General features: G+C 34.6%; 2 protein-coding genes and 2 pseudogenes across 2 annotated transcripts; 1 reads left to right on the forward strand and 3 right to left on the reverse strand.

Annotated features, from left to right (window-relative positions):
* The first annotated feature begins 15,066 nt into the window (after positions 1–15,066).
* On the forward strand, positions 15,067–17,399 carry LOC145120223 (uncharacterized). Its single transcript, XM_079056036.1, has 7 exons — positions 15,067–15,477; positions 15,613–15,719; positions 15,817–16,009; positions 16,186–16,316; positions 16,362–17,087; positions 17,169–17,175; positions 17,217–17,399. Exons 1-7 carry the CDS (start codon positions 15,067–15,069, stop codon positions 17,397–17,399), a joined length of 1,758 nt encoding a protein of 585 aa, XP_078912162.1.
* Positions 17,400–25,770: 8,371 nt separating this feature from the next.
* Positions 25,771–26,611, reverse strand: LOC145157826 (dirigent protein 22-like). Its single transcript, XM_079076815.1, has one exon. It carries the CDS (start codon positions 26,560–26,562, stop codon positions 25,978–25,980), a length of 585 nt encoding a protein of 194 aa, XP_078932941.1. The 5' UTR covers positions 26,563–26,611; the 3' UTR covers positions 25,771–25,977.
* Positions 26,612–28,799: 2,188 nt separating this feature from the next.
* Positions 28,800–29,480, reverse strand: LOC145157831 (dirigent protein 22 pseudogene; annotated as a pseudogene).
* A 5,166-nt stretch (positions 29,481–34,646) lies between these two features.
* On the reverse strand, positions 34,647–35,368 carry LOC145157838 (dirigent protein 22 pseudogene; annotated as a pseudogene).
* Between the last annotated feature and the right edge of the window lie 36,721 nt (positions 35,369–72,089).

Raw genomic sequence — 72,089 nt, forward strand, 5'->3', positions numbered from 1 at the left:
AAAACTTCTGAAACTTCGTTTCCAACTCTTTTTAACTTCCTCCATCAAGATCCAACCTTCAAAAGTCCCTGAAATATCATAAAAGTGTGTGAATGGAATTGCATCATGAAAAATCCCGAAAAATATGCAAAATGCATGAGTTTAAACCTAAATGCAATGCACTTTTATGAACTAAAACTACAAAATGAATGCATGAATATGCATCTAACAAATCTCCCCAAGCTTGAACCTTTCTTGTCCTCAAGAAAGAGCAAGAAGATTTAAACTAGAGAAAATAAAATAGAATAGAAGAAAAGAAAATTAAAAATAAAACTATTTGAAACTTAATGCATGAAATCAAAACAAACATGAAAAGATCCAACCCAATTACCCTGTTTTGTACCATAGTTGAGAATGTACCTGTCATGCCTTGAGTTAACTTGGCTTTAGTCTCAAAATATTATATGATAATAGAAATAAGACTTTGGCCACTCCCTAATACAACTCAACAGAATCAAAGATCACAACACTAATTCCCTTTCAATATCATCAAGTCAATTCTTGGAACAAATTATGGTCTTACTCTCGTGAAATTATATGTGACAAAACATGCTCAACCATCTTTGTTTCATAAAATATAACAATGCCCGATTCCAGCTATTTGTTGATCAACAACAATCTTTTTCTGAAAAATATTTTCTAAAAATTCCCTAATATTTATCCAGATTGGTTACAAACATCAAACCACTTACACCAGTCAAAGTAGTTAACATTCAGTCCAATGTCAGAAGTTCAAATCCAAGTCCAAGGGAATCTTTTGGCAGCCAAATATTTTTCCTAAACATAATATTCAATTAAACTATAAACACAACTATATACAAACTTCTTAATTATATTTTTTTACAAATAAAGCTCATGGCTTTCTTTGAAATCCGTGTAACGGGCTTCCAACCAACACATCCAAATCAAATGACCTTAGTGTGCTAGATTTAAAGAGATCCCTCGGGTTTACTTGCCCGAACCTCAAAGGCCACAGATTAGCTTTATTTGCTATTATTAAGTTCATGACTTTCTATGGAACCCATGTAACGAATTTTCAACTCAATCAGTCCCAAACAATTTAGCTTTAGGCGATTAGGTGTAAAACACCCCTCAGAGTTTACTTGTTCGAATCCCAAAGGTCACAGATTAACTTAATAATAGTTTTTTTTTTTTTTTTTTTTTTTTTTTTTTTTTTTTACAGTTTTCAAATACAAATATCTAAGTTAACACATAACACTCTTATTAATTTATTTATTTGACCAATTTCTTTATATTTTCGTCCTTGACTTTTCTATTGTGGGACATCTCACGGTCTATTACCGTGAGGACTTCTAAGACATTTTTCAGGGGACTAAAGGTTAACATGCAAAAACCCGTAAGTATAGTTGAAAGCTATGTCCCCAAGCAGGGTATATAAAAGGGAATGAGTAGAAATGACTTTTAGAGCGCTGGAAGGCTCGGAACATTGAGATTTTGTATTCTTTTTATGAACTTTTGAATTTGGCATTTTAAGTTCAATTGAGCATTACTACTCATAAGACCGGTCATATGTCCCAAAGAATTAACTCATACCTGCTGTTATGCTCCAATGTTGACAATCTTCTCACTTTCTGTTTTGCACAAGTAGCTTCAGGAGGTGTGTTCGTGTGCGATTAACTTGCTTTTAGATTTTCAATAAAAAGAGCAAGTTTAATCTCAAGGCACATGACTCATTTACCAGCTCAACTGTTTCGAAAAGATTCGGTTGCTTGGGATTGGATCTCTTTTTTTATTTATTTATTTATTTATTTATTTATTTATTTATTTTATATATATATATATATATATATATATATATATATTTAAAATGACAAAGAAAAATAATGTAATGCAATATGTACAAAATTACATGCAACCTACATGCAACGGGATAATACATGGATGGATGGATGCCCCTCCCCAAGCTTAAAATAAGCATCGTCCTCGATGCTTGGAGAGAGGCATAGCTGGCCTATTGAGGACCGGGCGGTGGATATGGAGGGAACTGTGAAGGATAATCTGCAGGATAGTATGGAGGCCATTGGGGTTGGGAAGATGATGATTGTTGCTGCTGTGTGGGGAGCACAAGAACTCGATGGATATCGCTCATCAAATGATGAACGTTGCGGTTATGCTGCTCTTGAGCGATCCATCTCTGATCCTGCTCAGCCCATCGCAGTTCTTGTTGGGCCCAACGCTCTTCTTGCAAGTTACGGTAGTCCTGAAATTCAGAAGTGATTTCAGCGACACCCGTATAAATTTCTCCGACTTCCTGCTGTATGCTGGTGGAACGGTCGTTCAAGCGTGCAAACTCGCCCATGTAAAGATTGTGTTCAGGAAAAGGAATGGGGCGAGATGAGCTAGAGGCACCAACAGTAGGAGCAGGAGGAGTAGAAGTGGTGGTTGAAGGTCTACGGGCAGCAGTAACACCCAAGTTGGATTGGAGGTGCCAATTGGTAGAAGGGATGTCATTGGCCAAGACTAATATCTTCTTATTTCGGTTATCGACGCGTAAATATTCTTTACCATCGACTGTCCAATGAACATCCCCATTGGGATGGCGGTGAAAGAGATGCATGATTTCCAAAACTTCAAGTGATAAACGAGTACGGCCCGGAATTATATTGGTTGGATTGTTGGGTAGATGGAGGCCAAGATGTTCAGCTATAATAGATACCATGCCTCCACAGTGTAGCTGGCCACCATTGCTCAGGGCATTTCTGAGCATTTTCTGAACTACCCAACACCCAAAATGAGGGACTTCCTCGGGCTTGTTAATCATGCACCACAAAACTTCTAATTCTTTTTTGTTTGCTTTGCTAATCTCTTCTTGAGGAAATAAAAGAGAAGCAATAATCCGGTGGGTGACCTTCAGAACCGGATGAATAATGCTAGAAGCTTTTGCTGTGCCTGACTGAAACTCATCTTCACAAGAGATAGTTCTCCAAAACGTTCCACACTCGCGCTCAAATACAACATTTCTTCTTCCTTTTGCTGTATATACATCTCTTTTCGCTTTTGGGGCACCAATAATATCACAGAGAGTATCAGCATGAATTCTATGTGATTGATTGAGCAAACGGAAAGTGAGGATGTGTGTTTGGTAATCGAAAGTGATGGATGACAAGAATTCCAACATAGGTGTTTGATAACTGACTGCATGTAGATTCAATAACCCTTCCCAACCAATGTTCTTGAAGAGCTTGTGGACACCTTTATAGATATGAAGGTCTTTGAGGGCTTGGATGTCCATAAATTTTTGAGCCGCCATTACTCTTCCAATAAGGCTTGCATACAAAATGTTTTGTTGATTGGTCTCAAAAATAAGACCAAATTCATATGGGTTTTCCATTGGATGTTGGTCTTGTTCATCATTAGACTCTTGACCACCCATATGTGAGGTCCCAATTCTAGCCCTTTTTCCACGGGAGGCCATGGTTAAATTGGATTCAACAAAGTTTTGCACACAATGTAGAACAATTTAAACTCAAGAGTTTGCACAAAAATAAACAGCAATATCACCAAAATCACCCCAAAATCTAAGTATATGCACAAGTAAAGAGTTGGAACAATTATACCAATTTGTGCTTGAAAATGGTGGTAGGGTGATATCCAATGCTTCCCCAAGCTTTCCCCAAGCTAATCCTACAAGGAATTTCAAGCATTAGGTCGAGATTTGAAGTTCAAAAATTCTAGGGTTTTGCTCAAAAGCCCCAAAATCGGCCATGAAAAGGGTGGAATAGAGGTGGAAGACAAAGAAGATGAAGAAAAGAGAAGAATTTCATACCTTGGAGCTTGATTTTTTGATGCAAAATTGAGGAAGATTGAGTATTTTGAAGGGTTTTTTCGAAGGGGGCAGTAGGGAGGAGAAAAAAACGCAGGTTATGTGAAAAGAATGAGTTAAAAAAAATCGAGTTTTAGCCTCAAAATCGACCAGCTCTGTTTTAACGTTTACACGGCCCGTGTAAACAGAAAGGCATAATTTCCACGGCCGTGTAAATGTAGAGTTTCAACTGCGGTAGCTGGTCGTTTACACGGCCCGTGTAAATTATAAGCATAATTTTACACGGCCGTGTAAATGTCTGTAAAGGCCAAAAATTATTGATTTTTTTACTTTTTGAATTTGCAACCCGCTAAACCTCTACTGCCCGAAAATTGATTTTTAACCCTCTTTTAGCATGAAAAACAACTTGGAAGTTTGAAAACAAAGAAAATACAATGAAAATATAAGAAATGACAAAAATACCCCCGGGTTGCCTCCCGGTTAGCCGCCCCTTTTTAATGTCGTTGGCTCGACCTGGACCCCAACTATTTGTCAATCTTGATACTTTGGATCCAGTACTTCCTCCACCTCTTCATTCTTGACTTGAAATCCTTCATAATAAGGCTTCAAACGGTGACCATTTACCTTAAAAAACTTCCCGGTTTTCTCACTTGTGATTTCTATTGCAGCATGCTCAAAAACATTAGTGACAACAAATGGTCCCACCCAACGGGACCTTAATTTACCAGGAATCAATTTAAAACGCGAGTGGTAAAGTAGTACCTTTTGACCTTTGTGAAATACCTTGCGTGTAATCATCTTGTCATGGAATGCTTTGGTCTTTTCCTTATAAAGAACCTCATTCTCATATGCTTCATTGCGGATTTCCTCAAGTTCTTGTATGTCCAGCTTCCTCTTCTTTTCCGATTCACTTAAATCCATGTTGAACTGCTTGATCGCCCAATAGGCCCTATGTTCCAACTCAACGGGTAATCGACACGGCTTTCCAAAAACAATACGGTATGGAGACATTCCAATTGGAGTTTTGTATGCAGTGCGGTATGCCCACAAAGCATCATCAAGGCGTGTACTCCAATCTTTCCTTGTTGTATTCACGGTTTTCTCCAAAATGCCCTTGATTTGTCGATTGCTCACCTCGGCTTGTCCATTTGTTTGTGGGTGGTATGCTGTGGAAACTTTATGAGTAACACCATATTTCTTCAAAACACTCCCGAGCATACGATTGCAAAAATGTGTACCACGATCACTGATTAAGGCCTTTGGAACACCAAATCTGGAAAAAATGTTAGCCTTCAAGAAATCTATCACAACTTTTGAATCGTTAGTACGGGTAGCCTTTGCTTCCACCCACTTGGAAACATAGTCCACAGCCAAAAGAATATAATTAAAACCCGAAGATGATGGAAAAGGCCCCATAAAATCAATGCCCCAAACATCGAAAATTTCACAAACTAAAATGGGATTTAGGGGCATTTGATTCTTTGAGCTTAAAGAGCCCATCTTTTGACATTTATCACAACTTGAACAAAAGACATAAGAGTCATGGAAAATACTTGGCCAGTAAAATCCACTCTCTAAAACTTTTCTTGCAGTCCTTTGAGGACCAAAATGTCCTCCACAAGCATAAGAGTGACAAAATGTTAAGATAGAAGGTACCTCATATTGATCCACACATCGTCTAATCATTTGGTCAGCACAATATTTCCACAAATATGGCTCATCCCAAACATATCTCTTGGCTTCTTTCTTGATCTTGTCTTTTTGCCATCGAGTCAAATCTGGTGGAAATTGATTTGTAACAATGTAGTTCACAATATCGGCATACCACGGGGCAACTTTTGCTGAAAATAGGTCCTCATCGGGAAATGCATCATGAATGGGAGTTGAATCATCGGGAGAAACAATCCTGCTAAGATGATCAGCTACAAGGTTTGACTTTCCGCTCTTGTCTTTGATTTCGATGTCAAACTCTTGCAAGAGTAATACCCATCGAATGAGTCTAGGCTTCGAATCCTTCTTTGCAAGTACATACCTAATAGCTGCATGATCAGAATAAACAATGACTTTAGAACCTAGCAGGTATTGACGAAATTTGTCTAAAGCAAAGACAATAGATAGCAATTCTTTTTCAGTTGTTGAGTAGTTGGCTTGTGCACTATCAAGTGTTTTTGAGGCATAGTAAATGACATTAGGAACACGATCTTTTCTTTGCCCTAAAACTGCACCAACTGCATGATTGCTGGCATCACACATGATTTCAAAAGGTAAACTCCAATCCGGTGATTGAAGTATAGGTGCTGTTATCAACAACTCTTTCAACTGATCAAAAGCTTGCTTGCACTGTTTGGAAAATTCGAATTCTGCATCTTTTTGTAGGAGCTCACACATGGGACGAGATATCTTGGAAAAATCTTTGATAAACCTTCTATAAAATCCTGCATGACCAAGAAATGAGCGTACCTCACGAACACAAGTGGGATAAGGTAAAGATTTTATGACATCTATTTTTGCTTTGTCCACTTCTAGACCCTTAGAAGACACAATATGACCTAGTATGAGACCTTTGTCAACCATAAAGTGACACTTTTCATAATTCAAAACAAGATTGGTCTCAATACATCTTTGCAAAATCTTTTTCAAATTACCCAAACACTCATGAAAAGAATTACCATAAACTGTGAAGTCGTCCATAAAAACTTCAATGATTTCTTCAACAAATTCCGAAAAAATACTTACCATGCACCTTTGAAAAGTGGCTGGAGCATTGCAAAGTCCAAAAGGCATTCGCCTATATGCAAATGTTCCAAAGGGACATGTGAAAGTAGTTTTTTCTTGGTCCTCGGGTGCAACGGGTATTTGATGGAAACCGGAATACCCATCCAAGCAACAATAATGTGTTTTTCCCGCTAACCTTTCCAACATTTGATCAATGAAGGGAAGTGGGAAATGGTCTTTCCGGGTTGAGGAATTGAGTCTTCTATAATCAATGCAAACTCTCCACCCGTTTTGCACACGGGTGGGGACTAACTCACCTTGGTCATTCTTTGTAACGGTAATACCTGTCTTCTTGGGCACAACTTGGACCAGACTTACCCACTTGCTATCTGATATAGGGTAGATCATCCCTGCATTCAACAACTTCAAAATCTCCTTTTTCACAACCTCCATCATTGGAGGATTCAAACGCCTTTGAGCTTCTCGGGAAGGCTTGTAATCTTCTTCCATAAGGATTTTGTGCATGCAAAGCGAAGGACTTAGCCCTTTGATGTCGGCTATAGTCCACCCAATGGCTTCCTTATACTCTTTCAAAGTGGTGACAAGCTCTTCCTCTTCTTTTGTTGACAACTTGGTGGAGATGATCACTGGCAAAGTTTCTTTGTCTCCAAGATATGCGTACTTGAGATGCTCGGGTAAAGTTTTGAGCTCCAATTCCGGTGCCTGCACAATAGAAGGAACAAGTTTCTCATCAGACATTGGTATTTTCAGCTTTGGAACATCAAACCTCATTTTCTTCTTCTCATCCATGCAGGACACAACCTCCATAATCTCTTTATCAATTGTAAATTGATTAGCAAGTTTTTCCACTCTTTCCTTTTGAAGATTCCTGTCTAAAATGAGAGCTAACACATCAAGATTAGACAAATCAAAACACTCCTCTGTCAATGGTTCAATGACATCCACAAAATTCAAAGATGAAATATCACTTGGATATCTCATAGCATCATAAATATTGAAATTTATCACCTCCCCATCAAATTCCATGGATAATGTACCATCATAAACATCAATTTTAGTCCTGGCTGTTTTCAAAAAGGGTCTTCCTAGGAGAATTGAACTCAAATTTGGTGAGTCATCATCATCCATGTCAAGGACATAAAAATCTGCTGGAAACACTAATTCATTCACTTGAACTAACACATCTTCTAGCACACCTTTGGGATGTACTAAAGATCTATCAGCCAATTGAATGATTACCCCGGTTTTCTTCAATGTGCCAATATTTAAAGTTTTAAAAATGGAATATGGCAAAACATTGATAGAAGCTCCAAGGTCTAGCATAGCCCGTGGAACATGAAGATTACCTAATTTGCAAGGAACCGTGAAAACACCCGGATCCTTACATTTTTTAGGTAGTCTTTTCTGTAACACTGCAGACACATTTTCTCCTACTTTAACAGTTTCATTCCCTTTCAACTTTTTCTTGGATGTACATAATTCCTTAAGGAATTTAGCATACCTAGGGACTTGTTTGATGGCATCAATAAGAGGAATATTTACCTCAACTTTTCTAAACATCTCCATGATTTCATTGTCTTCCCTTTCACGCTTTGACTTGCTTAATCTTGAGGGAAATGGAGGAGGAGTGACTTTTGCTTCAATAGGAACTTGCTTTGAAGGTGTTTTTGACTTTTCTTCTTCTTTCTCTAGCTCCATCTCTTCTTCTTCTTCAATCATCTTAGGACCTTCATATTCTTTGCCATTTCTCAAAGTGATGGCACATGCACTATGTTTTGGATTCTTCTCGGTTTGCGCGGGTAGTTTGCCTTGTGACTCCAATTTACTCACAGAAATGGCGAGTTGAGTCATTTGTTGCTCCAAAGTCTTGATGCTCGCCTTGGTCTCATTTTGAAATGTTTGAGTACTTGTGGCTAAACTCTTAACAATGTCTTCCAAAGACATTCCCGATCCGCTTGAACTACTTCCTTGATGCATGTTTTGAGGTTGGAATTGAGATTGATGAGGAGGTTGAGTTGGCTGGAAATGTGGTTGATAACTTTGTTGGTGATGCATTTGATTTTGAAATGGGGGTCTTGGTTGAAAAGGTGGTGGTCTTGGCTGAAAATTGGCATTAGGTTGATGCCAATTTGGATTGCTTCTTGGCTGGAAGTTTCCTTGTTGTTGACTTGAAAATCCCATAGCTTGAACTGGCTCTACATCTTCTTGTAACATTGGGCACATATCAGTGGGATGTCCAACTTGTGTACAAATACCACAAGGTCTAACTACTGGTGGTTGCACACCCTTATCCTTAGCAAGCATCATCACTACTTTAGTCAACTCAGAAAGTTGACTCTCAATTTTTGGGGTAGAAATTTCTTTTACTCCTCTTGGTGCATCACTGTACCATTCTTCTTCTTGTGTTGTATGCTTGGACTCTTCTGCCATGTTCTTGATAAGAACTCTGATTTCTGTTGGAGTCTTATCAGCTATAGATCCACCACTTGATGCATTGAGTAATCTCCTATCCCAAGATGACATTCCTTCACAAAAATACTGTAACAACTGATATTCTGTAATCCCATGTTGTGGACATCTTGAGCACAATTTCTTGAACCGTTCCCAATAAGTATGCAAGGCTTCTCTCTTTTGTTGCTTGATACCAATTATCTCTCTGCATAAAGCTGAAGCTCTCATTTCTGGAAAATATTTATCCAGAAACATCCTTGCAAGTTCATTCCATGTTGTGACTGACCCCGGTGGTAAGTCATATAACCACTCCTTGGCTGAATCTTGTAAAGCAAAGGGGAATGCCCTTAACTTGATTTGATCTTCTGTGACTTCATGTGGCTTCATACCCACACAAACAACATGAAATTCCTTAAGGAATTTATGTGGGTCTTCATTCTCAAGACCACGGAATGAGGGTAACAAATGGACGAGTCCGGACTTGAGTTCAAAGTTGATTGCTGCAGGGTAATTTATGCACAAAGGTTGTTGGGTGACATCTTGAGTAGCCCACTGTCTAAAGGTTTGTTCAGGTGGTGGGTTTGGAGGTGGGTTTCCTCCATGGTTGTCTGCCATGGTAGGAGTAGGTGAAGATGGTGGGGTGGTACTTTTGGATGTTGGTGAAGATGTGGTTGATGGATTTGACAAAGAAGCTCCGAATTGTTGTTTCTTTAAAAGTTTAGCTTGCTTCCTTCTTTGTTTTGCAGATTTCTCTATCTCCAAATCAACTTGTAAAGGTGTACCTGTGCGAAAAGATCTTGGCATAAACAATTAGTACTACCGTATCCCCGGCAACGGCGCCAATTTGTTAGGCGTGTCAAACCCAACAAATAATGGGATAAAATAATATTAATAAAGCTCAAGTCACTGCTATTTCTTATACTAAAGATAGTATAGAGTAAGCAGGGTCGGTCCACAGGAATACAGGACTTCTTATCTTGCCATATTCTCACACATAATACAAATAATATTAAAATGGGGGATTGTGTTTGAACTTGAATTAAACTTCATAAATAAGAAAAGATTGATAACAAAACGCAGTAAAAGAAGTACATTTCCGATTCTGACTCTTATACATGTATTATGTTGAAAGATGTAATATGATTATAACTCATGTTCAATCTAGGTTGGTAAGTTAGATATTAATAAACTCTAATATCCAAATTGGCAAAAGTATTTTATTCAAAACAAGCTCTTCAAATAAAACTTCATTTAATTGATTCAATTCAAATAAGTTCTTGCATCAAATCATTAAATGACATTAAGTTTTTGCACTAATTACCAACAATGTTTAACATTCCTCTTAAGCTTGGGAATATAAACATTTAATTTTTGATTGCACTAATTTTGATCTAATTACAACCAAGTAAGTGTGTGTTACTAACATCAAATCATAAAACATATACGAATTTCATAATTTGATTAACTAGATTGATAAGAACCCTAGTTCATTGATCAAGTGAAAAAGAGAACTAACCAAACACATGATTAAGATCAAATCAAAGATTACTAGATGTTAAACACAAATTAAGTTCAAATTACAACCTAACAACACATACTTAAGAATTCAGATTCGGAAATGATAATGAAATCAACCACACATGACTAGGTTAAACTACAAATCAAACAAGTTCAAACTTCAAATTGACTTACAAAAAGGAAATTAAAGTGTTTCCAAGTGTTAATCTACTTCCAAAAGCTCTGAAAATCTCCTTCTCCCTGTCCAAAATCCGACCTAACCTCCAACAAAACTGATTGTCCCCCTTAAATGAGAATAAAACTACTTTAAAAACTGTCGAGACGTTTACACGGCCCGTGTAAATTATAGGGTGCCATTTACACGACCGTGTAAACAAGAAAAGAAGAACGCTCTTGCATATGCGTTTACACGGCCCGTGTAAATTATAAGCCATCATTTACACGGCCGTGTAAATGTCTGAAAGGCTCAAATCTTCATTTCTTCATTCTCTCTCTCTTCAATGCTCCAAAACTTCTGAAACTTCGTTTCCAACTCTTTTTAACTTCCTCCATCAAGATCCAACCTTCAAAAGTCCCTGAAATATCATAAAAGTGTGTGAATGGAATTGCATCATGAAAAATCCCGAAAAATATGCAAAATGCATGAGTTTAAACCTAAATGCAATGCACTTTTATGAACTAAAACTACAAAATGAATGCATGAATATGCATCTAACACTTGTAGTGATTGGTTAGATCTATATCCTGGTATATAGGATGTTGTTATGCTGTAGTGATCTATCCTGGTATATAGGACGTTGCTATGTTGTAGCGATTTTTTAGATATGTATCCTCGTATATAAGATGTTGCTATGTTGTAGTGATATGTTAGATCTGTATGACCACCTACATATGCTAGCTATTGATTATTATGGTATATGTTGATATGTGATGGTACCGGGTTGAGGCGATCCTGCTTTGTGCTAAAGGCCAAGATACCCTGGGCGGTCCGGATAGACCGAAGGCCTGAGAGGTGGACCATTCAGGCTGAAGGCCCGGAGAGCGGTCCAAATAGGTTGTAGGCCCGGTGAGGCGGTCCAGTCATGCTGAAGGCTCTGTATGCATGTTGTTGTTTGTTATGTTTATGTGGTGGTACTTTGAGGGAACTCAGTAAGTGTTGGCTTACAGTTTTAGTTTTGTTTTAGGTACTTCAGAGGACCGTGGCAAGGCGAAGGCGTGATCATACACATCATTGGTTTTATGTTGTGGATATTGGGAGACTCTGTTTTTGAATAATATTTTGAAAACAATGTTTATGTAAACACTTCTTTTTAGTAAATGAGTTGTTTTGAAAAGTTTAAATTTGTTGTGATTTTTGAGACGTTACATATTCTCCTTTTATTCACATATACACCTCCGCCTCGATCATCTTCTCTCGACGTGTACACATTTTGCCTCCACCATTTTCCCTCCGGTCCACCTATTTGCCTCCAGCTTCATCAAAACTCGGCGACAACAACCATCAATTAAGGTTTTTTTTTCTTAAATCGACGTAATGAACTCGATTTTTTTGTATGATTTGGGACCATTTCACCTCTTGGGTTCTTGCTCTTAATCATCAGTTTTTAAGCTAAAGAATTTTAGAGTCGATGCTCAAATCTTAATTATACTTTAACATTGTACCTGTATATGAGATGTTTCATTGTAGTTACTTGATATCGTTGAAATAGATGAAATGGATGACTTTTCTGCTTCTAGTTACTTGATATCTCAATTGTGCTTATGATTTTCTACTGCTAATTGTTTGGTATTAGTGTTCTCCACATATTTTGCTTTGTAGGAATATAGATGCAAAACTTTTTTGGCATCTCAACCTTTGATTCTTTGTTGAATCGGCTTCACTATGAATAGCCCTAAAATACATTGTTGGAAATTATAAAGGTAATTTTGCAAGTTGGCAAGTTTCCTCTATCCCACATTGGTGGGGGAAGAAACCTTGTGTAAGTTTATAAGTATTTTCCCTTGATAGGCCGTCAAAGGCTTTAGTGGATCAAAGGAATGGAACAAGCCCACACACGCGGGCCTAGCATAGCCTAGCACTAGCCAACGCCGCAAGTACGCGAAATGGCGCGATTTAGGCTCACTTGGCACTTCGCACGATGCTGAGGATCTTTTAATTTTGGAGAAGTTTGAGTCAAGTAGGTTTGACCGATTTGGTCAAACGGTTGACTTCGTAGATATGACAACAAGATATTTTGGAAGGGTTAGAAAACAGATAGCTTGGAGAGCAAGTCGTCAACATAGGCTTTCCAGGGGACGGCCCATGTGGGCCCCTTTTCTGCCTTCTAGGGTTTCGATGCCTATAAATACACCTCCCTAAGAGCCGTATTTGATACACATAAAAATTAAAAGCTCTCTCATTTTCTATACAATTTCTTCCCGGTTTCTCAGTATTCACTTTACGTTTATCGTTTTCCATTGTTGTTGGACACTCGGTAAATTTGCATTAAATCATGGGGTTTTACTCTATTGCTTACAACCGATAAAAGCGAAGTAAAAACCTTCAAGGATAGGCGTTTGATCCGTGCAGTTATTACATGTTCAAGATCAACCGTTAACAGGCCAGTTTTATTTTATTGCATTGCATTTATTTTTTGTCCAATAACAGGACACTCTCTGTCTACCTTTCTTATAATCAGATCTAATCTAGAAGGATTAATCTGGTTTCTGGATGACAGTTGATAATCATATTAATTATAATTGGATCTATTATTCACAACTAATCGACATATAATTCTCAAAATTATTTGTCGGTTTCCTTGCGTGTCTATTGGTTCTGATATACAACAATCTTAAAAGTTTTTAATTTCCTGTTTGTGGTAAATTAATATACTAATGGACACCCAAATCCCAACTGCTAGTCTCCACTACATGAAACAAGAGTTTGCCAAGCTTGACCGATTCGATGGTCAGAACTACACCCGTTAGGCTGACAAGGTCAAGTTCGTGCTTCATGTGCCAAGGCTCGCCTATGTTTTGGACCCAAAACTACCCCAATTCCTGCTGATCCAATTCCCGAGGTGGGGAAAACTGTGGATCCAATGATCGTCTCTGATCTGGAAAAGCATAGGGCTCTGCGTAGAGAGTCTGAGGAACTGTGTGTGGGTCACATCAAGAACTCACTGTATGATCGGCTCTATGATATTTATGTGTCGGTTAAAAATCCAAGAGAGCTGAGTGCTTTGGAACTCAAGTACAAGGCACATGAGGAAGGTACCAACAAGTACCTAGTGTCAAAGTACCTAGAGTTTCAAATGGCCAATGACAAACCTATCATGGAGCAAGTTCATGAACTCCATGTCATGGTCAACAAGCTGAACGTGCTCTCCATCTGATACCAAAACTCTTTTAGGTTGGTGCGATCATTGCAAAAATGCCACCCTCATGGAAAGACTTCTCTAAGTGAATGATGCACAAATTTGAGGACTGCTCCTTGGATGATCTGATGAAACACCTTCACATTAAGGAGGAAACTCGCATCAGGGACAAGCGTGGTAAAGTCGGATTGAGTGTGCACCATGTATCAGCTGGGGCTTCTAGTCATAAGACCAAGTTTGGGGGACAAAACAAAAGGAAATTGGGACCCGATAAACAAATCTTCAAGAAACCAAGTTATCATAATCCTAACTCAAAGTCGAAGAGGGTCGGACCTTGCCACGTCTGCGGAGAGATTGCGCACTATGCGAGAGAATGCAAAGATCGCAAATCAGGACCGGTTGCACATGCAGTCGAGCAAGTGATTGATATGGTAGCAAGTGTGAACCTTGGAGAGATTTTCATGATCTCTTCGCTTACCCGAGCAATTTGTGCTCGAGGATGGTTCGTAGACACTGGAGCCAATATGCATGTTTGTGGGCAATGATAGAGCTTCTGCACTTACCATACAATGTCACTAGGAACGGTAGTTGTCTGTGCTGATGGTCCAGAGTTGAGGCGCTCTCCATTTGATACCAAAACTCTTTCAGGTTGGTGCGATCATCACAAAACTGCCACCCTCGTGGAAAGACTTCTCTAAGAGAATGATGCACAAATATGAGGACTACTAATTGGGTGATCTGATGAAACCCCTTCGCATCAAGGAGGAAACTCGCATCAGAGACAAGCATGGTAAAGTCGGATCGAGTGTGCACCATGTATCAGCTGGGGGTTCTGGTCATAAGACCAAGTCTGGGGGACAAAACAAAAGGAAATTGGGACCCAAGAAACAAAGCTTCAAGAAACCAATTTATAAAATTCCTAACTCAAATTCGAAGAGGACCGGACCTTGCCACGTCTGCGGAGAGATTGGGCACTATGCGAGAGAATGCAAAGATCGCAAATCAGGACCGGTTGCACATGCCGTCGAGCAAGTGACTGATATAGTGGCAAGTGTGAACCTTGGAGAGATTTTCATGATCTCTTTTATTACCCGAGCAATTTGTGCTCGAGGATGGTTCGTAGACACTGGAGTCGATGTGCATGTTTGTGGGCAACGATTGATCTTCCGCACTTACCATACAATGTCACTAGGAACGACAACTGTCTGTGCTGATGGTCAGAGAGCTGAAGTTCAAGGAAGAGGTGATGTTCGTCTGAAGTTCACACGTGTTGAATGGGTTACACTTCAAGATGTTCTTCATGTTCCTACTATCTCGAAAGGGTTGGTTTCTGCAGATAAGTTTGACAAAGGTGGGTTCAAGATGGAGCGTGAGAAAGGCATGATTGTGACCACTAAGGGAAGAAGATATGTTAGAAGGGCAAATAACTATTCAGGAATGTATTGTCTTTCCATTAGTGATGAGGGTAGTTCAAGTAGGTCAAGTGTTGAGAGTGGGGGTTCTAATGTTGAAGATGTGTCTTGTGTGGGTATGAATGATGTAACTGATGGAATGATTGCTAATGTGAATGAAGTGAACTTTTCTGGTTACTTTGTTTGTTTAATTTCTTTATGGCATAAACGCTTAACATACACTAATGTTAAAAAACATTGAAAAATGCAAACTAAAGGAATGTTATAATATGACTCAAAAAATTTTGAACAATGTGAAACTTGTGTGAAATCAAAGTTTACAAAGAAACCATTTCCATCAATTAACATAAATACATTATTACTTGAGTTGATTCATTATGATATATGTAAATTAAATGGAATACTTACTCGAGGAGGAAAAAGGTATTTCATCACATTCTGTGATGCCTCCAGTCGATATTTACATGTTTATTTGTTGAGATCAAAATATGAAGCTTTTGATGCATTTAAATTGTATAAGGCTGAAGTCGAAAATCAATTTGAAAGACACATCAAAATTCTTCGCTTGGACAGAGGCAGAGAATACTTCATCCAAGAGTTTGACACATTCTTTAAAGAGAATGGAATCAAACATGAGAGAAGTTCACCATATACTCCCTAATAGAATGGTTTGGCTGAAAGAAAGAACTGAACCCTTTGTGAGATGGTCAAATGTATCTTGAACCATCAGGTCAACCAACCAATCTGTGGGGGAAGCAATATTGACTGCTTGTTATTTTCATAACAGGATCACTAGTCGTGTGATTCGTATAAACCATTATGATTTGTGGAAGGTAGAAAGCCTAACCTAGACTATTTGAAAGTGTGGGGGTGTGTTGCTTGTTATCAGACTCTCGATCCTAAGCGAACCAAATTGGGAGCACGAGCTAATAACAATATATTTATTGGATACGCTCACAATAGCAAGGCTTACCGATTATTAGATATTGAATCAGGTGTTGTTGTGGAATCCATAGATGTGTAATTCATTGAGGACAAGTTTTCTTGGGATAATGAAAACTCCAGTCATACAACATCTACAAGTACTTCTCGAGAAATACTCCTACCTCCTCCTATTGTTGAGAACACAAGGAGAAGTACTAGGGCTAGAATAGAGAAAAGTTTTGGAGACAATTTCTATTCTTATTTGGTCGAAGGAACACAAAATAAAGTGACAAGAGAGGTCATCTTCGCCGTTAACTTGGATGATGATACTAAGACCTTTACTGAAGCCATAACGTCTAGAGATGCTCCTTTGTGGAAGGAATCCATCAATGATGAAATGGACTCAATTATGGATAATGAAACTTGGGAGTTAGCTTATCTACCCAAGGGAAGGAGACCCATAGGATCCAAATGGATATCCAAGAGAAAATATTATCCAGATGGATCCATATCTGCCTATAAATCAAAATTAGTTACTAAAGGCTACATGCAACAAGAAGGGATTAATTATTTTGATACCTATGCCCTAGTTGCTAGGATTAGTTCTATTAGAACTCTCATAGCAATATCAACTTTGAAAGGATTGTACATTCATCAAATGGATGTGAAGACAACCTTTTTGAATGGTTATCTCAAGGAGGATATTTACTCGGAGCAACATGAAGGTTTCGTGATACCTGGACATGAAAATATAGTGTGTAGACTTATTAATTCCTTGTACGAGTTGAAGCAAGCTCCCAAAAAGTGGCATGAGAGATTTGACACCACTGTGACTGCTTTCATATTTCATCACAACAATGCTGACATGTACATTTATTCCAAATACACATCCGATTACATAGTAGTAATTGTCTTTATGTTGATGATATGTTGATCATTGGCACTCAGCTATAAGGTATTCTTGAGATGAAGAAATACCTATACTCGAACTTTAAGATGAAAGATCTTGGTGAAGTTGATACAATTCTTGGTATCAAGGTGAAAAAGACAAACCGTCAGATTTCTTTGAGTCAATCTCATTACATAGAGAAAATTCTGATAAAGTTTCAAAATTTGAATATTAAGGAATTCAATACTCCTTTTGATTCAAGTGTGAAACTAAATGTGAATTATGGATGAGTAGTGGTTGAACTAGAATATGCAAGTGTAATTGGGAGCATGATGTATGCTACACATTACACTCGACCTGACATCACATTTGCTGTAAGCAAACTGAGTTAGTATACTGTCAATCCAGAGATGGAGCACTGGAAGGCAGTGGGTAGAGTACTAGAATACCTGAAAAGGACAAGTACTTTTGAGTTGACATATTCTTCATCAAATGGAATACTATAAGGGTATTCTGATGCTAGCTGGATAGATCACACCAGTGACTCGAAATCGACAAGTAGTTGGATTTATACTCTAGTTAGCGGTGCTATTTCTTAGGCGAGCAAGAAACAAACATGTATAACTCATTCAACAATGGAAGCAGAGCTAATTGCCTTAGCAGCAAGCGAAGCTTAGCATGTAAAGGTTGAAAAAGGTAGATAGTGGTAGTGTATGATTTTAATAAGTTTTGTTTTTTTAAAAAAAAAAATACAAAATACCCACAACCAATCACAACCCAATTATCTTTCTCTCTCCTCTCGTTGTGGGTGTAACGAGTTTAATTTGGCGAACCCTCTAGAGAGAGTTAGGGGCGGTGTTTGGCATAAGCTAGTGATGGCAGCGAGGGTCTTAGAGACCCCACTCCCAACAACCTAAGAAGAAAATAATAAATCAAATGTGAAGTCGGACAATAGGATGAAGACGGAAGATGCTAGAAGTTGAAAAGGAAACAACGACAAAAAACACCTTAATGGATGAGACGTACAACGATATAATACATACCAAATCAATACGGCCTAATTATTTTGATCCAAAATTAATACGATTAAAAGTTTAATGCTACAATTTTAACATGAGCAAAATTTACACATGGAACATGTAATTTCAAAAACCCAATTGTGAATCAGCTTAGGCTTCTTGTATGAAGAATGAATTTCATAATTATTCATTTTATCAATTTACCCCTACCATATTCATGATGCTGCACATCTTTCGTCTTCATGGTCACCCATATTTAGAGCTTGAAACAATTCTGTTTATAATTACGAGAGTCCTTAGGGAAGATGAAATTCCAATTTTCCACAGATGCAATAGAACTGCTACTTACGGACTATGTAAGTAAAATTTTAAGGTTTGAATTAGGATGCTATAATAATTAATGAAAGCAACATATAACTACAACGTACTTGAAAGTTTTACCAAATTAACATTAAATTACATAGTCTATATTAGTAAATAAAGTAAAGTATAATGGCATTCCTCGTAAAATGAAATATACCTTCTCATTGAAGATATAGCAACTTCTTCTGTCTCATTAGACCGTATGATATGTTTTGATGTACAATGTGAGGATAGAAGAAGAGGAGGCATATACATTGCAAGGTTTTCATCATCAACCTTAATGTTGATGCATTGAATATTTAATAGGTTTACATTGTGTTCAAAACATTGTTTACATGTTGCTACGGTATTACAATGATATTTAAAATGTTGTACCATTAATTGATACAGTATTATTAACAAAATATGTTGATTGCCAACTTTTTTGGTTTGATTGGTAACATGTTAGGTTGTTCTTTCGTGGTATATATTTGAAAGTTCTCGTTATTTGTTTAATGGTCAACTATTTTGTTTAACAAAAAAAAAAAGTAATTAGAAGCTTATATGAGATTTTATATCTTCACTATTTTTTAATAATATTTGTTATTTAAAACATGTTTTTCATGACAACCATCATGTGCGTAAAATAGAAAAAAAAAAAGCACAAGGCCAAGAAAGTGTTTATTCTATATAATGGTCTACAAATAGATATTTCTAGACAAAAAAAATGTTTAATGATTCCAAGCATAATGATTTATACAATGATCCCACTTTTATTTTATTGATTTTCTTAGTAAACACAATTTTATTGAACATGTGGTAAATAATAAGGATGATGATGTTAATGCTCCCACTTCTAATTATATCTAATATGTACCATGACACGATATAGATCGAACGGCGTATCAATTTTAAATATTGAAAGTCGGTTTTTGGCTAGCCGTGAATATCAATGGATAATTGTTATTTTTTGCTTCAATAAATACACAGAGACACTTTTTTGGTGAAGTTCATAGGATATGTAAAAATGATAAAAAGTATCAAGACTTACAAAGTAATAGAAATAAATATGTTTTCTCTTCCATTTTTTATGTGTAAATATGAATATTTAATTTCTATTTATGTAAGATTTAACTTTGTTTCGTTATCCTTCACAAGGGTTTCGAAACAATATATTGCACATCCAAACTGGAGTTAAGGTGAATAAGATATAAACTCTCAAAAATGAGACAACTAAACTGGAAAAAATGAAATTTTATAATGAAAACAAGTTGTCCCACATAGGTGGGGGCGAACCGGAAAACTTATACTAGTTCTACAGTCACATATCATCTAATTGAATGATGAAAGTCATAGTTCCACCCGTTGCAGACGTGGATGTGGTAGTGATCATGGTTATGGGTGCGATTCATGAGTGATTTGTGTAGATACTTTGGACGAATGCAACAAATATTTTCATTTTTTGGAACCAAATGCCCCATGGGCTTCCTTGAGAGCTCAAGTTGTATAGGACTAGGATACCTTTCTTAGAGTTGACCACTAGACAAAAGAACCAAGTTGAGTTGTCCGGACTGACCATTAAGCGTGCGTGACAGTATAGGTTGTCGGGTGGGACAATCAAATAGCATAAGTTGCCTCATGTAGGGCTGCCTTGTGTGGAGCTTTCCCATGGTTAGCACAAATTTTTAGTTATGACTTCCATATTCAAGTGACGTTTAAGAGACCTTAGATACCTATAGAAAATGAAGTTGTAAAAACAAATTATGAAAAAATATACTATAAGAGACCTTAGATAACCAAACAAATATTAAGAACCTTAGAGAGACTAAAAAGAATAAGAATTTCAATAACCTTGGATAGCAAAAAAAGATTCAATAACATTAAATTGTCAAAAAAAAGTTCAATAAATTTAGATAGCAAAAAAAGAAAAAATGAAAATATGTTTACAGGTCATAATGAGTATTTTAGAATTTTTTTTAACAAGTTTAGTGATTTTTAAAACTTAAAAAGGCTTAAGTGATCAAATGAACATAAATTTAAAAGTTTAGTGAATAATTATAAATTGAACTCTTTTTCTATATATTCTATGTAAACTTTTATACACTATTTTTAATTATAATTATAATTAATTATTTATATGCAAGAAAACTTCCCAACACTAAATTTATAAGAGAGATTTTCAAATCTAGCAATTTTCCTTCATTATTATACAAAAAATAGTCACTGAAACCGTATACGAGGTTAACTCGCATGTTGTTTCTTGTCTCGTCTGTTGTTTGATAGTTATTTTACCCAACTCGTGTGCTCTTTCATGTAATGGGTTGTTGTTGCACAGCCCATCAACCCATAATATATAAAGTACAAAAAAAATATTTTTAAGTCATTTTTTAATATCTGAAGTACGAAATTTTTTATGATGGAGGCTCCAACAACAATCAATTAGTGGTACTATACTTAATTTTTTATCGTTATATATCATTTAGCGTGAAATTTAGTAATTGTGAGTTTGTTTTTTTTTGAAAAATTGGAAAAAAAGAACAAAACCATGACAATCCCATATGCACTGTAAAAGTCGTTGATGTACGAAATGTGCATTAAAAACGTGTACATTGCAGATGGCATGTCATATGCGGTTTTGTTTCCCTTTTTTTTTATTCTATAGGTTTAGTTGCAGATGTAAACATTGTTATACGCTTCGGTTTGATTATATTTAATAGTTTCTATGATATTTTGATTGATTCAGCAAAATTCATGAACAAAACAATAGTTTAAGGATGAAACCGCAAGGAGAGGCCATACTTAATATGAATAAGAGATGTTATATTAGATTACAACATGTGTAAGCATTTTTTTATCATGAGAATAAAATACTAGAAACAAGTTACTATAAAAGCCTCGTATCATACATTATATGAAGTACTCAATCGTTTAAACATAAAAAAAATTAAAGCAGATGATGAGACGAAACAATAGACCATGTGCGGTTTCGTTCTTCGAATCTCCAAGAATGAAAGACGAACGAAATAACAGTTGAGATGGGAGGAAACCGTAGAATACCTATGCCATCTGCGATTTTGTGGGGGGAAATGAATTTTTTTTAATACAAAATATTTAAAGAAAAATGCTAGATTTGTAAATATGAGGCACAAAACAACATATGAGTTAATCTTGTCTGCGGTTTCAGTGGTTATTTTTTGGCTAATGGCTAATTTGTGCTATTTTTTACAAAATAATTAAAGAAAGAAAAAGCTAGATTTGTAAATATGTCAATTTATAAAGATTTACAACTCATATACCTACTTTTGACCTTGTGTCAACACCTATGAACGTTGTATTGTAGTAGGCAGGTCCTTAACACTTCGTCTTTTTATTTATACATACAATCATTCGAAAGTGAATGATTTCGTCAACTTAATATCTTAACTGTTTACAAAATCTTTTTGATTGTAACATCAAAGACATTGTGATCATGTAAAAATTCTTTATTATGTGTTGAATAGATATTACTTTCTTGCCTTTGCTTCTGTTGTTTCCAATTTAGGTTCGTGTATTATTATATACGTATTATATTTCAGGTGTTTTTGACACGGATTTTTTTGGAAGCGTTTGAGGTTTCTAGCTTTTAGTTTTTGACAAAACGCTCAAGTTTAAACAAAAAACTTCGCTTGACAGTGTGAGCGTTTAACTTTTAGTTTAAACAAAACACTTCAAATCTAAAATCTACTTCATGTAACGTTTAACAAAACATTACTAAGCTTTTGAAATCAATTTCCATAATTGCCCTTAAAAATATATTTATATATTTATTTATTTTTAAAAATTTATCCTTTTATGTAATTTTATATATTTCAAAAGCTTCTAGCTACTTTTGCTAAACACTAATATAACAAATAAAAGTTACAGCTTCCAGCTACCGGCTACCGGCTACACGTTATGTGACATCCTCATTTTTCACGGCCAGAAAAGACCGATTTTGTTTATGCTTTATAAAAATCAGAGTACCTCTTTTAATAAAAATGTTGCGGAATTTGTTCCCAGAAAAACATGATAAATACGTTATCAAAGCATTTTCGAAGAAATGTATTTTTATCCATTTTAAAACATTTGGGATGTCATCGTCAATACAGAAACATAAGCATAAACAAAACTTACATTCATTTACACTAGTGATATACATCTCTTTTAAATCCCTCAGTGTAAAGTAGCTTCATATCGACACCTGTGATACAAATAAGCTTGAGTGGGTCAGGTTGGGAAAGCTGGTGAGTACATAGGGTTTTCAACCCACAATAATTTAATTATGTTTAAACATCAAACAATCAACCCAATTACCCATCCCCATTATCTTCGTTACTCTTAAGGATCTACCCTAAGAATCATCTGTCCTGCATTCGTTCATTTCGAAGCCCATTGCTCCCAGGGTTTATATGATAGGCACTAAGTCCATAGCTGTCAGTGCTTGTTCGTAAGGCACTAATTCCATAGCTGCTAAAGTTCATTCATCGGGTACTAAATCCATAGCTACCAGTGTTCAGCTAATAGGTACTAAATCCATAGCTGCCAACATTTATTTAACAGGTACTAAGTCCATAGCTACCAACGTTTATCTAACAGGTACTAAGCCCATAACTACCAATGTTTATTCGATAGGCACTAAGTCCATAGCTGCCGATGTTATTTGTTAGGCACTAAGTCTATAGCTGCCAATGTTCACTCATATCATCTTTCATCTCTCATCATTCATCTACCCATGTTTTACCCAACATATTTCTAGATATAAAATACATATACAGTTTAAATTATTTTAAACATGTATACAATCGTTCATCCAGCATAGAAAGCAAGTATTCAAATAATATACACACATAGCACATAATTTATATAAAATACTTCATATCTATGTGTAAGATGAAAGTAACTATGCACTCACTTGTTAAAGTGATGATTCCAAACTCGGACAGCGCTTCGCTTCTTAATAATATAATTTCCTTCGACGAAACCTAATATTATTACCACTAGATTTTAGTCTAATATTTACCGTGACTAATTATTAGTCTTAGCATTATTATTATTATATAAACGTTTAAACAATATTTTCCAACCACTATGTACAGACAGGGGCAAGATATAAAACATCGGAGGGCATGACCATTTTGGCATATAGCACTTCTGAAATCCAACAACCCTATGCGGCCCTTTAAACCAGATTCCCCGTACCGCGAGTAGTTAAAAATGATATTATAACGACACTTATATAAGTCATAATAATAGCTCAAATATTTATTATAAGTTCATAATAACAATACTAATTTTAAATATAAGTTATATTTAAAATAGGGTAAGCATAACTTACTTACAAGAGAGTTTTAGTTAGGAGTCGGGCTCTGCAAGGGCAGAACTTCGTCGTTGAATCTTTCTAAGAAAGATTATTGCAGCGCTTCAGCGCTCACCTTACTATACTAAAACTACAGAAAGAGAAGTCGAATCACGAGGGACCGAAATGCTCGGGGGATAAGAAGGGAAAGACTCTTGAATCAAGAGAATGGTGCAAGAAATATGAGAGCTAGAGGCTCTTATTTATAGTGATTGAATTTTCAAAAACTACCTCCATAGTTACTTAATGACCTTATAGTTATATAAATGACTAAACACCCATTTATAATACTATTTTAAATAGATTTAATGATATTTGTATTAAACTAATGTCAAAAGTACTCAACACTAGTCTTATAACGACCGCATCGTCGATACCTTTCTAACGATATATACATATGTATATGTATGTATACGTATATATGATTTACACTTTATTTTAATACGTAAATGTGCTATTAAAAATGATAACTCGTTCATACGAACCTCGTTTTTGACGTTCTTTATATCCATGCGTAGTTATCGACGAGATATACAACTTTCGTTTAGACTCTGTCGGCTAATTTTGAATTTATATTTTTGTCCATTTTTTTATAAAATTAAATGATTTTGCTAAAATCATAACTCTCTCGTACGGACTCCGTTTTTTACATTCTTTTTCTCAAAATTCCTATTTTAAGGAGTACTACGATTTTCATTTTGGTCGCATTAGCTAAAAGTCAACTATTCTCTTCGTAGCTTTTTACGTCATACATTCGTTGTGCGCGACTGACTTTTATATCTTATAAAAATCATATCTAATTCATACGGATTTGGATTTCGACGAAATTTATATTTTCGGGATCGGGACGACGTATACTTCCTATATATATATATATATATATATATATATATATATATATATATATATATATATATATATATATATATGTTTTGGCGCACTTATTTTTACAATTTACGGACGATTCGACTGATTTTTCCTATTTTATTATATTATAATAATCATGAAACATATAATATTCAAGTAATTATTATTTATTACGTCGAATAGGTTACAATTGTTAACCCTAACTATTACTTTGATTAAGATTGTTTATCCTAGAGAACTAATTTTGCCAAACACACCCTTTATGTTCTTGTAGTTATCATGTATCGTTAATAGCTTTGGTAGCTGGCAGCTATTATAACATTGATGATGATTTATAAAAGAAAAACCTTTTTGTATAATGTGTCAAAGTATAAAGTTTAAATAAAATGAAAATAAATATAACCAGTATAAAGTTTAAATAAAATGAAAATAAATATAACCGGCTTTTAATCTGTATTTAGATGTATGTGTTTGATAAAACTAGTCTGTAACTTGTAGCTGACAGTTAATAGCTTTGGTAGCTGGCAGCTATTATAACAGCTGCCAGTTAATAGCTGGTAACGGATAACTGGAAGCTGGAGCTTTTATTTGTTATATGTGTGTATTTTATTTGTTATATGTGTGTAGTAAAAGTACTTGAAAGCTTTTAAAATGTATAAAATTACATAAAAAACAATTGTTAAAAAAAGATAAATATATAAATATATTTTTAAAGGTAATTCTGGATATTGATTAAAAATGTCAATAACTTTCTCTTAAACGCTATGTGAAATAACTTTTAGATTTGATTTTTTTTTGTTTAAACTAAAAGCTAACGTTCGTATAACTAAACATTTTTTTTAAATCGGGTTTTTGATTAAAACTAAAAACTAAAAGCTCTCAGATTGTCAATACCAAACACTTACCAAGTCTGTTCGGTTCTATTCTATTACTAAAAAAAATAATATAAAACTATTATAGTAACATTTGCAATCATGTTTATTACAACAAATACAAAAAAAAAAAAAAGTTTGTAGGCCTGTTCCACAATCTATTTTAATAGTAAAAATAAAATAAAAATTGCCAAACACTTTTTTATTGTATTATTTTAAGGAATACTAAATGAGACCACAATGAACACCATGATGAAAAAGTGCCACCGACTACAAATTGAAAACAACTTCAACAAAAGAAAAACTCAAAAAAACATAAATTATTAATCATCAAACATAACCAAAACAAATTGATTTAATTAACTTGTTGCCTGAAAAAACAAAAGCAACAAGATCAATAATGCAAAACATGAACATTATACTCAACAACTGCGTCCCCTGTTTTCAAATCAAAAGTATGCGTACTCGCCTGAACATAACCTCTAGCAAACCGGAAAAGCCCACTTCCTCCGATCACCGGCATCTCCCTCACCTTATGAAACACCGGATTCCGCCCCAAAATCGTCAAAGTACTCCCGTTATACTTTCCTGTTGAAAACACAAAGTTCATCGCCATTAACAACCCAACTTCCTCCTGTGACGCCAGTCCATAGAACCCTTGTGCTCTCCCCAATAACTTGGAATCTGCTTCTGGTTTTTCCGTCAATGGATCGTCGATCATGTTAATCATACCGAATCCGGTTCCGATGGCTCCCGTTTTGTTGTTGGCCGGCGGTTGCACGATGTTGACGACCGTCGGGTTGGGGCCACTGATGATATCGTGCCAGTAGAATCGGAAGTGGCTGAGTTTTTCTGATCGGAGCTTCATTGGGTTTCGTTTTACGGATTGCACGAAGGTGGAATCTGCTCCGGTGGTCGGAGATGTTTGTGAGAAGGCGATGAAGAGTGGAAGAAGGAAGCACAAGGAAATTTTGGCCATTGTGGAAGATTCGATTTGAGTCGAAAAAACGAATGATATGACAAAAGAGGTGTGTTGGTGAGGACCTAATTTATAATGCAATATCTACCCACTCTTTTTTCAATTAATTATTTGAACTTATTAAAATAAAGTGTGAATTCTATTTTAAATATAATATACTAATCCAGTTAATTACTGGTAATGTATTTGAGAGATTTTGTAACTTTATAAATCAACGTTATAATGAATTATTTACCACTCAACAAAAATAAGTAATATAAAACATAGAGATGCTTGTGGTGCAATTTAGACTCAACTATAAATTGCACTTCATATGTAACGGTTCAAAAGTTTGTATGGATCAAGTGGAAATTGCTTCATTAAAACTATGTATCTTTTAATAATGGCTATAATGTTACATCGTTATCCCATTTTGATGCTCTCTAGACTCCCAAATTTTAGTCCATGGCTATACTTAACCAGGTGAAGATGAAGACCAAATCAAAACTAGTGATGACATAGGTTTGGGGAAATGAAGATGATGACCAAATCCATGAAAATCCAACTTTAATCCATGGTTGTACTTGACAAAATCTATCGATTATCAGTGGCTTGGTGGATATTGTTGACTTGCAAGATCTTATTAATATTTCTCTTGTGTTCTTTAGATTTCGATACTGAATTTTTGAAGGCTGTGAGGATTGTTTTGAACATTTTCCTTAATTTTTGTCAGAAATTTCCAAAAACTTCATAAATGACTATGTTTTCCTAATTTTTGTTTTTTTAATTTTGATGTTAGCTGCTATATTAGAATCTAAAGTTGCACATATGATCGATTTTACAAAAGATTATGACAATTGTATTGTAATCCGAGAACCGCACAAATGAATGTGGTGGTGATGTAGTCATCGATGAGAAATGGTGATCAAGAAGACGAAAAAGGGCAGATGGTGGTTTGGGGTTGGGTATGAATGAGGTGGGGGTGTGGATAGGGTTACCATTGGGCCTTTATAATTTAAATGTTATAAAAAGATATAAAAGTCATTTTAAATGCGACTAAGTAAATATATAATAAAAATGATATAAAACTCATGTAATACATGGGTAAATCATAAATGGCCTAATCATACAAGAAACTGAAATCACGTTGACCTTCCTCATCAAGAAAAAAAATGTAGGCTTCCTATGATTTTTTTAAACATACAGACCATTTATATAATCATTTTTAAAATACAATTACAAACTTGACAAATATTATTTTTTAGAATAATCAAATGTGTACATCTTGGATGCATATTAGGGTGCGGTGGACGAATGGTTCTCCAGGTGATTGTTAGCGGCAAGTGTATTTTTATACTAGTTTTGGGCATTTTTGAATTTTGATAATGGAGCAATATAGAAATCCAATGGAATAGTAATATTTAACGTCCCTCATATAAAACAGATTTGAATTAAATTATTTCAAAACATTTAAAGATTCAAACTACTGAAGTTCCAATTCAACAAGACTTTAGACAAAAAACTTGATTATTTAGAAGTATACACGGGATAATCATAATCCATGTAGTGACAAATGCATACAATAAGTTCTTAATTATCCCAAGGCCAAAGTCATTTTTACTTTCATTTGTTTGATTATTTATTTATATCAATGCGTACTAAGGTAGTTTTTCTTACCTATGCACATGTCTAAATAATATATTAGGTCGGGATCATAGTGAGTCGCATAATGTTAGACATATTTCAAAACCAATATATAAACACGTGTTACTTATATATATATATATATATATATATATATATATATATATATATATATATATATATATATATATATATATATATATTAAAATAACCCTATTTCTTATGCAAATATTATTTATGGGAAACGTATTGCATAATAAGGAAAACACTCTAACAAAGTCATTAAGTCTAGGGGCAAAAATGGCCACATAATAAATGCAATGCATAATGTGGAGCCCTCATGCCCAAATCCTTCAGTCCTCTAACTTATAATGTGAATGCATAATGTCACTTTTCCTTTAGGTGCCCTTTGCTTTATAAAGGATTCCTTGGTCTATATCCAAGGGTTCAACAATTAATTTGAGCTTGTTATTCGAGTTAGCAACAAACATACTAAGCTAAGAAGATCACCATTACATAAAATTATTCTAGAACTCTTGAAGAAGAATAAGTGCACGTGTTACATTTATCCAAAAGATAAAGCATTAATCATAACCCATAAACAATACCAAAACTAAAACCAAAACGATTAATTCAAATTGTTGCCTGAATAAAACAAAAACAACAAGATCAATAATGCAAAACATGAACATTATACTCAACAACTGCATCCCCTGTTTTCGTATCAAAAGTAATCGTACTCGCCTCAGCATACCCTCTAGCAAACCGGAAAAGCCCACTTCCTCCGATCACCGGCATCTCCCTCACCTTTTCAAAAATCGGATTCCGCCCCAAAATCGTCAAAGTACTCCCGTTATACTTCCCTGTCGAGAACACAAAGTTCATCGCCATTAACAACCCAATTTCCTCCTGTGACGCCTGTCCATAGAACCCTTGTGCTCTCCCCAATAACTTCGAATCTGCTTCTGGTTTTTCCGTCAATGGATCGTCGATCATCAAAATCGTACCGAAGTTGTTGGGTGTGGTTTTGTTGGCAGGCGGTTGCACGATTTTGACGACCGACGGATTGGGGCCAGTGGCGATATCGTGCCAGTAGAATCGGAAGTGGCTGAGTTTTTCCGATCTGAGCTTCATTGGGTTTCGTTTTATGGATTGCACGAAGGTGGGATCTGCTCCGGTGGTCGGAGATGTTTGTGAGAAGGCGATGAAGAGTGGAAGAAGGAAGCAGAAGAAAATTTTGGTCATGGTGGAAGATTCGTTTTGTGTGGAAAAAATGACAAAGAGGTCTCTCAATCAGCCTAATTTTATAAAGCAATATCTACCCCTGGTCCCTACCCACCAATGTTTTGTTACTTTTGTATAAAACTAAAATTTGTTGGGTTAATCAATCTTCATCACTTAAGTTGGTGTTTATTTTCATTTTAAATGTGTAAAATGTTTTTAGTTTTCTTCTCATATCTTAGCAGAGTAAGTTGTGGACAAAAATTATTTTTTTATATCTTCAGTTTTTATAAATTTTGGCAGAGTAAATTGTGGGTTGGAGGTGGTGGGTGGTGGCGATGATAGTTGTGTTGGTGTTGATGGTGGTGATGGCGGCGGTTACGGTGGCGAAGGCAGTAACGGCAACGACAATGGTAGTTGTGAAAAAGGTAATATCACGTTAATGTTATCAATTTAGAAAACGTCTTTTAAAATCAGAATGTATATTATTGTCTTTCGGAAAAAAAAAAGTTGAAAGATATTTTTTATTTATTTATGATTTTTGTCTTCTAAAAAACACATCGTCATTTTCTAAAATCTCTTTTTACCCGCAAACATAAGAGGTTCAAAAGACATTTTACCGAAAAACAAAAACAATCTAATATATAACTTATTTTCGTTTTTTTTTTTGTACTTTAGAAAATGTAAATTCTAATTTGACATTTTTTTAATGTAAATTCTAATTTGACATATAACTTGGTAAACTAGTGCAAATACTAAAGACATGTTTGAAATAAAAGTAATTCAATAAAATACCATAGTGGTTATATGCAACCCTAGACTATTTCCCCATGGAATGTAACGAAATCACCACACTTAGATTACTACAACAACAATAAACTTGCTAAAATGTTTTTTCTTACGTACAATACTATCGATAAACTTTTATATATATATTTCATGTTTATGAGAAACATTTATGATATTCAATGATCCCTACTAATTGAGGCCACTAAGGATACATAGATCACATTTTACCTATCAATTGATTATGTTTTATTTGTTTATGATGCACCATTCAACCTGTACTAAACATTTATGATATTTAATGATCCCTACCCATTGAGGCCACTAAGGATACATAGATCACATTTTACCTATCGAATGGTTATGTTTTATTTGTTTATGATGCACCGTTTGTCACACCCCCAAATCGGAACGACGGAAACGTTCGGGGGTGGATGACGTCATGTGTAGTATCACAACAATTGTATCATAGCAATCATAGTAAACACAACCATTACATTGAATACATATATGAAAAAGGTTTACATCTGTTTAATTCTTGTTTTCTATACATCAAAAGTAGCAAAAGAAAGACGGGACTCTATACGCTCCGTCTTCTCAAAAGTCTACCGAGGTACCTGTCTACTGATTTCCTGAGAATACAAACAATTTTGAAAAGAGTATCATCATAAAGCTGGTGAGTTCATAAGCATGTTTTTGTAGAGAAAAACTTGTCTTTGAATCTGGTAAATGTTTGTATGTTTTCGAAGAAAATCCAATATTTTCTAACATATGTATTTGATATTGTATTCTGTTGTAGTATAGAAAAACGTTAGTTTGTATTCTAATTACTATCAACCGTAGTATGAGTGTATTCTTGTACAAAAATCTTTGTATAGTATGTTCTGTATGAAAACCCTAGCTACCACCAGTATGTATAGTAGTTTCATTACTTAAAATAAAACTAATGAAGAATGAAATCCCGTAAACAAATGGTTAGTTTATACTATTGTGAGTCGTATAACCATGCTTGATATGACCTAGTGACCTTTACGACGTTCTTCAAGTGTCGGTTAAATGACATTTGTCACCCCAGACATGCCTGCCTAACTGTAGCTAGCAGTTCAGGTGTTGGATTGTCAATCCCGAATAGATCTATTCACAAATCTCACGCTCTCCCTCCAGGAGACTCTGGTTATACTGTGATAGGATTTAACCTGTACCCCGAAGGGTACAATCGAAGTGTTGTCTCACAATCCTGTATTAACTAGTTTACGTGTGGTTCTGTATTGTTCTCTTGCATTTGAATTTGTTGTATACTGTATAAGGTAATAATTATACTTAAATAATTATTAAACGTTGTACTCTTGTAATAATGTATATCATAAACTAAATCTGTCATAGTTTATATGTTTACCCATGTATGTAATCTGAATCGGTAAAAGTTGTGTATTGATTTCCCCAAACTATACCCATTATAGTTTGCTTGAAATGTTATGTACTTGATTTGTAAATTGTTCTGAAAATTATGCAATTAGGTTTCCAAGATAAAAGTGTCCCTTATGCTCAACATAGTACAAAAGGAATAAAATATCTAAATATTTTATAAAACGTGGAAATCGTTTGACTGTATCAATTGCATAAGTTTTAAATTTGTTAAAAATCATTTCTGTTTGGCTTGTATTCCCCCCTGAAAACATTAAAAATCATAAAAGCATAGGGGTATGAACTCACTGTTGATGTGTGAAAACGTCGACTGGAAACGAAGATCCTCGGGTCGTTGTACGTGGAACTTAACGGAATCCTAATATCAATAAATACATATATGCATCTAAATTAGCGATTTCGTTAAGTAAAGTGTTAGGAAAACACTTGTGTTCGGTTAAGGAATGTTACCGGGACTTGATTGAATCGAGGAAAACGGGTTTTTCAGCCAAATGCTCCACTTAAAAGTGTGTACGGACGTGAATGGGGTTTACGGCCGTGAACAGGGGTTACGGTCGTGACGAGTTTACGACCGTGAACTGGGGTTTACGGTCTTTGAAGATTCGATGAGTGTACGGCCGTAAACGTGTTTACGGCCTTTGAAGATTTGAAGATATGAAGTGTTTACGGCCGTAAACTCAAGAACAGTGACGTTGGATTTCGACAAAAATGTGCTCTAAATGCTCCGAAATGACTCCCAATGGTGATTCTTGATTATTTTCGGAAGAATAAAGGTGTTTTAGGTGTTTACGGTCAAGAGTTTAGAGAGAGAATGAGAGAGTTTTCGGCCAGAAAAGTCTAAATGAAGGGTAGGAACACGTATTTATAGGGGGTTTTCGTGGTCGGTGGTGGGGGGTCCACCCGACGCTGGCCGTAAACGAGTGTACGACCGTAAACTCACTAAGGCCGGAAATTGTTTGATTTTTCGAGAGATTCGGGTTTTCGCGTGATTTGGTTCCGACTCGCATATATAGATTTAATTATATAAAACTAGATGATTTTCTAAATCAAGAAGTTTGATGGAAAATTAATAAAATTCAAATTTTATTAACGGAAATCGTATAACGGAAACGGAAAAAGTGACAAGTTTCGGGTTGTCACACCGTTCAACATACACTAAGGATTTATTATCATATACATTTCATGTTTAGGAGAAACATTTATGATATTCAATGATCCCTACCAATTGAGACCACTAAGGATACATAGATCTGATTTTACCTATCGAGTGGTTATGTTTTATTTGTTTATGATGCACTGTTCAACCTGCACTAAGGATTTATTATCATATACATTTCATGTTTATGAGAAACATTTATGATATTCAATGATCCCTACCAATTGAGACCACTAAGGATACATAGATCTGATTTTACCTATCGAGTGGTTATGTTTTATTTGTTTATGATGCACCGTTCAACCTGCACTAAGAAATTATTATCATATACATTTCATGTTTATGAGAAACATTTATGATATTCAATGATCCCTACCAATTGAGACCATTAAGGATACATAGATCACATTTTACCTATCGAGTGGTTATGTTTTATTTGTTTATGATGCACCGTTCAACCTGCACTAAGGATTTTGTTATCATATACATTTCATGTTTATGAGAAAGATTTATGATATTCAATGATCCCTACCAATTGAGACCACTAATGATACATAAATCACATTTTACCTATCGAGTAGTTATGTTTTATTTGTTTATGATGCACCGTTCAACTTGCACTAAAGATTTATTATCATATACATTTCATGTTTATGAGAAAGATTTATGATATTCAATGATCCCTATCAATTGAGGCCACTAAGGATATATAGATCACATTTTACCTATCGAGTGGTTATGTTTTATTTGTTTATGATGCACCGTTCAACCTGCACTAAAGATTTATTGTCATTAAAGAGTCACAATGCAACATTTTTGTGTCCGTGATTGGAGGTTATATATTTAGGTATTTATATTATATTTACATTGTGATTATTGGCTTTCTTCAAGTTGTTGGTCATTTATTATAATCTCGGGTGAATAATGTTTCCACACAACAAAACATAAGTATGTCGATCCAAATTGATGCAAATTTTTTAGTTTGTGCGTTTTGATTTTTTAATTAACAATTATCTTAGCAATGTTATGTTTTCATTCTTTAGTAATATAATATAAGCGTATCTCTTGTATGTATTGTTAGAAATAAGGGTTTAATGACACTTGGAAATCTGAGAATCGTGATTATCACTTTCAAATCGAAGTATTTGGATGGTACTCCCAAATCCTCAATTGGATAAGACTCAGAGAAAACCAGAGAAAAAGCAAGAGAATGAGAGGGTAAAATTTCGTAAGTACCAGAAAAGTGACCAAAACTAACTTTTAGATCACTGTCTGAAAACTGTCATATGATAGTTTAAAACTGTCACAAACCACCAAAACGGTCATAAAAACGGGTATTTTGAATAAAAGTCAAAATGGGTCAATTCTCTAAAAACCAACCAGGGGCTCTGCCCCTTGGACCCCGCTCCGAGGGGGGCTGCCCCCGGACCCCCGTTCGTTCAGGGGCTTCGCCCTTAAATGACAGTGTACTTTGATACTTGATCAAACTTAAACAAATGTGTACTCCACACCTTCCTTACTTGTTTAATATTTATCAATATCACTTTTTGTCAACAAAATAATTCCATTACACTTAAATAACATTGATGATAACAAATCACCAACATGTATAAAATTAAACTTTTTCAATTGTATTCAAAATTTAATTGTATATTCGCATGTTGTTGCAAATGTTGCGTATGTCATTCTAGTGTCATGTTCAAAACATACGAAACATCAACAAGTATTAGACCATTTAAAACTCGTTTAAGTTATATTCAAATGCATTAATTTCTTAAATTTTCTTACTTAAAAAAATAATTGTAATATTTTTATACAATAATTATTTACAAAACCCAAACTTAATATTGTCACCATGATAAAGATTAAAGAGTGTAAAAAAAAGATAATTTCTTAATCATCAAACCAACAACAAAACCAAAACTAAAACCAAAAATGATTTAACTTGTCGCCGGAGAAACAAAAACAACAAAGATTAAATATCAATAATGCATAACATGAACATTATACTCAACAACTGCATCCCCTGTTTTCAAATCAAAAGTATGCGTACTCGCCTGAACATACCCTCTAGCAAACCGGAAAAGCCCACTTCCTCCAATCACCGGCATCTCCCTCACCTTATGCATCACCGGATTCCGCCCCAAAATTGTCAACGTACTCCCGTTATACTTCCCTGTCGAGAACACAAAGTTCATCGCCATTAACAACCCAGGCTCCCCCTGTGACGCCAGTCCGTACAACCCTTGTGCTCTCCCCAATAACTTGGAATCTGCTTCTGGTTTTTCCGTCAATGGATCGTCGATCATGTTGATCATACCGAATCCGGTGGGTGCTGTTTTGTTGCCAGGCGGTTGCACGATGTTGACGGCCGTCGGGTTGGGGCCGCTGATGATATCGTGCCAGTAGAATCGGAAGTGGCTGAGTTTTTCTGATCGGAGCTTCATTGGGTTCCGTTTTACGGATTGCACGAAGGTGGAATCTGCTCCGGTGGTCGGAGATGTTTGAGAGAAGGCGATGAGGAGTGGGAGAAGGAGGCAGAAGAAAGCTTTTGCCATCGTGGAAGGATGAAAATTCTATTTGGGTCGAAGAACAATGATGTGACAAAAGAGGTCTGGGTGAGGACATTTTATAATGCAATATTAAGCCACTTTTTTTTACAATAAATCAATTAAATTTATTAAATAATGTATGTTTTATTTGAGGGATCTTTTTTAACTTATAAATCAAAGTTATAATGAATAACTTAGCGCTAGAAAATAATATAAAACATAAGACAAACTTAAACCTTTTTTTTTTTAAGAATTAAAAGTAAAAGAGATTGTGTTTTCGATCATAGTCCTTCTCTTTAGTTTTATTAAGGGATAATGACTTAAAAGGGTAATATATTTTTCGATTTGTATATATTTGGTCACTGAGTTTTTTTTTCGTCCACATTTACCCATTCAACTTGTTAAACTGTATACATTTGGTCCTTATGACCGGCTACTTCAGGGTACCCGGTAAAAATGACTTAATAGGATAATATATTTCTCACTTTGTACACATTTAGTCATTAATATTTTTGTACACATTTAGTCCATTTTTTTTTGCAAAATAACTCATTTTTTTTGTAATCATTCAGTGCTTATGAATGATTTCTTTAGGTTTTTCTCACGAAATCTTACGTGGGATATTCATTAATGATGTGTATGGGGTTTTTGATGCTTATATCCATCACGATCTCGACTACTTGGTTGCTTAGGTCATGTGTTCTGAAGGTCATAACTTCTTCATATCATCTCAGATTTTAACTATCTTTATATTCACGCGTTCGTATTCTATTCTACTACAACTTTCATTTAGATTACACCTATTAAAAAATAATATATTTTTACCTACAATTTTTATATCCATACGCGGGGGCGGATTTAGTATGGTCTCAGTGCTGCACCGACAACACCTGTTTTTTCTGTTCGCAGTGGAAAAATTTTCGATTTTTTTCGTTTATATCTATTTTTCATGTATCGGCAACACATATTTCATCTCGGCAACACCTACTATGTAGTCCTGCGTCTGCCCCTTTCCATACGTTTTTTATGAATGCATGTATGAATGCTTTTTTTTTTATAAAATCGTAAGTAAAAATATATTACATTTTAACGAGAGTAATCTTAATGAAAGTTGTAGTGGACTCAAAAAATGAACACGTAGATATAAAGATCGTTAAAATTTGATATCGTATGAAGAAGTTACGATGTTCAAAATACAAGACCTAAGCCAAACCACAAGACCTACACAACCAGGCAGTCGAGATCGCGTTGGACATAAGCATCAACAACCTCAAACACTTCATCAATGATTATCCCACGTAAGATGTCGTGAGAAAAACCTAAAAAAAATCATTTATAAGTACTGAATGAGTACAAAAAATGATTTATTTTGAAACAAAAAATGTTAAGAACTAAATATGTACAAAAATATTAAGGACTAAATGTGTACAAAATAAAAAATATATTACCCTATTAAGTCATTTTTCTCGGCTAACCTGGAGTAACCAGTCATAAGGACTGAATGTGTACATTTTAACAAGTTGAAGGGGTAAATGTGGACGAAAAAAAAAACTCAGTGACCAAATATGTACAAATCGAAAAATTCATTACCCTTTTAAGTCATTATCCCTTTTATTAACCCAAAAATCACATCGACTTTTCTTTTTTGTCTCATTTATATCTATATCAAACCAAGACACATGTAATCAATTTTTCCCAAGGCACTCCGGCTGTGTTTGATACCGTCTGACTTGATCTGAGTCAGACATATGGACTGACTCGGTCAGACATTGGCTGTTTGATGATATGCTTTCTCGGTCAGCCGTCTGGCCCAAATGTCTTACCTGGTCAGCTTTGTAACATATGCTGACTGGGAATAAGGACACTCCTACCCCTCTGTTTCTTTCTTCCCTCGTTACCCTCTTCAATCATAACCTAAAAAAAAGCGCAGCGCACAAAAATCGCCGCCTCCTCCATCGACAGGTCACCGTTCATCTCGCCGGTCGCCGCCATCTAGCTGCCGTCTCGCCACCATCTCGCCGACTAAAGAGAAGTCGCCATCTCCGATCAATTTCTCTCGCTTTCCCTGTCATTCACGATTCATCAAAAATAGGTAAATCTTCTCCTTTTATGCTAATAATGTTTGAAATCAGAATCGGTTATCTTTGATGTTATGCAATCTGCTGTATAATCCATAAAATTAGAATCCTATTTGCTCTAATAAATCTGAAATTGAAATTAAAAATTAATTACCTGTATCAAATTGCATCTTTCCTTGTTTGAAATTGAAATTAAAAATTAATTACTTGTACATCAGATTGCATTAAAAATAAAAAATTAATTACCTGTACATCAGATTGCATAAAATTAATTACATGTATTCATTTGGAATTTATGAATCTTTGGAAAATCTAGATAAAGAAGAAATGAACAAGAACAATAATTCCAACCATTCAAAGGGATCATTCTAGGGGCAGTTTGGGAATAAATTCCATGGTATAGAAAATATTAATGCTTCAGATTTTGTGAAACGACTGTGAGCCTCCTGCTGTCACGTTCCCAGTCACCTTGAACAATAATTTGATGTTGAAACGACTGTGAGTAAAAAATGAAGTTTGAAATATATAACTCTATCGTAGTAGATTGCTATTATTGTTTTGAGTTGTTGCCCTTTTTTTTGTTTATAAGCTATGAAAGCTGGAATTTTTTTTGTGTATAAGCTATGTTGACCTTAATTTTTCTATTATTATTTAAGATGATGTTGATTCATTGGTAGAAAATTATTTTAATGTTAAAATTATTCTTGATCTTAATAAAACTTATGATGAATTACATGATGCAATTTACATTTTTTATTTGTGTGTAATTTACATTTTGTATGACAATATGTATGTTTTTATAATTATTCAACAACTTAATCCATCACTATATATAACAACATGGTAAAATGGTCATTTTTCATCACTCAGCACATTCAGTCAGATGTACAATCAAACAACAAGATTTCTAACTCGCTCAGGATTTCTTACCCAGACAGACCTTTCCAGTCAGCACCTTCTCGGTCAGCAACTATCAAATGGGGCCTCAGTAGACAAAAATGTGGTATTCAAAAAATTATGGATAAAATCCAAAAAAAAAAATTCAAAATATCCAAAATCAAGTAATTTTCATGGTTTTAGTCCTTGAAGGACTTGAAAAAACTATTATACTCTTTTAATTTTATTTTTATATTTCTTTACACTTCTTTTATTCATTTCTTTATTATTTAAAGAAAATTTTTAAATAAAAAAAGGAAAGAAAATGGTCCACTCATACCACGTAATCTCTCTCTCTCTCTCTCTCTCTCTCTCTCTCTCATAAAAAAAGACGTCGGCTTCTCCATTCCTGTCAAGAAGCCCTAATGACTTCAACAACTTCATCCGAGCAAATGCTATGTCCGACACCACCAATACCGCCCGACATTTCTTCGACTTCATCGCCTCCATATCCCAACGTTTTCCCAAACTGATTGTCGTAACTTCACCGCCTCCCACTGAAAGATCTATTATGCTCAAGAATCATATTAAAGTGATATTGCTAATTAACATATGATACTAAAGGGTCACAGTAACAACTTGATATAATTGATTATTTATTAGAAATTAATTTTAATAAATATTTAATAAACTCTTATAATTAAATCGAAAATTATTTATTTCTAGGAAATAATAATTTTCATTAGCAAGTAACATTACATAATTAATATGGTATAAATTAATAAGTCATGCACAACATTTTGGACTAGATAATTCTTTTGTCTTTTACCAAAAAATTAAAGTTTATATTTTATAAACTTTGTTTATAAAATATAAAGTTTTTGTCCTCTTTTGATTTCTTAATTTCGAAATTGAGGAAGAAGAAAGAAGGCATGATTATTTGATTTATTTAATCAAAAGTATGGCATGTCTTAAGGCATAGAGTGACAAGAGACAAGATCTCTTTTGCATTAGTTTATTGTAGGAGACATGCTTTAAAAGCATGTCTTAAGATAATAATAAACAATAGGGTTAGAGGTATGGTGCATTAAGAACTCGTGGGTAATGTCTTTACTTTAAGAAGGCTTTCACCACTTCCTCTTATATAATGCAAAATCTGAAACATGCTTCGCGGTATGTATTTTCTCTCATCTTTTGTTCATGAATGAAGCTTACTTGCATTTATGCTCTCTTGAAGTTCATATTGGTTATGAAGTTCAAGCTTAAGAGATTAAGAGTTTTCTTACAATACTAGCATCTTAAATCAAGTTGACAACTTGTTGGTGTCTCTAAAGTTCATCATTCTTTATCAACTTCCAAGCCTCCCAAGAGGATCCAAAGAACTACAAAGGTTGTTATTTCTTCATCTTCTTATTTGGTGCTTGTTTTCTTTCCAAACTTTGCAAGATGATCCATGGTAGGTATAAACTAGTTTTATTTTTATTCTAATTTTAAAGTCTTCCGTTGCTAAAAATCATATTTTTGAAACTTGTTTTTGAATAAAAAAACCCAACAATTGGTATCAGAGCCACCTTGCAAGTTTGGTTAGATTTTTTGATTTTTGAAAATCTTAGTTTTTGGAGAATATGGATAACTTTGTTTTGTATAAAAACGAGTTTATACATATTTTCTATGACAACTTTATAATTGTTATTTTATACGACAAAAGTTTTCATGCATCTTCTGTCATTTAAAGTTGTCTTAGAAAAACAAAGGTTGTTTAATGTGTATGTTGATATGTATGATGTGCATAAACTAGCCAAGGACCATTATGTTTGTTGTGTTGTTGTGTTTGGTGTTTTTATAATAAAAATGGTTGTAATAATTTATTTATTCATATGGTATTTAATAAATTAAATATGTTAGTTTTCTTGGTTTATTTTTTTAAATAATAGATTAGTTGTTAGAAATAATTTATTTGTATAAAAATGTAACATGAAATGAAGTTGGAGCCATTTTTTGAAGACCAAAGAGCAATTTTCGAGTTTAACAACATGCTGAAAGTTAATGACAGTTTTTGAAAAGTGTCATTAATGCTGTTTACAAAGGGTTGTTGGACTTTTAGTGACAGTTGTTGAAATATTGCTTTAAATAAGTTTTTCCAATCTTTAGCAAGCAAGAGGTGTTTTCTTAAGTGGGAGCTTCTACAATTACATTACAAGAAGATTTTTTGGTCCCTTAAAATGTCTATTTAGAAATGGACTTGGCATTTTTGTGTTGGTTCACAAAAATGTCATTAGTTGGTTATGTTTATGCACATATAAATTTTTGCATGTGCGTGTTGTTTATTTTATGCAATTATTATGTGTGGTTGATAAATTAGTTTTTCACATGTTAAAATAATTTTAGACAAAATATACATCATATGAAGTTTGGTTTTCAAAATTTATAATGTGGACATAAGATGTAACAAGTTATTGGTTTAAAATAAAATCCGGTTTTATAAAAAGTTAATAACATCAAATTTTGAAATACTCAAATATAAGTTTTAAAATGGTGATTTTTATAACTTATACAAACTCGAAATATATAAGTAATAAAAGGAAGTTTTTATTAAAGATATAAAAGGTTCAAATGCACTCAAACTTAATACCGGTTATTAAAATTGAATCGCGTTAAGATTATATAAAACTAGCTTTTTATATAGAACCTTTAAAAGTGATTTAATTTTTGAAAATTGGTACCATGGTTTATTATATGCATGTAATAACCATGATATCATATGTTTTTAAACTAGAATTATAAAACATATAAAAGACCTTTTTTACAAACCTCAAATCTACGTAATCATTTTTTAAGAGCACTCGTACATCTCTTGTATGAACTTGTGGGATAAAGGATACCTAACCGTTTAGTGTTATCTTTTGATGGTCGGTGTGTCTTCGCGATTTCTATAACCAAGTTATAGGCCGATTACACATGTTTTTCAAATTGGATGATTTGATCGGAAATCGTTTATGATAAAGGATACCTAAGCAAGAGAGTTCTGAGGCATAGATGGGATCAAACATGTCTAATTAAATTTGTTATTAGCGATCCCATAAATCTAGAAATTATATAGTAAGATATAATTGATAATCGATATCTACCGGGTTGAATTCAATAGGATGGGATAAAGGATACCTAACCATTTATTTGTTTTGCAACTTGGATCATATACTTTGATAATTAATGTTTTTGGAAACTAAAAGGGTATTAATTACTAAAGAGTTTAAATATTGAAAATACTAAATGAATTTTGTTAAAATTTTGTAGTTAAATAATTCATTTTTATTACCATGAATTGTCATTTTCTTTAATGACTTAATGAAACAATAACATTCACTAGATACAACTTCAATGAATGAGTTCATGTCTTAAGAGACAATCTCGTAAGAGATATGAAATTATATACACTTAAAGGTACTAGTCCTAAACTATTTTTTTTGAGCAATAAGCCTGAACATGATACCTAGTAAATGCATCATTGTGCTGCTAAAGATGTTTCTAACATCAAACTAGGAATAGTACAAGGCCCAAAAGAGTCACCTTGTGTGATTTAGGAGACCCGGGTTTTATGGACTGAACATCTTTAAGCCCAAAAAATCTAATAAGACCCACATAGATGGATCTTGATTCTTTTGTGGAGAAACTGTACACTGGAAGAAGATCTGCTCCTCTTATCTGGAAAGGAAGTCTGGAAAAGACTAGTTTTTTAGGTATCTACTAGATAGAACTCATACTTTTCATATAACAGTTAGGTACGTGACACTTAAATGTTAATCTAATATTTGTAAATTGTATGCATATATTCACATAAGAGTAACTAGCTGAGCACAATCAAGTTGGAACTACACTCTAGGAGTTTAGTTTATTAATTATGCTAGAAACATAATTCACTTGTATTATGAAACAATGTTTGTTTTGGAACAATGTATGTTTTAATTTAGCTTGCCTAATGTCACACCCCCAAACCGGAACGACGGAAACGTTCGGGGGTGGAGGACGTCATGTTAAGTATCACAACACATGCATCATAGTAATCAAAGTAACAACAACCATCGTATTGATAATATAATATCTACATTATGTTCAAAACATTACTTGAAAGACATAAAAAGTACAACAAAAGATAAGACGTAAAGCTCCGTCTTCGCAACACCTGGGAGAGAGTACCTGTCTACTAACGACCCTGAGAATACAAGTGGTTTGAAAAAGTGTCAACATTAAAGTTGGTGAGTTCATAAGTATTTTTGTTATAGAAAGTATATCCTTTATTCTTTTGAAAAGTTTGCCAGTTCCTCCAGAAAATCCTTTATTCTAAATGATAAGTAAAATGACTCATGATTGTGCCTTCTACAAGTACTTAGTGAATACAAGTTATAAACATTTAGATCGAACAGATAGTCGACTGTGTGGTTCTGCCCCAAGCCCACAACCAAACAAGGAACAGGAAATGAGGCGGATTCCACACATCCCAATATCAGTTGGATCCTCATGTATCTAACCCTGACATATTCTCTAAGTGCTTTTAACATTAAGTTTAATGATCATTTAATTTGAAAACGTTCCTTAAGAAAATCCTATATTTTCTTAATAAGTAAAATGACTGAAGTTAATCCTTCTGTAATCATTCGGTGAATACTAATTATATATAATACAAATCGATTAGACAGTTGAATGTGTGAATCTGCCCTAAGCCCACAACCAAACAAGGAACATGAAATGAGGCGGAAGTCACACATTCCACTGTCTACCGGATCTTTATTATATATAATCCTGATGTATTCATCAAGTAATTACATAATTAACGAATCTCTGGTAAAATAGTAACCACAATAGTTCATTCTGTAATCTCTTAGTTTATATTAACTATATATAACCTAATATCGAACGGACAGTTGAATGTGTGAATCTGCCCTAAGCCCACAACCAAACAAGGAACAAGAAATGAGGCGGAAGTCATACATTCCACTGCATATCGGATATTATTTATATATAATTTGAATGTATAAACTAAGGAATTATAGAATTAGCCATAAAGGTCCTTTATGTAATACTAGTTTAATAATAAATATTAAACCTTTTGTAAATAAGTTTCTATTCCAAAATAACGATGTAAACCATAGAAAATCCTATATTTTCTATAAAACCGATTTGTAGTCTTTAACGCTCCAAGACCGAGAAGCACAAGTATAATTACCATACTTAGCTTAATGATACTCAGTTTTGTTTATCAGTAACCCTATCTGAACATGTAATTACCCTGAAAATTCGATGTGACGATACTACCCTCCTATGATCACTTGGTACACTCGAGTTGTATAATACCGAAATCGAATAGACAGTTGAATGGGTGAATCTGCCCTAAGCCCACAACCAAACAAGGAACAGGAAATGAGGCAGAAGTCACACATTCCACTGTCTATCGGACTTCAATTTTATCTAACCCTATTGTATATACTGCAAAATCATATAGTTAGTATTCCTTGGGAAAGTTTAGGAAATGTATATCTTTATGTAAATAATTAGTTAATACTATTGTGAATATTCATTATAACCATACTAATACAAAGTTAGTCACGTATAGATCTATACACCAACTCACGCTCTCCCTTAAGAAGACTCTGGTTATAATTAAGATTCTAATGGGTACCCTGAGTGGTACATCGAGTGGTTCACAATTCTGTATTAATTATTTACATAAAATGTAAAACCTTTTTATAATTTAACAAGTAATTTTGTAAAAAGATTTCCTTTTGTTTCATAAACTGTACTTATTATAGTTTATAAGTTCATTTCCATGTTTTAACCTGGATTTTTGTAAAATAGTTCCTATGATCCATAAACCATACCTATTATAGTTTATAAGTTGATTTCTATGATTTTAACAAGTTTCAAGTTCAAATACATTTAAACAGTAAGAAAACATAGTAAGTAAATTATGTTTTTAAACACAAGCAATCTTGTGTTTTACTTGTATCCCCCCCCTTTAAAACATTAAAAAAAGCTTGGAAAATATGGGGGTATGAACTCACCTTATTTGAGGAATTCAAATAGAAGATTTGGTATAGATTGGTAAGTTTCCCGAGTGAAATCCCGAAGCACAAACGAGTCCTATTTAGCATATTATGATACATATAGGCATAAAATTAGTGAATCTAACTACAAAGGCGATTGGAAAACAACCTATGATGCAAGAATAACTCACCAAAAGAGTGCTAGAAGCAAGTTAGAAGGCTGAAATGGTGTTCACGGCCCTAAGGAGGGTTCACGGCCCAAGAACACATGAGTGTTCACGGCCCATGTTGAAGGGTTCACGGCCCAAAAATGGTGAAGAACACTTGAAGATCTTGTTATTTGGTGAGTGTTTGAAGGCCCTTTGATGTATTCCAAGAAGATGGTAATGAAAAGGGATGAAAAATAGTGAAAGATGAAGTTCTTGTGGATGATACTTGAGAGAGAGTTCTTGATGTTCACGGCCAGAAGTGTAGAATGAGGAATAATTAAGTCAATTATATATATATATATATATATATATATATATATATATATATATATATATATATATATATATATATATATAAGGAGGAGTTCACGGCCGAAGTGTTCACGACCGAAGGCGGTTTATGAGGGTTCACGGCCTGCGAAGGGGTTCACGGTCGTGAACCGTTTGTAGTCCGAGGTTGGTTCACGGCTCCGAAGCTGTTCACGGCCGCGAAGGGTTTGCGGCCATGCGAAAGTTCTAGATTTCTAAGGCTTTTCCCTTCCAACTATAACACACTTAGATACAAGGCTTCAAAACTTGTAAATCGATAATCCATCTAATTTAAGATAATGGAAGGAATAAGTTTGACCAAAGTTGACTTTACGAGAATAAAATTTTCGGGTTGTCACACCTAAATATATGTCTCAGTTTAATTTATGAATGATTGATTATTTACTTAAATCAATTTTCATAATAATCATCTTCATATTCAAAAATGATTTAAAATTCTTTTTATGAGATTAGATCTCTTAATAAGAGTTATAAAGTAAATACCAATGTTTTATAAATAACAAGTTCTATATGCAATATTTTTTGACTTAAACTTATTTTAAATCAAACTCATCATTGAGATTGCTATCTTTATTATATAAATGACATTCACATATTCCAACTTCAAGAAAAGGATACTTGAAGGAAAATAATGCAGTTTATTTGACATATGTAAATCTTATTTATATATAAAAGATTCCTAATGATATTTTTTTATTAAGTAGTAGAGAAAATAATTATTAAGGAACTATATACACTATGGTGTATGACTTACTTCGTAATGAATGTCTAAGATTTATCATAAGATATCAAAGTAACTTTATTAACAACTATAGTAGTTATAGATTATATTTTACATGTTAAAACATAATTATGAAATCTTGGTTGAAGGTTTCAAATATAAAGTTGAAATACAAACTAGTAAGAACTATCTAAGGCTTTAATGATAATAAATGATGAATTAAATCTTAATTGGTATGATTTTCTTTCTAATCGATAGAAATGTCCTCATTTTATTTCCTTGGGATAACACCTAGAACACTATCAACTGTACCTTGAGTACAAACACCAACTAACTAGTAGATATAACATTTTATTCATAAGATTTTGTATGGAAAGACTCCATCCCTATATTACTTAAATGTTCTAACACTCGGTTTCGAATCGTTTCATTATTAGGGGCTGTGGCCCGATTATTGGTTATCATAAGGCTTAGGGTCTTGGGGAAGAATGTAATTGGCCCTTTTTGGATGTGGGTGTTATAGAATAAGTAATCTGAATGTTCATTTGTGTTTCGGAGCCCAATGGTATAATCGTAATTTGATAACTCGGTCCTTTATGAATTTTGGGTTTTTGTTCGGGAAGTTCTTAGGCTAGGGTGATTTTGATAGAAGTGTAGGGCTTCCCGTAACCTTTCCGTGGATATAAAGTTCGTTGCAAATGGACTTAAGACGATGAAGTTATGACCAAATGAAGTTTAAAGGTTTTAGAGGTCCAACGAGTACGCGGGGCGTAATGGGTAAGTTGGTCATGGGTTCTCATTACGTACGTCGGGTGTACTAAGGGGTACGCGAGTCGTACTCTCTTCAGCACCAAACCCTAATTTCGGGGTTTTACCTCTATATAAGCAACATTATATCCTTCCTATGGACATTTTAGGCCGGCCTCCATCCCCTTTAGCTTATATTGAAACCCTAGAGTGCCTTGAGTGAGTTTTGGAGCTTGGAAGAGTGTTCGTGGTGGTTTGTGTAAGAGAAGAAGAAGGTTGAAGACTCATCCCTTGGAGTGGAGCTTAGAGATCCAGTGTTAGCGTCTTCATTTCGTGACTTTTAAGGTATAAAGTCCTTATCTTGTCTACTCATTGTATAGATCTTCTTTTGGGCTTGTTTATGGCCATTTTAGTCCCTTTTGGTTGGTCCTTGTAGGCTAAGTTTATTTCAGAGGCTCAATATTGTAGATCTAGACATTAAGGAGTCCTTCAAGCATAAAAATGCAAACTTTATGGTTTATTTGGACTCATGCATGTGTTAAGACCCTTTATTAATCTCTTTTGAGCTCTAGAGCCCCATTAAGCCATGCATGCAAGTAAAGTTGCCAACTTTACATGATAAGTCATCCGTAGGAATCCGATTTGATAGTTTGGAGCAAGGGCTTAAGTGGTTAGGTGCTTAATGGAGTAGGATGGGGTTCAGGGGAGTTCGTTCGGCGTACCCACCTGGTACGCTGCGCGTACTGGCCCCAAAGGGTGTACGCTGGGCGTACCAGCTGAGTACACGGGGCGTACTCGGCCTGTTTGAGATTCCTTGAAATGTTGACTTTTTGACCTTCAACAATTGACCAGAAGTTTTACCAGGGTTGACCATTTGATATTTTGGGCCTTTTAGGTTATTGGGCCTTCTCGGGATAGGTCCATGATGGGTTGGGCCCAATTTGGATATTTGGGCCTTATTGGGCCTTGTGGTGTCAATTGAGATATTTGGGCTTATGATGTTAGTGGATTGGTCTTTGGATTTTGGCAAAGAAAGGAAAGGGTAAAATGGACTTTTACCCTGAAGGTTGGGTTATTGGACTAGAATTCTTTGTTGAATCGGAATCAATTATTGATGAAATATTAATTGTTAATGTCAGTGCGAGGTTACGGTAGCAACAGTTTGAGTATTCAGTTATCTTGGTTTGAGGTGAGTTTCATCACTGTACTATGGATCGAAGGCATCAATTCCGACCTATTTGGTTTATGTTATTGGTAGACCAGGGGGTGGCCCCTGACATTTATATGAAAGACCCGGAGGTGGCTCCTGTCAAATATGTATGCAAGACCAGAGTTTGGACTCTGGCAATTAATTAGATAAGTAGTTATAGATTGTATGTTAGTTGTTTTTGTGATGCTTGCATGGAAGACCAGGAGGTGGCTCCTGGAACTTTTCTATAAGACCCGGGGTTTTGGCCCCCGGCCTGGCAAGAAAAGACCATGATACGGCTCGTGGCGTAATGGTAAGACTATGGTTGGCACATAGCACCTCCTATTGTATGTTTGATATGTATGACTTGTATGTTATGTATGGTATGTGGTATTTGGGGAACTCACTAAGCTTTGTGCTTATAGTTGTTGTTTATGGTTTCAGGTACTTCTGGTTCGAAAGGGAAGGGACCGGCTTGATCGCAGTGCTTACACCCCTATTTTCCGTAACCTTGACATTTTAGGATTGTACTCTGATAACTGCTTTTATTATAAAATACCTTTAAGAGTTGAGTAAATGATAAATGAGTGTTTTGGTTGTTTTAAAAATGAAATTTTTATCTTCCTATTTTGGGACGTTACAAATGTTTTATGGATTTATAGCCTATGTTGGACTAAATCTTTTAAACCCAAAATCTACTAAATACATATTTGTATATAATACTCTAAATGTGGCTTAGATTATTATAATCAAACCCACAAATAATAATTTTTTTCTTATTCGTATGATAGCTAAGTTAGAAGAAAGCAAGCTTCTAATGACAAAGCAAGTGGGAGGTAGATGGAACTTGAAGCAACTCAAGAACCATTACTTGATGTAGTTACAGTTGACAGTAGTTTTAACAAGGATTGTTAAGCTTGAATAATAACTATTCACAAACACAAATTGTTCGCATTTATGGTAGAAATCATCTATGACTTGAGAAGCGTGTGATCTCTCATTGATGAGCTTTTATTGATGGTTTCTAGAAAATCCATCAAATGCCAAGATGCTATGTCCCAATTAATGACTTAGAGTCATGAACATGAGATGTAATCCATTTATGATAATCAAGTATGGTGTTGATTGAGCTTTCTCTCTATAGCAAGGCTAGAAGGAGAAATTGATTCTTTTAGAAAGAATACATTACATGGATAACTATGCACATTTAAAGCAATACTTGTTATAAAAGGATTTTCTCATACTCATGTCATTGACTATCGTCTTTATTAGACTAATGACATTGACTATGATCAAACTTTTTTCACAAGTAGCTATGATTAGATCAACAAGGATATTGTTTACTATAAATTCATATTCTTAATAGGATATATAGCAAATAGATTTCAAGAAAGACCACTTTTCTTAATAGATATCTATTGGAAGATATCTATATAGATTAGCCTGAAGGTTTTATTAGTCCATGTTATCCTAACAAAATGTGTAAAGCATGAGATCCACTTGTGGATATAAAGCAAGCATCTCAATGCTGTAATCATCATTTTAATAGAAAACCACAAGGTGTGTGTTTATGTTAAAATGAATAGAACATGTGTGTTTACTAAGAACTAGTGGGAGCATAGTGATATTCCTAATATTGTATGAATGAGACATACTTAATCATGAGAAGTTACATTCTGACCATGCCAAGGGTTTTCACCGTGACTCGGAATATTTTTCTAAAAGAAAGACTTCGGAAGGAAAAAATACATTCTTGGAATGAAAAATCTATAAAGATAGATAAAATGAATGTTAAAAGTTTTATATCCTTTTGCATATACTGACAATATCTTGAAAGAGATCAAGATAGAATATTCCTTTGGAGGAACCTTTACATTGTCACATGGCACTGATTTTGAGCCAGCCTCAAAAGGACCTAGCTCATAGTTTTAAACTAGCTGAAATGATTTATATTCAATTTTCTTGGCAAATGAATCCATCATTTATGCCATACTATGCATAAGACCTGGTATATGATCATATTATGAGCATATCATAATATACCAACTGAATACATGGTTAAGTCACCGAATGAATATAGGAATATTCTAAGAGTACTTTAGAAGAACTAAGAGAATGTATATGAGACATATAGTTTAGAATAAAATCTTCATGTAAAGCGCTACATAAGATTATGAGTCTAAACAAATGTATATAATTATGAATTATAATTGGATTATGACTTCATTGAGGGATGAAGAGTAAGTTTTGTTGGAATGAGGTCCAACCAAAACAAAATGACATAATATACTACAAAATAAGAAAACACTACTTTATAAGTTGAATTCCAATATGATTGGATGAATGAGTTCATTGAAAAACTATGTTGATTTCTGCCATTCAAGGATCACATAGAAATCTTTTTGACTTCGAGAGTATACTTAATCGAGCTAATAAACTCTATATAATGAAAGAACACCAATCATGTACTATAAGATATTTGACTACACCAAGAGTAAAGTCAAATATGGAGATGATAGTATTCGTAGAATTCACACAAATTAAGTTTAATCGAACCATTAATAAAGTATTTCTTCTGAGCTAGTATGAGTGGTCACACTTCAGCTATAAGACTTTCTTATTCTAGAAATGGAATTTCGATTTGAATTTAGTATTTGGATATTGGAACATTATGACAACAACTATTATATAATGTTTTGATATACTGGGGTATGCTCATAACATCAATACTTGTTGTGATCTATATTAACATGTTTAATCCATGAATAATCTTATTATTCTAAAGGTTCATAGTCGGCTATAATTGTAGGAGAAATTATGAAGTAAGACTAATATGAATTGGATTGGTTGACTTTCACCCGATGAAGGTAGGAAATGGGTTTTAACCAAGTTTCATAGGTACTTGTCAGATAACAGGTATTGAACTGACCCGTATCAAGCTCATCTCATGGATCACTATCGTGAATGATACTTGATTAAAAGGTACTATCTTTGTATCCTTAACACCTGAGATACAAAGTGGGAATTAAGTGTAGTGAATATTGTGCTTAGATATGGCCAAACGCTGCTAACTGGACAATTATAAAAGCCATTTTCAGGTATGGTATGAACAATGCAAGAGGCTTATGTAGTCAAAATGGGATTTGTTCCTATTATGTGTTGAGAGTTAGACATCTAAGGCACCTTTCCAAAAGTTGAACACCAAATGAGATTGATCGCGATCCATGTCTCATGTTTAACATGATGTCTATGACAAATAGATAACTGATAAACTTACCTTATACACCAATTGTAGCTTGGAGATTTTTGGGAATTGGGCGTTGATAGAATGGCACAAAGTCGTATGTTTATGGGGGCAGTGAAATGTTACTAGACGTTCACCATTGTCTATATCAATCTAATATGAATCTTGCGCAAGTGTAGGATTGAAAGATCTAGTGTGCTCAAGAATCATATTAAAGTGATATTGCTAATTAACATATGATACTAAAGAGTCACACTAACAACAACTTGATATAATTGATTATTTATTAGAAAATGATTTTAATAAATATTCAATAAACTCTTATAATTAAATTGGAAATTATTTATTTCTAGGAAATAATAATTTTCATTAGCAAGTAACATTACATAATTCATATGGTATAAATTAATAAGTCACGCACAACATTTTCGACTAGATAGAATTTTTTGTCTTTTACCAAAAAGTAAAAGTTTATATTTTATAAACTTTGTTTATAAAATATAAAGTTTTTGTCCTCTTTTGATTTCTTAATTTCGAAATCGAGGAAGAAGAAAGAAGGCATGGTTATTTGATTTATTTAATCAAAAGTATGGCATGTCTTAAAGCATGGAGTGACAAGAGACAAGATCTCTTTTGCATTAGTTTATTGTAGGAGACATGCTTTAGAAGCATGCCTTAAGATAATAATAAACGGTAGGGCTAGAGGTATGGTGCATTAAGAACTCTTGGGTAATGTCTTTACTTTAAGAAGGCTTTCACCACTTCCTATTATATAATGCAAAATCCAAAAACATTCTTAGAGGTATGTATTTTGTCTCATCTTTTGTTAATGAACGAAGCTTACTTGCATTTATGCTCTCTTGAAGTTCATATTGGTTATGAACTTCAAGCTTAAGAGATTAAGAGTTTTCTTACAAGACTAGAATCTTAAATCAAGTTGACAACTCGTTGGTGTCTCTAAAGTCCATCATTCTTCATCAACTTCTAAGCCTCCCAAGAGGATCCAAAGAACTACAAAGGTTGTTATTTCTTCATCTTCTTGTTTGGTGCTTGTTTTCTTTCCAAACTTTGCAAGATGATCCATGGTGGGTATAAACTAGTTTTATTTTTATTCTAATTTTAAAGTATTCCGTTGCTAAAAATCATGTTTTTGAAACTTGTTTTTGAATAAAAAACACAACACCCACGACCTCACAGTCCGCTCAGTCGCCATTAAATTCGAAGATGTCGAAATCGCTTTCTCCTCCAGCGTTTCCCACGATGCTACACCCTCTTCTGTCCCAATCACCCTTGGAAAAAATGATGTACTCTCTGAATTTGAAGAATAGAGTCATAGATGTATTGACAGATTAACAGATTAATAAGTGAGAGGAGGTAGGAATATTAGTCGATAGAGTTGATCAAGGGACCAACTTAAAATCATCACAACATGTATACCCTTCTTCTTCAATACTCTTGAACTTTGTCAATTTTCTTGAATTCATTTGTAGTAGATTCAATAATACAGAACCCTAACTTACATATTGATCAATTCCCAAAATTTGTGATTGTTGTTTGTAAATATATGAGCAGGCCAACGATATTCATCGAGATAATTCAGAGAGTTGGTGTATGTTGAAAATGATGTAGGCAAGGTGCAGTAGAAGGCATGGTGTGGAGGATTTGGCAAGAGGAACTTATCTGAGCTCACCAAATCGAAAGAGAGAAAGAGAGAGAGAGAGAGAGAGAGAGATAGATAAAAATTAAACTGAAGCTCTAGATTCATAGGTGGGGTGTGTGTGTTTGATCTCTGAAGAACAGAAGTTTGATTTTTGAAGTTGGGCAAAAAAAATTAAAGAACCTGGTTTTTTGGGGGTCTCATTGTGCGTGTCATCTAGTATCAAAGTAGCCAAAAAAATATGGGTTTTTTTTTTCCTGATTTGCAGGTGATAGATGGGGAAATATATATATATATATATATATATATATATATATATATATATATATATATATATATATATATATATATATATAGGAAGGATCATTTGAGAACTCATAGTTTCCCGAGAACCCGGGAACTAATTCTAGGCCATAAGATCAGAAAAATAAGGGGCTGAGATCTCTTATGGCAGTTTTGTAAATAAATGGGAAAAAAGGCACGGGGGTATCTTAATTTTTTTGATGCAAGGGTCTTATTGGAACTAAAATATAAGATTAAGATGTTGAACGTTAATGCTCTCTCTCTTTCTCTCACTCTCTCTCTCAAACCACCGTCGCAACTCCGTTTCATCAGCGATCTCTTCGCTTTCCTCGTTTGTCACGCCTTCTAATCCCGACTAAATTCCGAGGCTATTGGCAAAAACCGACAATGCTTCCGATTACACATATTACTCTGTCAAATCGAGCCAATAGATAGTCGGTAATTACGATTCAGTTGATGAGTTAGCTAAGCCGCTACCGTAGATCTGGAATGAAACTTTGTCATCTTCATTGATTTATGGATCTGATCACTAACGGTAATCAAATTATGCATATTATGGAGGGTTCCTACAATGTTCTATGCAACTAATTCAGATTTGAGAAAGACGAAGGGAGTGGATAGACTTGTGATGCAAGCCTCACTGCTCCATATCTTCATCTCGATTTAGGTTTCAGTTGATTGTGAAAGGTATCATAAACCTTAGATTAATTATTATTTTTAGTCGATTGTTCTTTTTTGTTGCAAGTATCTGAAAATTATCATCTATTTATCACTATTCCTCAATCGATGCATATTTGTGTATTAAATACATGATTTCCTGCTACAATTGTTAATGATCTACGTATTAAAATAACTTAGACTTTGATTGTAACTAATATAAGAAAAATATCAATAAAATACCTCACTAGGCAGATTTGGTTGCCTGCATCAACATTAGAACTTGAAAAAACCCAAATCAAATGGATTTCCTCACTGCTTCTCATTTGAAACTACTACAGGTTCACCCTGCTGCTCTGTTATATCTAACTTATGAAGTGAGTGTATCTGTGACTTTATGTTATCTACGGTTCCATTTTGAGTGTGGTTACCCTTCCCAATCAAATGGATTTCCTCTATTCCAGGTTTAGGATTCTGCTAAATAACAAATGAACAACAAATGCATCAATCACTAAAACAGATCATAAGTAAGATGGTTGATATTATTTTACATAGGAGTTGACCTTTTCAGAAAAAGAATGTTCAATTCAATTTAAAGAGTAACTAAAATTGTTTGTGTTCATTGTGAGCACATTATTAAGGTAGTATTAGGTATGCAGTTCCATTCCTTTATAGTTCCATTCCATCATTGCAAACAGAGCCTAAGAGATAAAACAGAATACAAAATATGTAAGATATTTACCTCTTTTTCCATGGAAGAGATAGGTTTTGTGGTTGAGCTCTTCTCCAGTATCGTGCTTCTAAACCCTGGTGGAACAAGTGGTTTGGGTTTGGAAGACTGCAACACACTAGATAATTTCCCAGAATCCTCATTTGGAATAGATTGAACTACATAATTCAATTCACCACCACTTGCCTCCAAAACCCCTTCTTCCTTGCTCTCCTCCAAAATAAGCTCACAAAATGCATCACTTTTAAGCTTATTTCCACTTGATTTATGCTTTTCTTGTAGCACTTTCTGTTGTTCCTTCCTCATCAGCTCAAAAGAAGCTGCAAAAATTAATTTAAAAAAAGCATAAATCAACTTCACAAATCATCAACCATCAACAAAAATAAAGTTTTTTGTTTTTATTTTGTTTTTACCTCTTCTCTTTCTTTCATCTTCTGCTCTATCCTGCAAGTCACTGGAACCAAATGTTTCATCATTAAATGAGTCGTGGGTATTAGTCCGGGCATGCGGGATAGGCTGAAGAAAACATTAAATATGATAATAAATATATGTCGCGCAAGGGGGTGTGGATTACATTTATAAATTTTCAGGATTAGATATGAAAATTAAACCTTGAAAGGGCGAGGGGGTTGATATGCATCATTACTCCAATACATACATCATAGCAGATGGTGGTGATGGTGATATTGGGCTGTCAAGAAAAATATCATGAGGGTGAACATGTAGTAGTTTCAAATAAGAAGCAGTGAGGTATACCATGAGGGTGAACTTGTAGTAGTTTCAACATTAAGAAAAATGTTGATGCATATATGTTCATATCTCTTCAAAATCAAATGTTGATGCATATATGACATATATGCATATATGCATATATGTCTTAACACCTTCAGAAACAGTATCACCAGAAGTAACTGAAAAATCCCATACAGCTCTTGCCATTGCTTTACCTGAAGTTGTAAAACGTACATGTGTTTCTGTTTAGAAGTTTTTGTCAATGGTAAATTAATTAATAACATATTTAAAATATTTAGTATTTATATACTATTAATGACATTATGAAGTTAAAAGAGATCATTGAGTTGGATTCATCTAAGAAGGCAGCAAATATGGAGTGTTGGACTACTAGAGTTGATGGTGTAAGGTATTTTTTTAATATACTTTTCACTTTAATACATTTATGTTTTAACCAAATTATAAGTGTCATATTTTCCAGGGTATAAATTCTTGATTAAATTATGTAGAAACATAAAAAATATAAAAAAAATTAACTTTTGTTTTTGTAGAATGCTGTTGATTGTGCAGAGTGGATTGTCCCATTTCACGTGTTTAAATCGCTGGCAGAAGAGGTAATAAGTATATATTTTTATTTTTTGTAATTACAAAATTTAATTTTTACTTTGATAATTGTTTTGAAATTGCACTATGATTTGAAGCTTGTTTTTGTGAAGAATTCACATGCATTTGTTCATGAGTACATGAAAAAGCCTGAATTTATTGAACTAATGAGAAGACTTGGTGCTTTGGGTGATGGAAACCAAGACCAAAGTAAGTGCTGTCTGAATAAATGAATGTTTTTTTGGCTTAATCCATTAAGTCATTATGTGATACACATATGAATTATATGTATTTCACATGTAAACCACATGCGATACACATGTAAATCATATGTAATTCACATATGAATTACATGTGATTCACATGTAAATCACATGTAATTCACATGTGAGTCACATGTAAATCACATGTCATTCACATGTAAATCACATGTTATGCACATATGAATCACATGTAATTCATATATGAATCACATTCACATGTAATTCATATATGAATTACATGTGATTCACATGTAAATCACATATGAATTACATGTGATTCAAATGTAATTCACATATGAATTACATGTGATTCACATGTGAATTACATGTGATTCACATGTAAATTACATATGAATTACATGTGATTCACATGTACATCACATATGTATTTTTGTGAGTGTTTTTGTATCAATCAATTTCTTTTTAACTTTCTTGTAGATTTGGAAGAAATTGTTAAGTGATTCACATATAAATCGTATGTGATTCACATATAAATCACATGTAATTCACATATGAATCACATGTAATTCATATGTAATTAATCAGTGAATCACATATGAATTACGTCTATATACACATGCATTTTGTGTGAGTGTTATTTGTTTTTATTTTCTTGTGAATTTCACATTTGAATTTTAAAAGATACAATCACATGTGAATATCACATTATATAATCACATGTGAATATCACATTATGACATTATATAATCGCATGTGAATATTACATGATATATACATATGCATTTTTGTAATTGTTCTTGCATTAATCATTTTTTTTCTTGCAGATTTGAAAGAATTTGTGGAAAATTTTGAAGATGCAAAAAGTGATAAATTGAAGAAAATATGAAAATCTTCATATGAAGAAATGATAACACTGTGAATCTTTGTAGCTTTTTTTTTATTTTATATATTTTATTTTGTATCGAACAAAATACTTGTACTATTATGTTTATAGACTGATGAATAAAAATAAGATTTTTTAAGATTTACTTACAAATATTATAGTATAAGAAATATGCATATATGCACCGCACCTAAAACGTTGATTTTTTTTTAAATATTCTAGGTTTTTTTTTAAATTTATTGATTTTTAAAAATTTACTTTTACAAAAAATGCAGTTTTTTTTTAAAAAATTGGAGTTTTTTTGAAAAAAAATTGCAGTTTTTTTTAAGCAGTTTTTTAAAAAAAATTACAATTTAAAAAAAAATACTTTTTTTCAATTTTTTTTTAAATTCATGTTTTCTGAAAAGAGTTAAAAAATCTCCATTTAAAAAAATCAAAAATTATTTTTAAAAAAATCCGAAATTTGATTTATTATGTTAATTGTGTCCAATAACACAAAAAAATAAACATTAAATGAGATCGGTAAGATTACGATCATCCCCTTAATGAATTAGTTTTGATCTAACGCTCTCCACTTTTATTTCTCGGGTTCTCGGGAAACTATGAGTTCTCAACCGATCTCACCCATATATATATATATATATATATATATATATATATATATATATATATATATATATATATATATACTAAACAATTAACATTTCAAAAACATCAAATTTAATAACTTATGTTAAAAGTTAAAACGACATCAAACCATATTTTTAAAAGTTAAAGTACTTTTAAGACAAAACTGCACAAATGGTCCATGTGGTTTACACAAAATTGTCACTTTGGTCCAAAAAAGTTTGGGTTAGCACCACAAGTCCAAACTTTTCATTTTCTTGCATATTTGGTCCAATGGTTTAACTTCTGTCTATTTCCTTCTGTTAAGTTATGTTTGACTAGTCAAATTAGGGGTATTTTGGTCATTCCCTATTTATGCCCCTTATTTTATATTAATAAAGGAGTCCTATAAGAACGAATCCCAATCCCTCTTTGTCGTCGTTCTCACCTTGGTCTTCTTCAACTCTGCGATCGTCTTCGATTTCTTCAAGAAATCAAAATAAAAAATGGTGCTTTGTTTTTGTGGTAAAATGGCGATAGTTCGCACAACATGGACTGACAAAAATCCAGGTAGACGCTTCTGGGGATGCCCTACTGAGGTATGCAAATGTTTATTTTTTTGGATTTCAGCTTAAATCTCCTATTACATGTTACAATCTTCTTTTGTGTCTTAAAATTTGAAGGGACCCAAATGTCGATTTATTGGGTGGTTTGATGGTCAAATTTGTGAACGTTCAAAAACCATTATACCTGGGCTGCTGAGGTCAATCAACAAATTGAAGTCACAAAACACAAGACTCAAGTGTTACCTGTTATGCAGTTGGGTGTTGTTCGTGTTTGTTCTGTTTTATAAGAAGTAGATTGAAGTGTAATGGTTTGGGTTGTTTCTAAGCAGTAATTGAAGTGTTAATGGTTTGGGTAGTGTTTTAATGTTTTTGGTAGTATCTTGTTTAAGCAATGTAAACTTTTGGGCAATACTTTGTGGTAGTCTTTTGTGGTTAAAATGTAAGCAATGTAAGACATGTTTTGCAAGAAATTGTCAATGGTGATTATATTTGGTATGTACATTTTGACCAATTTATTTTGTTTGTGGTTTTGTTTAAAATGGCATATTGGTCAATTTATTTGGTTTATGGTTTACACATTATGAATAACCATTGTATGTTTTGTTTAAAAGGGCATATTGGTCAAGTTCTACAACAAAAAATTATACATGAGAATAACATCAAGACATTAAACATAACATAAGCCATTACATCAAATCCAGTGTAAATTGTTCCCATACATCACAGGGGTACACTATCAAGTACCAAAAATAACATCCAAATTGCTTAAACCCCAAAACACATAAAGTACTAAACATACAATACATCAAAACATAACATTATCCCAAAAAGACACTTATACCCCTACATACATCAAAATAACTTGAAATCCCATCACTTACGCCCTTGGCCTTTGCAAGTTCTAGCATTGTGCCCTTTAATTTTACACTTGCTGCAAGTTACTTGGACAAACTTTCTTGTAAGCTTCCCACTTCCACTAGCAATATGGCTTTGAATCCCACTACCACTAGCAACATTGTCTCCCTTCTTCTGGCTTTTCTCCTCAACAGATTGCCTCCTCTTTTTCTTGGGCCTTCCAGGCTGATTATGGTGTAGAGGAGGGGTGATTTTAATTGGGCATTCACTTATAGGCCACATTGCTCGACCTTTAATAGGCTCTACCTTGTACACATAAGCTGTTTTCCATGTTTCTAGCCAGTGCACCCTGTGGGCATAAGTGTGCAGCTCTCCAACTTCCTCACCATTATCTGCTTTGTCATTTAGGACTGCAATGACATGCTTACAAGGGAGTCCTGTTAATTCCCACTTCCTACAACTGCATACTCTTTCAACCATGTCAACAACATGTTGATCCTGCCATGGCCCTTGCACTTGGTATTTATCTGACCCATTCCACCTAGCTGTGTACTGAGATGCCCAATTCACATTCTTCTCCATGATCTTTGTTGCAGATGGGGTTTATGGACCAACACACTTCTTTTGCACCTTTATTACATTGCATATTCTTTTCATCATATACTCCCTAATGTACTCCAAGCAGGTTATCAGTGGCTTGTCCCTTCCCTCAATCAATTTGCTATTAAAAACTTCACAAAGATTATTCAGAAGCATATCTGAAACTGCTCTACCTGAAAACACCACAATAATGTCAGGATCAAACATATACTAACACAAAAGGGTAAATTTGGAAGCTGAAGTATATACCTGTGAAGTGGCTTCTTGCTCAATGTTGTGGGGGAATCTGCTTCAACCAATTATAAGCTTCTATATCATATGAGCTGAATTCTTGCATCCTATGATTAAACTCTGGTACTGTGGTAGCTGTAGCACAATTCCATAAGTGTTCTTTGTACTCATTAGTTCTCCATGTTTTTCTCATATTGTCATGTATATGCCTGAGACAAAACCTGTGCTCAGCACATGGGAACAACTGAGAAATGGCAGCCTACAATTCCTGTAAAGGAATTAAAACATAGTTAATATAGTACATCCAAATATGTCAAATATAAACAACAAATTACAAACCTTTTGTCCGTCACTTATAGATGTGAAGTTTGAGTTTGCATATAGGTCCAGATCATCAGCAATACACTCTAGGAACTACTTCCAACTGTCAGTGTTCTCAGTCTCAACAATGACATAAGCTAGGGGGTACATTCCATTGTTGGAGTCTACCCCAACTGTAGTTAAAATTTGTCCTGGGAAAGGGCCCTTCATAAATGCCCCATCAAAACCTAGAAAATCCCTCAGGAAAGCTCTAAACCCCTTCTTCATTCCACCTAAACACACATACATCCTTTTAAACCTTCTTGAGGTAGCACTTAGGTTGGGTTCTGAATCAAACTCTAACTTCACAGTGGTTTCTGGATTAGTAGATTGCAACTCCAGGATGTAATCTCTAAGAACAACATATTGCTTTTTATAATCACCCTGGACAAGTTTTTTTGCAGTAGATTTGGCCCTGAATACCTTGTGAATAGAGAATCCAACTTGATAATCCTTTTGAAGTTGTTCTTGAAGAGCTCTGACTGGGATTGTTGGGTTGGATTCAATCTGGTCCATGATCTGCTTAGAGATAAACTTTGCTGTTGCAGATCTAACTTTTGTTGTCTGGAGGCATCTATGTTCGTGGTTGTAAGTTTTTATGAACCAATTACTATTTACATCTGACCTAGAACCTTGTATCACCCAAGGACAAGGGGTAGGTTCACCCACATGACCATCATTAAAGGCAACAGTTCCTTTACAGATTGCCCTTAACCTCATTTTGTCGTTTTTCACAAAGAATATATTCCTTCTTGTTTCCAGTGCATGCAATTGTATCTTTTCCTTTAACTCCTTCTTATTTTTATATTTTTGTCCTATCCTAAAAGTTACCTTGTATATCTCACCTTGAGAGCACCTAGTCTCCTTCCCCAATTCCTTTATTACAGCTCTTCTTTTCCTATCTATATCAGAACCCTCATCCAATGAATCCCATTGATCATTATCTATAACATCCAACTCTTCATTGACCTCATCACTCTCATTATCTCTATGCTTTGATAATCCTTTTTCAAGAAATTCTGCTTGAAGATCTATATTCATGTAAAAATCCCTCATATATACTTCTATATTAGGGATTATGTTGTCTTCATCCACCCAGAAATCACTATCATCACTGTCCTCACTCTCATCACTTCTTTCATGATTCTCTTCATCAGTCTCTATGTTATCTTCACTTCCATCATCAACTGCAAAATCTCTCATCTCTACATTCTCATCATTCATTTCATTTCTGTCATGATTCTCTTCTTCAGTGACTTCCTTATTAACTACATTGTCCTCACCTTCATGAACCTCATCATCTACATTTTGTTCATTAGACTGTAAAATCTGTTGGTACAACCCAATATCAAAGTCATTAGCTGCCTCATCAAATTCATTAAATCCCTGGTCAAAATCATTACATGCCTCATGAAATTCATTAAATTCCTGGTCAATAACATTAGCTGCCTCATCAAATTCATTAAATCCCTGGTCAAATTCATTAGCTGCATCATCCTTATTCCCACCAATCCTATCAACACCAACATCATCCATGACCAATTTCTTAATACATGATGACAATGGTTTGTCCTTGATAAATTCCCTTTTCTTAGTATATTCAGGGGATATCGACAAGGCTAAAGCAGCTTCATTTGCTATCACAGATGATATGCATGTTTGTGGCATGCCATTGGGTTGGTTATTAGTTGGAGGGGCTTGATGTTCCTCAATATCCTCTAATTGCTCAATAATAACTTTTCTTACAGGTTTAGGAGCCATAAAGTAAGTAAGCAAGTTAGTAATACCATGTTCGGTGTAAACCCTTATCAGTTTATGCTCCTTCACATACTGGGCAAGATTGAGGACATCATCATCATTTCCTAGGGCCCGTAACCCAAAATGCATGTCTCCCTTTGGCACTCGAAAATGATAGTAGATAACTGGAGGAACTGAGTATCCTAACCCTTTCATAATCGCATCCATCTCGTGAATAGAAAACTCTTCTATATCCACCATATCTACGTACGTCACAGTACCCTCAATGTAGTTGACATTTGGAAACTTTGTGAACTCACCTCCATGATGTAGCTTGATGGTAAACAATGTAGGGTGTCCATCTTCAACACAAGAGCAAAAAAAAAAACTTCAGAAGGTATGATTTCTTGTAAGCAAACCAAGAAAATGATCAAAAACAAAATTACGTACCATAAACCACCCTTGGGTCGAATGACGTGCTTGACAACCTTAAGTGCCACATTGGTATATGCATTCACTACGAAAGTCGTCTGATCGAAGCTATCAACCTTGGTAATCAGTTTAGGGTTCTTGATCCTCAGTCAATGAGGAGGGAAATTGTATCGACTCACGGTTTTTAAGGACTATAAATGTGAATTAGGCTCGATATTATCCGTATGGCAATGCATACATACGAACTCTCCTTTATTAATATAAAATAAATAGGGAATGACCAAAATACCCCTAATCTGACTAGTCAAACATAACTTAACAGAGGGAAATAGACGGAAGTTAAACCATTGGACCAAATATGCAAGAAAATGAAAAGTTTGGACTTGTGGTGCTAGCCCAAACTTTTTTGGACCAAAGTGACAATTTTGTGTAAACCACAAGGACCATTTGTGCAGTTTTGTCTACTTTTAAACATCATCAAACCAATATCTTAAGTAATTATTTTATATATTATTGTTATCTAAATAAAAAATATTATATATAAATATTTAATATATTAAATTTGCATTTTTAATCTTATATAAATTACAAAATTCCATATATAAATTACATTCGAGATTGCACTTATAAACTGATAATTAAAAAGTAAATTTGTGGACCATCTCACCTAACAAATCCTCTTATTCTTAAAAATAGTTTAAAAAGAGAATGTGGACAACGTGAACGGTGACTCCTTAATTTCATTGATTTTCGGAATCACATTTAAGTATTTATTTTATTTGAAGTTATAAATACTTTAATAATTTTATATGTATCTTAAATTTGAACTCTATTTGTAACTCGTTACATGATTTGGACATTAAAAACGAAAAATGTTTTTCTCCTTTATAAATATTAGATAAAATAATTAGATAATATACAAAGTTAATGTGGAAGCCATGACTCCTTTTACATCATTGACTCATTCTTACGAATATTGGCGGTGCATTTTCTAGATAGTCAACAATGATATAAAAATTACATTTAAATACGAGTAAATTATAGAAATGGTCCTTATGTTTTGTTCAAATTTACAGTTTTGATCAAACTTTTGAAAAGTTGATAAATCGTATCCATATGGTTTTCAATTATTGTAGTTTTGGTCTTTCTATCTACCTCTGTTAGAAAAAGTCCGTTAAAAGCATGTAAAATGACTAACATACCCCTTATTTAATTCATTATTATTATTATTATTATTATTAATTTATTATTATTTATCTTTAAGACCATACCCCTCTCCTTGTTTCTTCTTTCGATCAACCCTTCACTGTCGCTCCACCGATTAGCCCTCCGGTCTACTTCTCTGAAAACTTTATCTGGGAATCTTCAACCTTCAATCTGCTTCTCTAATCAATCTGAACGAATTAAAACACCAAATCCACACAAAACTTTGGAAGTGAATGTTATGGAATTCAATGAATCTAACTACAAACCAAAAACCTAAATTCTTAAAGGATTTGTTGCACAAGGACGAGCCACAAACTAGATACCAAACATCTTATATGGTTTCATGTACAAACACAAGACACAAATTAGATCAGGATGAAGGAAAAAGCGGAAAACTAGATACCTGAAACCATTCTCTTATGTATTTTGATGCACAACCATCTCCATTGCTTCCTGTCAATGTATCAGATTCAATAAAAATAGACAATTCTGAATTGATTCAACTTGTATATGATGGATGTGTGTGTTGATCGTACATGATGTCGTTGATGGCTATGGCGGTAAAAGGATGTGGTGGGAAGATATAGAAGGTTGTGTGGGAGTACCATCATCAACGGCTATCACCATAGTAGACACTTAAGGTTGAAAATTTGCCACAAAAATATATAATAAGAAAGTAAAAAACCAAAAGATACAACACATGAATCAATTGGTTGATTTTTCCCATCTTATGATGACCACATGAGAAAAATCATAAGATTTGTAAATTTGGCAAAAACATTCAACACCATAAGCAAAAAACAATAATATATGTTGCTAATTAGGTTATGGACAAGATTTGTTCATTATTTTCACACATACACATACATATATGCAAAGAAGATCACAAAAGTCCAACTCCAAGTTTTCAATTTAAGGCAGGAAAAATTACATTTATGAAACAAAATTGCCATCATTAATGGAGTATAATAGGAGGGAATCATAGAGAATCAGGGGAAATATAGGGATCATCGGGTGTTGGAGGAAGGGAGCGTAAGGGACGAAGGGTATGGGTATGGGTGTGGGTGGTTGGGTTGTGGAGGAGGTGAGGCAGAAAGGATGGATTTGTGGTGTTGGAATGGAGTGGATGTTGTAGGGGGGAGAGAGAGAGGTAACATTCATTTTATTTAATTACATCGCAATGGCTAAAGTTGTAGGGGTCGGTTTCGTAGATGACATGGTCATAGAGAAAGGTGTTGTTGGAGAAGACATGGTCACAAAGGAGCTAATCACTGTGACAAATTAAAAGACGACATTCAGAGATAGACAAGGATGATGCATACGATTTCCAGAAGGGATGGGGTGGTCATAGGGATGTTGTCAGCGTCCAAAGGCAGTCTGATAGGATACTGATGGTTAGAGGCGGAGTCCAACAAGGAGAGAGGGTCGTGATTGATGGCTATAAGTTTAGGGTTTTAAATCATATTTACAAACAATTCCCCTAAATGCTCCCATAATTATATAGGTTTTGATATTTTTGGTCCAAGGGTAAAAAGGTCTTTTAACATTATATTTGACATGAAAAAACAAACGGAGTTAACCTCAGGGACCATGGATGTAATTTTTTAAAACCACAAGGATGTATCATGTCAACTTTTCAAAAGTTGGACAAAAAATACAAGTCTGACCAAACCACATGGACCAAAACTGTAATTTACTCTTTAAATATTTACCAATAACTTGATAATTTTATATTTAATTTAAAGTTTTAAGTGTTTTTCATTTTTATATATTTTCTTCAAATATCACTATTCTAACTTAAAAAATATACAAATTCAGAAATAGTTTTTACAAACTCGAAATGATCTTTGCAATACATAAAAATACTTTATGTATAATCCAAAATCCCTTATTGGTGTTATTAAAATTTTTACAAGTTTATTTCTTGATCAAAAGATACAAGATTTATTAGGTCCTATTAAAGATCCTACATGTAAGAATAATTCAATAAAGTTACATTATTCTATCAACCCATTAAAGCTTTTCAACCATTTTATGTACATATTATATAAAGCAATAAAAAAGTGTTAGACTATAAAACTACAAAGAAATAATATCTTTCTTACATTCAAATGTTTGAATTTGACATACAACACCAAAAACAATGATTTTTGTCATATTAAAGAATAAAAACTATATTAAAGAAATTGATAAAATAGGGATATTCATTAAACTAATAATTATAAATGAAATATTCAATAAAAACAACCAAATGTTTTGAGTTTTACAAAAATGACAACGTTATTGTAGGTGGATTATTTCAGACCAACAAAAAATATCTAATATGTATTTTTTTTTTCTTATTTACCTAATTTTTTCTTAAAAAAAACTCATTTCATTAATGTACAAAATATCAATTTCGAAATGTTTAATATCATTGTTTTCAATCAAATGTCTTATTTTAAAGAATTGTATCTTATATACTCTTAGATTTGCTATGTTTTCATTAAATTTTTGTTAGATTTTTCTAAAAACGAAATATTTTCTCGAATTACAAAATTATACATCGGATTTCAAACTTGTATTTGAATTACATTGTTTTTTTCTTCATAAATCCGGAGTTACGAACTAAAATCCGGAATATAAGTCCAAAATGTATTTTTTTCGCAAAAAAATATTTTAGATGTTGACATAAAATAGTTCTAATGACCCAATCCGAAAATATTAACTTAAAATATAATTAGGATAATAAATATTCCAAAATAGTACAAATCTACCTTATTTTTTTAAGCTTAAACAACTTTATACAAGTGATCATAGTCCAACACAAGGGCCACGCTTTCTGGTCTGCCCCACTATGTTCTTCTCAACGTCAAGTATACGCTTGGAAAAGGCCATCACAAGTCCAACATCAAGACTTCAACATCGATCATCATGTTTTCACATTACAAGTAGTTGTGTACTAGGATTTAAGGTTTATAAAATATGATTAGACGCACGTATTTGAGATTTTATAAATATATAAATAAACATGCGTGCACGCAAATACACACAAATTGTGTAATAATGAATCGAGTTTGGGTAAAAAAAAAAGGAAAAAAAAAATTCTCATTTTGTTCTTATTTTTGTTTGGATTAAAGGGTTGGTGATTATCAATGGATAGGTTGTAATGGATGGGTTGTGCCGTTGTGGTGTTTGTTTGTATAGGAAACGAAGTGGGTAAAGAAACAAATCTTTAAAAAAAATCAGTGAACATCAACAAGAAAAAATCATAATAATAAGAGAAAATATCATAATAGTGGATCTTTTTAATTTAAAAAAAAAATAGCAAAAAATTTCAAAAATACCAAAAGTATAAATGATTTTCACACATGAGCCAACCTATCTAGATTTCTGAGGGTGCCTGCAAATTTTTTTTGACTTCCAACATTCATAAATTTATCATACGAACTCCGTTTGATTCGTTTTTTTTGCATTATGTTATTTGTAACAAAGTTTATCGATGGACATTTGGATGTCCAAGTTATTCATTTTTTGCTCCAAAATTGGTCACTCTATGACAAATATGAAGAAAAAAAACAACCGACTTTGATTGTTCATAATTTTCACATACGAACGCTGTTTGAGTTGAATTCTTTTTTCCATTATGTTCTTTGTAATAAAGTTTATCACACTCTCAATTTGGATGTTTGAAAATCATATTTTTTTAGTTTCAAAGTAGGTTATTCAATGAAAAGTTTGATTTTTTTTATAACTTTTACATATAAACTTCATAACAATCATCAAATCATGCAAGTTCTCCCAATCACAAGGGTAGCCTATAATAATCTAAAAAAAATCACAGGCCACTTAGATTTTCGAAGGTGTTGAACTATGATTTTTTTTTTTCAAAATATATAAATTCAAAAAAAAAAAATCACAGACCACCTAGATTTTCGTAGGGTCTTATGGTTAATTTGGTCATTTCTTTTTTGTTTTTTTGGATTTTTTTTTGAAAAAACTTTTGTGTAATTAGCTATTATGGTTATTTTTTTTAATATAATCACACTTCAATGAATATAAATAAGAGAAAATGATAATAAGAGTCATACCAAGGATTATTTAACAATTGAGTTTATTCGGTAAAAGATTATACATTTTGATTTTTTTTTCTGTTTTAGACCTTTTTTTTCTCAAAAAGCAAATTTTTCATTGTTATTAGTCGGTTACCAACAACAGGTAAGTTGAGTTTATTTCATATAATAAACTATATTTTGTTTTTTTCATAGTAGACCTATTTATTTTTTAAAATAAACCCAAGGTTAACATATTCCTTGTGTTTTAAACGGATGGTTAGTGGTTAGGAGTTAGTATCACCAAGTTAGAAGGAAATCGCTAATGCTCAAATTAGAACCTGGGACCTCCAATCTAAGAGGCAAATCCTCTACCAAGTGGGCTAGTCCCACATTGACTTAATATATTCCTTGTTATTTTTCATTAATGGAGCAGGTTACCAACATGTAACCATGTATCCCCCTAACTCACCTACGTCCTAAACATCGATCACCTAAAAGAACAACCGATTATAAAACCCTAAGTCACATTTCTCCTCCCTTTTCATCTTGTATACCATATTTGGCCCCCTGAAATGGTTTCTTCCTCAAGTATCAGGAACATAAACTTCGTAAGGAATGCTCAAAATGGAATTATGCTATTGTGAGGATGAAGCTCTTCTATTTACCTCATGTCCCAAGGCTGTTTTCACAAGATTGAGTATGTTTTCGAAGGCTTTCCCAAGAATGTTTTCACAAGGTCTAATGATGTGACATTCCCATTTTCACGGCCATAAAAGACCGATTTAATTATGCTTATTTCATTTCAGGGTACCCTTTTTTTAAGAATTATAATGTGGAATTTGTTCCCAATAATGTGATAATATTATTTCCAAACATTTCCGAAGAAATGCGTTTCATTAATAACTTTGGAATGTCATCGTTAATACAAAAACATCAGCATAACAAAAATATTACATGCCTTACAATTGTTTATTACACAATGGCCTACAGTTATCCATAAATCACTCACATCCGTGGTCCTTTGTGCCGCTACATGTGATACAAAGAAACTGAGTGGGTCAGACTTGGGAGCCTGGTGTGTAGATAGAGTTTTCAATGTAACTTCCCCCTCTAACACATATCATAGTATTGTCCGCTTTGGGCTCCCGGCACGAAAACTTCCTAGGGGGTCACCCATCCCTGGATTGCTCTCGCCCGGGCATGCTTAACTGTAGAGTTCTCATGGGATCTGCTGCCCTCACGACTTTAAAACGCGTTATGATAGGGAAGGTGTCCACAATCCTTATAAGGAATGCTTAGTTCTCCTTCCCAGTCGATGTGGGATCAGGTGCAACTAACCTGCCCGCCTTCACCCCCATTATAGGGTTCGAAGTCCCCGTCGAACACATCGATTCGTGCCCCAGCTCTGATACCATTAGTAACATCCCCCTCTGGCACGTATCACAATATTGTCCGCTTTGGGCTCCCGGCACGAAAACTTCCCAGGGGGTCACCCATCCCTGGATTGCTCTCGCCCGAGCACGCTTAACTGCAGAGTTCTCATGGGATCTGCTGCCCTCACGACTTTAAAACGCGTTGTGATAGGGAAGGTGTCCACAATCCTTATAAGGAATGCTTAGTTCTCCTTCCCAGTCGATGTGGGATCAGGTGCAACTAATCTGCCCGCCTTAAGTTGGTATCAGAGACGGTGTTTAAGTAGATTAGTCGTTGTTTAAACGCCTAAGCTTAAACAGGAGGAGCGGTACATCGCCTAATCTTGACCGCGTCTCGTTTATAGGTACTATGGATCGTGGAAAGGCAATCATTGATAGTGGGGTGTCAGGTGAGGGTACTAGTGGGTTACTTATTCACGAGAAGTTGAAAGTCGAGTTAGAGCTCTCTGATTCGGAAGGCAGTCTGGAACCAACGACTCCACTCAACCTCTCTGAGTGGGATGAAGAAGACGAGGATGTGGAATCTTAGGTGGAACCTGACGAAGATCCTGAGGAGGAGCCCAAAGAAGACCCTGATGAGGAACCCGACGAAGACCCCGAGGAGGAACTAGAGGGAAACCACGTGGAGTACCATGTGGAACAAAGATACGAAACGTTCCATATGCCCTATGTGGAGTATACGCCAACTAGTCCTGGTTCCTATTGGGAGCGGCTTTATAAAGATGAAATGCCACAGGCACTGCGTGAGATTCACACTTTGAAATGTAACATCCCAAAAATACCAGCTAAAAATTTCATTTTTAAATTAGGTTAATACATAAAAACATCGTTACAAAACATTCATAATATTAATTCATGTCTGAAAACCGTAACATCATAGTAAAATATTCAGAGTACATCCCAGAAAATCCATAGTGCGGAAACAAGAGTGTGTGTGATATGCCGCTACCGCGCCGACTCCTTTCCCCTAGCTGAAGAGGTACTTGAAAACAAAACTATAAAACGTAAGCACGAAGCTTAGTGAGTTCCCCCAACGAACCTCATACCATACAATCACATAGCATACATGTCTGCCGGGCATTTCTGGGTGCCCGACCTTCCCCTTCGGTCCTGTCGACCGGATACTGCCTAGCATATCTAGGTGCTGGCCTACCCCTTCGGTCCTGTCGACCGGATCGGGGACTGTTTCACCCCCTACTACTACTACCACATAATAACATATCACATAACCCATACATCATAATCTGCTAGCACATAAAGCATATCAGGTAGTAACAACCTAGATGATTATCACACAGACAGTCATCTATCATACGACTCCTACTAGTGGGCCGGCATTGTGGCCTTAGACCCACTTTTACTGGAAGGTAACTCACCTCGAGGGTAGCTGCTGAAAACCCGCTCAACCTACGCCTGGCTGCCGCACCGGTAACCCTCCGGCTATAAATCTGTAATCATGGATTAGGTACTCACAAATACCCCTTAGGTCAAATGACTGGTCAAAGTCAACTTCATGGTCAAAGTCAACTCTCTGATTGACTGGACTCGCTGAGTCCATATAGCGACTCGCCGAGTCCTTCTACGTCTAGCCCGACTCTGACTCATCAGGTCCCTGTTCCCACTCACTGAGTCAGCCTGACTCGCTAAACGGGGACAACTAACAAACCCGCGACTGGACTCGCCGAGTCCAAGGGGGGGACTCGCCGAGTCCGACGAACAGATCTCACAATTCGCTCCAATATTCCATCAGAACATCAACCTTGGAGATTTGGAGATTCTGGGACTATAGCTACACGTTAAATTGCTAATTCCACGTGCGACTACGAAGGGTTGGACCTCCTACACTTAAACCCTTCTTATCCTAGTGACAGTTCATATGACTCGCCGAGTTTGAAGAACAACTCGCCGAGTTCAAGGCTATATTCAAGGGACTCGCCGAGTTTGAAGAACGACTCGCCGAGTACCAGGCAATCTTCATAGGACTCGCCGAGTTGTTCATCCAACTCGTCGAGTCTAAGGCCATCTTCATGGAACTCGCCGAGTGCACTTTGGCACTCGCCGAGTTCCCTTCGACTCTTCACCCAATCTGGCCAAATCTGAGACATGCAACTGATCCAACTCATGGGTCTCAGTTCCTAGGGTCTGGTTATCACATATACACACAAAATCTGGGGGTTTTAAGGCTTGAAGATCAACCATTGGGGACAAAAAGGAACCTAAGAGCTAATGAGCAAAGTGAGGGTTTTATTACCTGATTTGATGCCTTCCCCAGAGTAGATTTCGGATCTACCTTCACTTCTGGAACACTCCAACTTCCTCTTTCTTCTTCTGAGCTCCAAAACCTTCTTTGGAAGATCAAAATCACTCAAGAACACTAAAGGAGCTAGGGTTGTTCTCTACTGCTCTCTAGGAGGAAAATGGGATGAAATGGGTGTTTTAGAATGGGTAAAATAGGGTGCAATGTCTGAAAATAGAGTTTCATCCAGACAGGTGGACTCGCCGAGTCCATATGTCGACTCGCCGAGTTCCCAGCTTAAATCCCGTGTCCACCTCGCTGCTACTCGGCGAGTCGGGACGCAGACTCGCTGAGTTCATGGCAAAAATTTAAGAAAATACTTAAATAAAATCGTACCAGGAATCCGGTGTTACATGAAAGGAAAAATTGAAGAGCTAGATGAGCATAGGTCAAGGATAATACAGGAGAACCAAATATGGGTTGAGGCTGCTGAGAAAAGTAAGCATAAGATACTAAGGTTAGAACAGGAAGTGTTGGAGCTAAGGAAACCCACTATCACTAAGTTATGGGAAGGGTTCGTGGCTCGGGCAAAGCGAGCCAAGGCTGCGACATATAGATTCCTAGATATGGTGGTTGGAAGAGACCCACCTCAGGCCGAGGTGCTGGTCATCCAGAGTAGGCCTGGAGATCGCAAAGCCAAAAAAATAAGGAAGTACTTGAAGGAGGGAAAGCGAATCTTGAAATATAATGACATCGTGTTTAAAAAGTAGAAAGTGGGAGTTTGATGAGTAGTTTTTTTTTTGTTTTTTTTCTCTTGGTTGTTGGCTTAAGTTATTTGATGTGAACAAGACATATGACTCTTTTTGAAATTTTGATAATTTGGAATAAAATTTATGTTTGTTATACTTATTGTGTTACAAACATAAATATGCAGTTAATATGTCTTCACAAAGATCTGGGAAGTCCTCGTGTCGAGTGGACCAAAGCGGACAATATTGTGATACGTGCCAGAGATCCCCCTCTGGCACGTATCACAATATTGTCCGCTTTGGGCTCCCGGCGCGAAAACTTCCCAGGGGGATGTTACATTCAACCCACAATAATTAAGTTATTTAATTACATATTTTACATCAAATAATTTTTCCCGATTACCCATTCCCGTTATTCTCACATACTGATCCTAAAATACTGATCTCAAGGGACATATCCTAAGGATCGCCATCATCAATGGGTAGACAATACTGCTT

This window comes from Lactuca virosa, chromosome 1, assembly GCF_052849685.1.
Source record: "Lactuca virosa cultivar CGN04683 chromosome 1, Lactuca_virosa_CGN04683_v6, whole genome shotgun sequence".
In the NCBI taxonomy this organism is placed as follows: Eukaryota; Viridiplantae; Streptophyta; class Magnoliopsida; order Asterales; family Asteraceae; genus Lactuca; species Lactuca virosa.

Bases quoted from the DNA above. Each gene is read 5' to 3' on its own strand.
- LOC145157826 (XM_079076815.1), bottom strand. From the start codon at position 26,562: ATGGCCAAAATTTCCTTGTGCTTCCTTCTTCCACTCTTCATCGCCTTC.
- LOC145120223 (XM_079056036.1), top strand. From the start codon at position 15,067: ATGTCACTAGGAACGACAACTGTCTGTGCTGATGGTCAGAGAGCTGAA. The intron at 16,010-16,185 runs GTATCTTGAACC...GCTTGTTATCAG, and splicing joins CCTTTGTGAGATGGTCAAAT to ACTCTCGATCCTAAGCGAAC. The intron at 16,317-16,361 runs GTAATTCATTGA...TGAAAACTCCAG, and splicing joins GTTGTGGAATCCATAGATGT to TCATACAACATCTACAAGTA.